General features: G+C 43.1%; 1 protein-coding gene across 1 annotated transcript; it reads left to right on the plus strand.

Annotated features, from left to right (window-relative positions):
* The first annotated feature begins 10,934 nt into the window (after positions 1-10,934).
* LOC126481258 (natterin-4-like) lies at positions 10,935-31,061 on the plus strand. Its single transcript, XM_050104878.1, has 4 exons — positions 10,935-11,106; positions 24,914-25,119; positions 30,381-30,530; positions 30,623-31,061. Exons 1-4 carry the CDS (start codon positions 11,100-11,102, stop codon positions 30,704-30,706), a joined length of 447 nt encoding a protein of 148 aa, XP_049960835.1. The 5' UTR covers positions 10,935-11,099; the 3' UTR covers positions 30,707-31,061.
* The last annotated feature ends 41,028 nt before the right edge of the window (positions 31,062-72,089 follow it).

Raw genomic sequence — 72,089 nt, forward strand, 5'->3', positions numbered from 1 at the left:
TTTGTAGACCCAGACGAAAAATGATTATCTTACTGCTTTGTACATACAGATACAAAGTGCTTAAACAGCAAATTAACAGAAGAAACAGTACTATAGTTATCTCAGAAATCCTGAAAACAGCGCAAGAGCTGGTGCGAGACGCCATGTGCTTATCAGGACCTTACAATGTAAATGGGTAACAAATATATCTGCCAGCACATGCTACCATAACAACGGGTGCAATGACTTTAAGACTGTTGTAGTAATTTTAAATATATCTCATAACTTATTTAAGATATCAACATTAATTTACCATAGGGATAGCCAATGGGAACGTCATATGTGTGATTGCATGCATAAGTACGCCAGACGGAAAAAATTAGTGAAAAGTGCTGACATTAGTTCAAGATCCACCCTCTAGAACACAGGTGGAACAGAAGGTAGAGGGCACATGATCATCGAACTAACAGAAGAAACACAGTTACATGTAATGAATACAGAGGGACCTATACCACCAAATGCAGGGTACGAACAGTAATATCGTGTGCAATGACTTTAAGACTGTTGTAGTAATTTTAAATATATCTCATAACTTATTTAAGATATCAACATTAATTTACCATAGGGATAGCCAATGGGAACGTCATATGTGTGATTGCATGCATAAGTACGCCAGACGGAAAAAATTAGTGAAAAGTGCTGACATTAGTTCAAGATCCACCCTCTAGAACACAGGTGGAACAGAAGGTAAAGGGCACATGATCATCGAACTAACAGAAGAAACACAGTTACATGTAATGAATACAGAGGGACCTATACCACCAAATGCAGGGTACGAACAGTAATATCGTGTTTACGCTAGGAAATAATGCAGCAAATCCATACGTAACTAACTGGCGTAGGCGACAATTCCCTCTGGCCTGACATCCCAATCTAAAAGTTGTAGTAGGGTTCCGATTGTTGTGTCCCAGAAGATGGGGCCGCAGGTCTACTCTTGAAGGTAGTCTTTGGAAATTCTATTGTCTACTTTCCGGCTGTCCATCTGCCACTCAATTATTCCGTCTTTACAGTAGTCTAGGAAACTGTTGTACAGTGATTGCGCTACATCCCGATGTCGTAACCTTTGAAACGTTGCGGGCTACCAGAGGTTATCGAATGACCCGGCAATGTCAATCATTATTGCCACAGTGTATTACTGCGTTACAGTATTAACTGTGTGTAGTGTACGGTTAAGGCTGGATTTGACGGTTATGAAGACGAACTGGTGTTGGCTCATGCCTCTGAGAGCTCGGTGGTTTTGCAAGAGCATATACGGTAGCTTCTCCTGATTCCTTGCTAAAGTGTTTACTGCGCACATTGGCCTGGCCTTTTGTAGAATCGCGAGTCCAAGATTCAGTTACTGATTACACCAGTTTTTGTCTCTAACGACGAAAGTTGTAACCCGAGTAAGTGCTTTAACAGACAAATAAATAAGAACCGCAAGAACGTGGCCAGTAGGGAGACATAGACCCTCTCCCCTCCCCCCCCCCCCCCCCATCAACGACAGAAGAAGAACCCAATTACTCGAATCACGGCCCTACACACACAATAACAGTTCAAGTTCAGAGACAGTGACGCAGAACACGTGACGGATGTCTTCACCAGCAGCAGTGAGTGTACCCACAGACATTTCGGGAGTAATCTTTGATGTTTCGTTCATTGGAACTAAAAATAACATGTGCCTTTGCGTTCTAAGAGTTTCCAGTATTCGCTATGTTTTCTTCTCGTTTTACCAGTCAGGATGAGTAATAAAAATGTGGATATACATTGTATTTGCGTGTGTCTAAGATTGAATTTAACTGATGAAAGGAGAAAATATAAAAAATGCATTAAATGAAGCAGGCACAAAGGAATACAAATTTCTCAAAAATGAGATCGACAGGAAGTGCAAAATGACTAAGCAGGGATGGCTAGAGGACAAATGTAAGGATGTAGAGGCTTATCTCACTAGGGGTAAGATAGATACTGCCTACAGGAAAATTAAAGAGACCTTTGTAGAAAAGAGAACCAGTTGCATGAATATCAAGAGCTCAGATGGAAACCCAGTTCTAAGCAAAGAAGGGAAAGCAGAAAGGTGGAAGGAGTATATAGAGTGTCTATACGGGGGCGATGTACTTGAGAACAATGTTATCGAAATGGAAGAGGATGTAGATGAAGATGAAATGGGAGATACGATACTGCGTGAAGAGTTTGACAGAGCACTGAAAGGCCTGAGCCGAAACAAAGCCCCTGGACAGACAACATTCCATTAGAACTACTGATGGCCTTGGGAGAGCCAGCTATGTCAAAACTCTACCATCTGGTGAGCAAGATGTATGAGACAGGTGAAATACCCTCAGACTTCAAGAAGAATATAATAATTCCAATCCCAAAGAAAGCAGGTGTTCAGATGTGAAAATTATCAAACTATCAGTTTAATAAGTCACGGCTGAAAAATACTAACGCGAATTCTTTGCAGACGAATGGAAAAACTGGTAGAAGCCGAACTCAGGGAAGATCAGTTTGGATTCCGTAGAAATGTGCTAACACCTGAGGCAATACTGACCTTACGATTTATCTAAGACGAAAGATTAAGGAAAGGCAAACCTACGTTTCTAGCATTTGTAGACTTAGAGAAAGCTTTTGACAACGTTGCCTGGAATACTCTCTTTCAAATTCTGAAAGTGGCAGGGGTAAAATACAGGGAGCGAAAGGCTATTTACAATTTGTAGAGAAACCAGATGGCAGTTATAAGAGTCGAGGGGTATGAAAGGGAAGCAGTGGTTGGGAAGGGAGTGAGACAGGGTTGTAGCCTCTCAGCGATGTTATTCAATCTGTATATTGAGCAAGCAGTAAAGGAAACAAAAGAAAATTTCGGAGTACATATTAAAATCCATGTAGAAGAAATGAAAACTTTGAAGTTCGCCGATGACATTGTAATTCTGTCAGAGACAGCAAAGGACTTGGAAGACCAGTTGAACGGAATGGATAGTGTGTTGAAATGAGGATATAAGATGAACATCAACAAAAGTAAAACGAGGATAATGGAATGTAGTCGAATTAAGTCGGGTGATGCTGAGTGAATTAGATTAGGAAATGAGACACTTAGAGTAGTAAAAGAGTTTTGCTATTTGGTGAGGAGCAAAATAACTGATGATGGTCGAAGTAGAGAGGATATGAAATGTAGACTGGCAATGGAAAGGAAAGCGTTTCTGAAGAAGAGAAATCTGTTAACATTGAGTATAGATTTGAGTGTTAGGAACTATTTGTGTGGAGTGTAGCCATGTATGGAAGTGAAACGTGGACGATAAATAGTTTGGACAAGAAGAGAAAAGAAGCTTTCGAAATGTGGTGCTACACAGGAATGCTGAAGATTAGATGGTAGATCACATAACTAATGTGGAGGTATTGAATAGAATTGGGGAGGAGAGGAGTTTGTGGCACTACTTGACAAGCCGAAGGGACTGGTTGGTAGCCATGTTCTGAGACATCGAGGGATCACCAATTTACTATTGGAGGGCAGCGTGGAGGGTAAAAATGGTTGAGGGAGACCAAGAGATGAATACACTAAGCAGATTGAGAAGGATGTTGGTTGCAGTAGGTACTGGGAGATGAAGGAGCTTGCGCAGGATAGAGTAGCATGGAGAGCTGCATCAAACCAGTCTCAGGACTGAAGACCACAACAACAACAACAACAACAAGACTCACTGCCTGTCAGCGAGGTAACAGGTGCGGGTCTCACGAAGGCAGACTACAGCCGCCTGCGAGGGCGGCGCGCCTGCTCGTCACCACAGATTTCTTGCAAATGTGTTGTTGTTGTGTGTATGTGTGTGTGTGTGTGTGTGTGTGTGTGTGTATTCAGGGCTCGGCCAGAAGGGAGAGTGAGAGGAGTGGACCCTGCAGGTGACCAAGTGATTAGGAAGAAACGGCATTTGTAGCGCGGGTCGGGCGACGCGTGAGTCGTAGTGCCACGGCAGCGTAGATTGCACTCGGTGGTCGCCCTAGCGGAAAGCGTACAGGATGGCAATCCGAGCGTCGTGGGGTCGAGACTCTGCGCTTCATTTTTTTGTCTTCAGTTTTTGTGTCATTTCCACTGTAAATAAACCTGAATAATGCTCAGTATAGTGTATTTATTAGTTAATCTTTGTCGCTATATATAATAGGCAATATCCTGGCTCGTTCAGAAACTGACTGACCGAGTGATTCATCATCGTCCAGTCGAAAACCGCTAAGGATTGAAGGTGCGAATCTTATAATGTAAGCATCGTTTTTGAAGGGATTGTCCGCAGTTCCATTCCTAAGGGGGTGATATATTGTATTGTAACTCCTCATAATTATACTCCTTGTTTACGTATCTTGGTATCTAAACGTATAGTAGTACAAATACTGTAATGGAGCATGTTGAATAAATGAAATGAAAGGATAAGGTGGTAAAATAGTAGGTGAATGTTTTTCGGAAAATAATTACTACAGAACTACTAAACGATTTTAAGGTTACATCTATGGCAATTCGTATTTGACTTCTAGGTTAGAAATAAAAAAATACGTGTTTCAGTGTTTCTGGAAATTCAACCCCTAAGGGAGTGCAATAGGGGATGAAAAATTTCGTTAAATTAAAAAACTTTTGAAGCCAAATTTGTGAAAATTGGTACTTCACTCCTCGGTTAGATGTAAACAAATATTTGTTAGGTATGAAAGTTGCTATGGAAATGTCTCTGCAAGGACGCAAAAGGCGTGATTAACAGGAACTTTGGACTCCCGCTACCAAAACCGTTATTTGGTCAGAAGTGCATTCGGAAAAGAGCACACTTACATGGCCTTAATTAGCGTGAAATGCTTAGAACGTGTTGCATTTTGTGAACAACATAAAAATTTGGTTGAATATAAACAAAAAAACAAAAACAAAAATCTGGAAACCATAGAGTCTACGAGAGCGAATCAACGGGCGCTAATGTAGTAGTGTTTCACAAAAGCCAAGGGAAGGAAAGGCCAATGACAATTTGGGTTTGCAGATAAGAAAAATTTTTAAGAACGATTGGAAGGCATACACGAGAACTTTGTATATAAAATTCGATACCGTACTATTATTCTTTTACAGTGGAGGATTTACACGTTCTGCTGTGACATCCATCGCAAAAACAGGGGAAGCGGTAATTTTTCCGGCATCTTGCAGACGTCATAAATGCTGCAAGTTCACCTCTACGTTTCAGTTCCAATCCCTTGGTCGAAACTTATCCGCAGAATCCCCATCGACACTGTAAATATTCGCAAATTTGACTTTTCGTTTCATGCCTTTTATGAAAATATTACTAAATGCAATACGTTGAGCAGCATTTCTATTCATTTATAGTGTAAAACTGGAAATAAAAAGTTTCTGCATAGGGACGATTCGACTACCCTCGGATTACCGTTCTGTTCTGCACGGTTTCCGCTGCCAAGAAGCTCAACATAAAAGGCTCACGCATCGCCCGACCCGCGCGAGAAATACAGGGTTATTACAAATGATTGAAGCGGTTTCACAGCTCTACAATAACTTTATTATTTGAGATATTTTCACAATGCTTTGCACACACATACAAAAACTCAAAACGTTTTTTAGGCATTCACAAATGTTCGATATGTGCTCCTTTAGTGATTCGGCAGACATCAAGCCGATAATCAAGTTCCTCCCACACTCGGCGCAGCATGTCCCCATGAATGAGTTCGAAAGTATCGTTGATGCGAGCTCGCAGTTCTGGCACGTTTCTTGGTAGAGGAAGTTTAAACACTGAATCTTTCACATAACCCCACAGAAAGAAATCGCATGGGGTTAAGTCAGGAGAGCATGGACGCCATGACATGAATTGCTGATCATGATCTCCACCACGACCGATCCATCGGTTTTCCAATCTCCTGTTTAAGAAATGCCGAACATCATGATGGAAGTGCGGTGGAGCACCATCCTGTTGAAAGATGAAGTCGGCGCTGTCGGTCTCCAGTTGTGGCATGAGCCAATTTTCCAGCATGTCCAGATACACGTGTCCTGTAACGTTTTTTTCGCAGAAGAAAAAGGGCCGTAAACTTTAAACCGTGAGATTGCACAAAACACGTTAACTTTTGGTGAATTGCGAATTTGCTGCACGAATGCGTGAGGATTCTCTACCACCCAGATTCGCACATTGTGTCTGTTCACTTCACCATTAAGAAAAAATGTTGCTTCATCACTGAAAACAAGTTTCGCACTGAACGCATCCTCTTCCATGAGCTGTTGCAACCGCGCCGAAAATTCATCGGGTGTTAAGGCTTGTAGCAATTGTAAACGGTAAGGCTTCTGCTTTAGCCTTTTCCGTAAGATTTTCCAAACCGTCGGCTGTGGTACGTTTAGCTCCCTGCTTGCTCTATTCGTCGACTTCCGCGGGCCACGCGTGAAACTTGCTCGCACGCGTTCAACCGTTTCTTCGCTCACTGCAGGCCGACCCGTTGATTTCCCCTTACAGAGGCATCCAGAAGCTTTAAACTGCGCATACCATCGCCGAATGGAGTTAGCAGTTGGTGGATCTTTGTTGAACTTCGTCCTGAAGTGTCGTTGCACTGTTATGACTGACTGATGTGAGTGCATTTCAAGCACGACATACGCTTTCTCGGCTCCTTCGCCATTTGGTCTCACTGCGCTCTCGAGCGCTCTGGCGGCAGAAATCTGAAGTGCAGCTTCAGCCGAACAAAACTTTATGAGTTTTTCTACGTATCTGTAGTGTGTCGTGACCATATGTCAATGAATGGAGCTACAGTGAATTTATGAAATCGCTTCAATCATTTGTAATAGCCCTGTACTTTCTTTCTAAAAGCTTCGCCACCTGCAGCTCCCATTTCTGACGCTTTCATTGCTGTCCGAGCCCTGGACAAAGTCGGCGATGACGAATAGGTGCGGTCTCCTTGTTAGGGAAGAACATTGTGGCCGGTAAGTACCTACTATAAAGCGGCAGCGTTAGTCCGTTTGCTGCTAAATGAAAGCCTCGTTTCAGTAGTTTTGAGTTTTACTCTGGGTACGCTGTCGAAATAACGACATCGAAACATAATCCGCAAAAGTGGAGGCCAGTTGGAAGGCTTGCATCCGGCGTGTGGGCCGCACGGCGCTATAACTGTCACCAGGAAATGTCGTGGCCCGTTCTGCTGTTTTGTTGCCACTCCGTTGCAATCGCTACCGAGCCAGCAGGGACGAGAAGTCAGCAGTCAGCAGAAGACCCCGATGTGATACCGATATTTGTCACTTTTTAATTTTTCCTACGTCACCATGTCCCCATCACCACCCCCATGCAGACGTGGTAGGCTACATTTCCTCCCCCCCCCCCTCCCTCCCCCGTGTTTGTCCAGAGAGTAAATAATATGCTTGCCGAGTTTGATTAAATTGCTCCACACATCCCGTTTTTAACTTTTCGTATACATCCACAATTGTAGCGGGAATTGTTGCCAACAGCTGCAGCAAAGCTATAGATTCGATACTAATATCGTTTTTTTTCTTCAGTTATTTTAACACGTCACCTCCTTTCCACTCTTATCGCAATTCTAAGGGGTGCTGGATATACGTTTCCTCTCTCCCCCTTCTCCCCCCCTCCTCCATTATTATTCCTCAGGTTTGTACTAATATTTGCTGAAATTCCTCCACGCATTCCAGAGTTAAGCGTACATCCCAGTACTTTCCCATCCCCCGCCCCACGAACAGGGATGGTATCTTTACTCCCAAAGTCTTTTTTCCCGTATAATAAGCGCTAAGTGTTTAACGCTTGGCTGGAAATGTTCCCAGCGTTTCAGTGTATTGCTAGCGTTTCCTACCACCACCCCCACTGTCAGGGGTGAAATGTCATCAGGATTCTCACCAGCAGCCCAGCAGCCTCGAGAGCTGTGAATGCGACACTAAGATAGTCCTAATGTATTACGTTGTTTTACATGTAACCGCTTCATACAACCGCCCGACCCGTAACGACAAAAGAGGTGTTTCACCCAAGCAATATATTTTTCCAGATAGTATAAAGGCTGGTTGTAATTACTGCAGGCGCTACTTAGTTACGCACTTTCCCATCTTCAACCTCACAAATAGCCATACCTAGCATTTTTTCCCAGAAATGACGCTACATGCGTGTACAAAGTATGCTTGAAATTTGTCCATGCATTATGGAGCTATACTGTCACACTAAATATAACCAAAGGTCTATTGATGAAGTCTCGATTAAAAGACCTCCTCTGGGCAGTCTGTAACAAATTTATATTTCAGGGACTCATAAACAGAACAGGCAAGAGTACAGTAGGAGGCGTTGATTTACGGATTTCATGGAAGAAGATGGCTTCAGTTGGAACTTTCAGCTAGAAGTTCACGGAAGATAATGTTGAACCGAATGTAACGAGATCTGTAACAGTGTACTCCAGTACGACCACTGTTTCGATTCCACATTGAACTCCAGCCTCTTGTACTAACTGGCTAAATTAACTCTTTGACCGGTAAAGGGAGGAGGAATGCAGTGCCTGGTAAAGCACACACAGTGACCTTCAAACCTGCGTTCGAGCTGACAACTGCTTTTACATTTCATCAAGCAAAGTACAAATGCGTATGGCGGTGTACCTGTTATAACTTTGTACACATAATCAAACACCGTAACTAGTCCTACAAGCTTATCTGTAAAACTGTTGGTTTGCTTTCCTACTGCTGAGGAAACGACTAGAGTATAAAATGAAGTTTCTCTCTGCAACATGTAAATACTCATTTTTCCACAAATTACATGAATATATATCTATTTTCCGAAATGTGTGTCAGTCAAGTATGAAAGTCAACCAACTGACATAATTCCCATGTACCACTTGATGCAACAACGACCCATCATCTACGTCGGTTACCGGTAATAAATGTCTAACCGACTTTATTAAAACGTCAAATGTTGAAGGTAACAATGGGGAACGGAAAGGACTAGAAAGCACTGTGCAAAAGATGATCAAGGATAACTACTTGGTAGAATACGTACGTGAAAGAAACAGGTGCAGTGAGGGAAAACATTGAGGGGGTGGACAAGATGAGATGAGTCTTCTGTATGGCCAGAGCTGTGTGCAGCAAACAGAGTACCTTTATTTTCGGGCACAAAAATCATACACAGCAAGGTAGTGGTGACGAATGCGGTTCTGTTGGCCCCTGAGACGATAACTCTAGGACACGGAGCACAACAGCTAGAAGGTGGAGAGAGTAGGAAACTGCTGGGACGCAGAAGAGGTTATGGGAGATGGATGCGACGTCCTAAGAAGGAACTGCACACGAGCCACAAGAAGGATGCAAACCAAACGGACTGTTGATCTGTGGAAGGACTGGTCTGAATTTGGGATCTGGATGGAATGGAAGGAAAAGTTGTGTCACACTAACCAATATGCCATAGACTATCGACAACCAAAGATGGGAGCAGAAGGACAATGTGTCCACATCGGAACGTGCAAGAGGAGAGGGTGTATACACACACACACACACACACACACACACACACACACACACAGAGAGAGAGAGAGAGAGAGAGAGAGAGAGAGTACAGTAGAAACAGTGGACTAAAAACAAGACATTACCATGCTTATACGATGTAGGGAAGCCGCAGGCATTTAAAACAGCTTACAATCGCCTCAGAATGGATAAGTACAGATTTTTGCAAGGGACTCTCATGCTATCCTTGCTACAAAATAGTGGGAAGTTCAAGTAATGACGACGGAAGTGAATAGTGACCACGCGCCTTTGTCTCCAGAGTAGACCACAAAGGCTCAGGAATACTGAGATCCGGTGACTTCGGTGGGGAGATGCGAAAATTCATCCTCGTGCTCACCAAGAAGGGAGCTGTGTGAACAGGGACACCGTCGTCTTGGAAGACGGCATCACCTCTTGGGAACAACCACTGTAACATCGGATGCACCGGATCAGCCGAAACGCGGTAATGGCATCTTGCACAGCCCACGGAATACCGCAATATGGTTGCGCTAATCGTCACCGAACCCCTGCCATTTTTCACTCTTGGGACGTAAACTCGCCCAGAAGTTGGAAACGGCGTAAACCGAGACTCATCCGGCCAAATGACTTTCTTTCATTTCACTAAAGTTCAGGATCTACGGCTTGGGCAGCACGTTTTCCCGTTACGAGCGTTCGCAACACACGCGTGGCTTTGTAATTCCAGCTCGGCCTGCATTTCCTCGTTTATGGAGCTCCCTTCGTGATGTTTAGGTGCTGCCGGGTTCGCGAGCGTGATATTCAGTTCCGCAGGTACTTTACCAGCGGTCGTTCACTGACATCATAATGCAATCACAGTTCTACAGAACATTGTTCTGACCGCGACTGGCACTTGTAACTCGTTTAGGACATTTCACAGATGCCGTTCGTGATCAAATAAATCAGCGTAACCTGCATGCGTGGCTCAGTGGCTACCTTTACGTACAGGCATTCATTTCCCGCGGTGTTTCCAACCCTTGCACGTCAAGAAAGTACATTATTTCTGTGGTTTGGTTGCTGACAGTTGTTTCGCACGTGCCTTTTGATACGACTGACCTGACCTAACGTGGCGTAACTGAACGGCTGCCACGGTCTTGAACAGTTTTGCGCGACAGTGCGTACAGAGGCGCTTTGAACACCGGTAAACAAGAGAGGCTTGCGCACCCGCGGCCTGAGTCAGCGCCGCGCCCCTGTTTCGTTAGATTGCAGCACCGGCCGAGCTGATGGCTGGGGGTGGGGGGCGGCGCGGCTTGTTTACGCCCGCCCAGCAGGACGCTGGGATCCGCGGCCGTGGGACGACAACACGTCCGGTCCCAACAGCCGCCGCCTGGCTTTCCCCGTCCCGCCGCGTCACCGCCCCCCCCCCCCCCCCCCCCCTCTCCGACCCGGCAGTGCTTGCGCCTCCTGTTCGATAGCGCGACTCTGACGTCACCGTCCGCACAGGCCGCGCTGCCAGCCACAGAACAGGCTGGCCTCAGTCGCAGCTGAGAGGCGCTACGAGTCGGTGTGCCGAGTTACAGAGCTACGCAAGGCAGCGCCGTGCGTGCGCCGCGGCCAGCGTGTCCTTGGGCGGGAGGCTAAGCTGCACTGCACTGCACTACGCGACACTTAACGCAGCGGAATGGTCGGTAAGTGGGTCTCGACACACGCCCTTTCGTCTTCTAAGAATTCCGGAGTTTGTGTGCGGTGCAACCTCTTTGGTCGGGTTAGGGCACTGTCGGCTGAGGCAGATCGTTATCGTCTGGCAAGAGTCCAACAGCGCAGTAGTAGAAAACCGTAAAACAGACCTCGAAAGACAATGCGGTTTTTTGTACGTTCTTCCAGTATCTTAGGATTTTGAGAACTAGTTTATTGATGACGAATGGACCTCGTGTTGTGATTAGTCAGCTGTGCAACAACACGTGACCCGAAGTCAGTTTCTACGCTGGAGCGCATGCGCGAGTGGGCCTCGCAGCTGCTACGTTTGAATCTGGTCAGGAGCGGCGCGTGACCTATTTCCAGCAGTTGGTAGCACTGTGTAGATTTGATTAAGGCGTGAAGGCAAGAGCGCAGTAATCCGTGGATCGCAGTGCTGTCGAAACACGTGTGGTTCTCTGATTTTACGCTGTCTGAGCCCTAATTTACTTTGATGTGTTCAGCAGCTTTGCTCGGAATAATGATGTCACAACAAAATGTCTTGTTTTTTGCTAGCGTGGTTCTAAATGCCTACTTCAGACATCTACGTGAGGCGTGTGATGCAATCGTTGTTCGGCGGAGATGAAATAGCCACGTGTTTCTGAACTGGTTGCTCTTCCTGACAACTCCATTGTGCTTCTTGGAAAACTTATCTAACAGATTACTGTAGGACAAATTGGCTCCCTGGTCAGGCTCCTGTCCAGATAGTGTGTTATGTCCCTACAGCTGTTGCTGCACGTTAGATTTTTTTCCAGTTATACAACCGCTTCGAATTTGAACTAGAGTAACGCTCTATATTCAGTTCCCAAGGAATGGTAAACACACTTCATGCGCCAGATAACTTCCATTATAGCGCGCTACCTCCCCCTGTTTTCCCTTCACTAACCGTTATGAAAGCCACAAAGTGACCTAGATGTTCCAGAAGAGCAGTACACACAACAGAAACTAAATTAAGCATCATTATTGACAACATACTAGTAAGCAAAGAGTTCGTTTCCACGAGGTCAGGCTACTGTAAATAACGCTAAGAACAGCATTTAGGAAAATGGCGACAGCGTAGTATGTGGTTCATACTGCAACAGCGTCATATTGTTAGGCGGAATGTGTACGGAAGTATTTTTTGGATTCATCTCGTAAGTGGAACTCGTGATATTGCGCAATCCGTGCTTCATATTAACAAACGCCTTCCTCTTTGGTTTTCGTTGAATTCTGACATTTCGTGTTCATATTGTTGTTGTGATCGTATACCAGCCCGTGATTATGTGCGCATTTACTGTATGGCCTTCTCATGAAATTTCGATCCCCGAATTTCTCTTCAGTGCGAAAATATTTTGTTGCGCCCATCTGCTTAGGGGCAAGTAATCCTACTGACATATCAGAGCTCGTAAAGGAAGATCTGTGTGTGTGTTTCCCGCGCGCAGTAAGAGTATGGGACGGTAGGTAGAGTTGCTTGAAGGTGGTTCGGTGAACTCCCTGCCAGGCACTTAAATGTATATAGATCTATGTAAATGACGTTACACATGAAAGCTGCTTCTGCGAAGATGGTTCTTCAGCTACAGAGTTCTTCTTTAACCCATGACGTCATCGAAATTGCGTACAAACCTCTATCGATACCTAAATTTCTTCAAAGTTATATTTCGTATCCACATTCCTTGGCTCTGTCAAGGAAACTCACATGTCACCCTTAGACCTTGGGCTACGCTTCGGCCACAATCTACAGTCCAGAAACTAATATACAAGAAATTTTTTCTGTTCTCTCTGAAGTCTGTCACATGCTGGTATCAGTGGACTCAATTTACCGGCGACTGCGGCCTCTGTCCCAACGTGTATTGCGTTCGTATGAAGTGGATGTTTGAAAGGACCCGGCGGCAAGTCGACGGACCCAACCAAGTCAGTTCCTGAGTCTTACTTAAGGATACAGGGTACTTTTTTGGATCAATATTATGTAAAAATCAGCACCCGTTTCTTTCAGGCACTGTTCATAATAATGTATGTTTTACAGACTTTTTTGTTGGTATCAGGTAATGCAGCACACTTTCTAAACAAATCAGAAGTATTTTGAATATTATTGCACCTGCTTAAGGTTATTTAAAAAATTAAAAAGAAATTGATGCAATTATTTTTTCCAAAATGCTTTCTGAAATTGAGGTACCATTCAATGCAATGTTATACATTTGAAGGAGACAAAAGTTTTGCCAGATATGCAGGACATGATGGCTGGGGTACTAGACCTATTTAATTCCACCTATTATATATATTACAAGAATAAGAAATATCACATCTTACATTTTAATTTCTATAAGTTTTCCTAATAAGTTATTTTTTCTATAGTTTAGTTCATTCTGCCATAAAGCTTAAGTCCATTAGATAAAAACGAACTATTGCAAGTTGCAGAAAAAAATTAGAGCAAAGCTTCATGAACTTCAGGAAATATTTTTACCTGAATTCTGAAAAATACAACTTGCAGGAAATTGCGAATTTAGAGGTGAGTCCAATTAAACTGTACCTCAGAACATTCTTGAAGCATAGTCTTCAAGCTCCCTCTTGGCATTCCTTTTAGTATGTCTCGCTTCTTTGGTAACTTGAAGAGCAAATCTTTCAGCTCCATGCACCTGTTGTCTCCTATACAAGCAATTGATCCTCCATATTAGAGCCACATTTTATGCCTGAATTTCTCAGGACTTCCAACCTTCCTATCACTCCATCGTTGAAACGTATCACTGCATCTAGTACACAAACTTTAATGTATTTAGTCCCGCAAAAATATTCTTGGGCAATCTTTCCCATATGCAGTGGTTGAAACTTTCATTTGTATTCCGAGTGCCCCTATGAAGACGTTCACTAAACAAAACAGGGTCACTCAGGTCTCTAAAAATTGGTTTTATTTCATTCATAACAGGCTCAGGAAGAGATTGCTTATGATGGCATATTTGACCATTTTTGCTTTTTGGTAACCACACCAAGAATCTGCTCCATTAGGGCAAAATCCGTTAACGGGGTGGTCATCTGTGGACAACTTATGAAAATAGGTGGCCCATACAGCTTTTCTCATTGCTGTAACATCATTCAGAGGTGCAGTTCGTCTAAGGGCCAGTGCATAACAACTCTGAAAGAGATCTATCCCAATTTGTCAGTCTACCTCAGCCTGAGATTTTCCATCAGATAGCAACTTTCCTTTAATTTCTCGTCGTAGCTTCGTCAGTCTAGCACCCATCCTCTTTTGCACATGTTCACAACACTCCAGCTTTGTTACCAAGGTATCACCATAAACAATGATCTTATTAATTTTATTGAAAGCTTTAGTCTCCTAGGTACTTCGTATATCTAACGTTATAAACGGGCAGCGACCTCTTCAAATATTTTTAGAGCTCCATTACACTTCATACCTCCACTGTAACCATAATTCTTCGAACACTGATGTTCATTATGTCCTTCAGTGCTACCATGGCAGGTGTGGCAGTACTTAGATAAGCACTCAACATCAGCAACTTTTCCATTCTCCAGAGAAGTTGCGCTTACAACACGATTCATGGAACAACGTTTGAACAGCCTTTTTTTCCCTTTTCCTATTGCACGCATTGCATACACTAATTTCAAATTCATATCGTATGAATTGTGCACAATGTTTGAAGTCATTTTCGAGGTATATTTATTGCAGGATCTACACAGAAAAACTAATTTTGACGCTAAACCATTCCTGCTTCTGGGATTACGGAAGTGTCAGATGCCACCCGTCCTTGACCCACGACGTCATCAATATGGTGGAAATAGCTGTTCTAAGCGTCTCAAATATGGCGCCTGTGATGTCACTACATACACACGGCAGCAACACGAAAATACGTAAATACAATATCTCCCTCAAAACATAGTCAAACTAACGGGGCAGCCGCGGGAAATTGGCGGTTTTAGGGAGAGGAAAAGCTAAGTGTAACGAAAAATACACCACGATCCCAAAACACACACAATGACGAACAAGAAGAAAAACATTTACAAAATCTACAGGAATCGGACACTTACCTTCACCTATATAGGTCAACCGCAGCTGACGATATCAAAACACCAACGCCTGCAGCAAAAACTACGAAAATTGGAATCATTTCCCTTGACCACAGCTGACGATACCAAAACACCAATACCTACATATAAAGCTACGAAAATTGGAATCGGTCGTTTCCCTTGCCCTATATAGGTGAACCATAAGTATTGACACGAAAAACACCTACAATTACGAAAAACAAAACCAAAACACCCCAAAAATTCCAAAGTCAAACATCTCTATGTAAATTAACACATTAAATACACAAAACATTATAGCTCGGAAAAGTAGACCCAAAAACACTTACCACCAAATTTCGGCGCTGCAAAGTAGGTCGGTCATCTAAAACACTCTCTCTCTCTCTCTCTCTCTCTCTCTCTCTCTCTCTCTCTCTCTCTCTCTCTCTCTTTGACGCCATCAAACACAACCAACTCATAAACTCCGCGCCGAAATGACGTCACACACAACACCCTTACGTCATGGGTCAAAGCAGACGCCTGGAATCGGACGCTTCCGTTATTTCGACAGCCTACACAATCACATTGTTTACATTACGCCTCTTCCTTTATCAAAGATGCCAACATCAACAACAAATCCACTACAAACAGCGTCATTTTTAACACACAAATTTGTACCCTGTATCCTTAATAGTACAAATTCATTGCCTCTCTTACAGGCGCTTATGTTACTGGCTGTTCGTCTCTGTTGCGAAGTATGAGGCTGATGGTTTATCAGTTCAGCTGACAAATGTTCTCATAGTTGGACGTTCGAAGACTTCGGGGGTTAAATCCTGAGAGTCGGTCAACTTTGCCGCGCGGGCGACCCTAGGAAGAATTCCTCGACCATTATTGCTCAGCAACGTATGCCCGAAGCCGTGTGGAATGAATTACCGTCGTCATATTTGGGATAGGTGCAGAAATGAGTCTGAATCTTTCGCCTACTGTTAATTGGTGTCGTCCCCCAACCTAACCGACGCAGACCTGTAGGAAACGATCGATGTAATGCGAGCAGGTGCGGCGTTGAAAAGACAGCGTGTTACGCGTTTGTAACACAGGTAAATGGTGAGGAGCATGCCACTAATGGGGTTGGGCATTACGTTCCAGGCCTGGTTAGAATCTCTGGTTCATACAAATCAGCGAACCCAGCGCAACAGGTATGACGTCTTGGGCAGGCGGGGAGGGTGGGGGGACTGGCGTGACCTTGGCCTCTTCCAGGACTCGTACCGTGAAGGATGCCGCTAACGAAGGGAGAGAGCGCTTGCGAAATTGCGAAATCCTGCGATAGAAAGAATACCAACTAGCGAAGCACATTCTGCTTAAGAACCTGGATAGACGAGGTTACAGCGCCTTACATTATGACTCGAGAAATTATCCGAAGCCAGAGGAGGCATCCTAGAACGCACATGTTGCAAGCATTTCCCGTATGTGTACGTAAGATGCTCTGCCGTGCATATGAACTCTTGAAATTGCTGCGTTCCTGCATATGTTTCCGCTTACTGATTTGAAATATTATCAAGGAACTGTAGCAACAATATTTGCTTAAACTCGCTGCAGAAACAGTTGAAGAAACGAAGCATCTCGCATAAACAATTTCGTCGCTTGTGTCAGACTGCATTATGTCTCTGCACCCTGTCGGCGCAACGTTAAATAATAGCTAAGCCTTCAAGTCGGTGCAGTGAGGTCAGGAAGGAACTCCTTCGTGTAGCAGTTATCAGAAGCGCATTTAACAGATATGTGTGAATAACTGAAACAAGCGTCGGTTCACGATCGTAAAAAAGAAAGTTAGTGTCCATCCTCAAATCAGCGTTTTGATTGCAAAGGCCTTGCTGTGCTCTTGTGAGCAATCCACTGACCTTGATATTCAATGAATGGCTGTTTGATGCTGAGTAGTACAGCTTTGTAACTTAGGGCCGACGTTTTGATACCTTGGAAATCTTAACTTGTTAGAGTAATGTATTGTGTAAGTGAGAGCAATTGAAAGCAATATACGAAACAGTAAAGCCAAGTCGCGTTAGCTGTTTCGGTACGTTTATAGCTTGATGAGCTTTGGCGCAAATCTTGCCAACTGGGACACTTAAGATAATCGAAGGGCACTGGCTTTGGTGTGAGAGCATCAGAGGACAGCTGGCAGAAGCCATTACACAGATTTCACTGAGAAATATGTGACAAATGTTATACGCAATACTTTCAAAGTACTGCAAGAGGCATTCCCAAAGATGCTGTGGCCTTCTATATGAAAGACATACAGAACAGAAATCGCCAATTTTGAGTGATACGCTACATAGCTTGTGAATGGCTGTACGCTTTGTAAGTGCAGTGAAAGTCGTCTTACGATGAAACCAACAACACATCACGTAATTAAAACCTCCATAGATTCTTTGAAGTGTACTACTGAATAGGGGTGCAACGTACAGTGAAATCTCTAGATGTTCAGTCTGTTAATATCTGGCGTCTGTCAAGGAACTTTATCACGCTTCTGTACAGAAAAATTGGTATCAACTTTATCAGAAGTCTAAGATACCTGAAGTTGACCCATTTCGTCAACCAAACAATTTTTTTGAAGGAGGGCATCTCTGTCGAGCAGGAGATTACTGTTCAGTGTAATTTAGGTATGTGGCACAATGAATCATTTATGACAAAATGACTAGCTCCGGCTGCGACCTTCAGACCGTAATACACATGCGGTGATATTAAGTCCCACCACTGAGGAAGTCACCGACTACAGTAGCCTCCGCGGTGGCTGCACTGAATCACAGCACGTGTTTCCGTCTGAGGACGGCAGGTCCCGGCAGAAACGGGCCCTTTCGTTAGAAATGATTGTATTTGCGCCGCATAATTACTTTAGACATTTTTCTTTGTACAAAAGAAGTGCTTCTTGTAAGTTAAATACACGCAGACGCCTTATTACCACGGGATAAATCTGAGTTTAAGAGTGTACATTATAGAACCCGACCTTGCTTGTGATGGACAGTGTGCAATGCCTCGGAGCGAACAAAGCTTTTTCTGGAGGGGGAGGGGGGCGGCTGCTCTCTGCAATGGATATAAGCAAGGAAAGTTCAATAGAATGGTGCAATGAACTTCTGTGATTTGTATTACTGTTGTCTGTGGGGGTAAAGAAAAAGTGAAGTTCGCTTTCTGCAGTTCACCTCGTTCCCTACGAAAAGTTTGTCATTCGGCACTGTTTGGCGGTACGGTATTTCAGTTCCTTTAAACTGCAATGATTCATTTCCCATTGACTGGTTTCTTATTGTAGCATGATAAAATATGTAACCCTTCTGTAGTAGCAGCTTCCAGTTGGCTTTCCGACTCAATTAACGCAATCCCAACACCAACCTCCAGGCGGTATGTTTTAAACATCAGTGCGTGCAATGCTTGACAATAAGCAGTCGCGGCTGCTAAAAAAGACGAGTGCGGAACACGCCTAACGTAAAGACTCGTCCGACTAGAGGTTGTCTTTCGGAGTCTCGAAGGTATGCAAATGAGCCAGTGTCACGTAACAGCTGCAGGCCTAACTTACGCAAGCAAACGCCAGTTGCGACGCCATCTTCGTCGCGGCCACGTGTCCCACGATGTAAGTAAAATCAATCGCAAATTGCAGCTAAAACGTTTACGAAACTAGCGAAGCTAGCCTCGTTTCGAGAGCAGTACACAGTAAGACAACGTAGTATGTAGGATACGGTATACTGTTTGACTAAATACGGAGCAGCTGAACCTGTCAAACGTATGTCATTGTTGAAAAGATAAATTCTCCCAGAAAAGAAGAGGAAAGAAGTTAAAAGATGGTAGGATTTCATAAACTTGCGCAGAATGAGATAAACACGCATCGGCATAGATCTGAAATCTACAGAGCATTTGAAGCGCGCAAGAACAGCAACAATCCCGCCACTCGTATTTTTATGTCCTGCCTTTGAATCGGAGGCGTTCCCAGAAATAGATGTTAAATGTCGTTTCAGTATTGATCCTGAAGTAATCGTTCAGTGATGTTGCAAGCCCTTGAGCGAGTGTCTTAATGTGAGAACCCATTTTTCGTTTTCCCAACCATTCTTTACCTCCACCCAACGTTTCCTCGCATTGCTGCCCGACCGACCTTTCCGCCATCGTCCATATCGAAGCCACTAAATGACGCTTGTAAGGTTTCATGCAGGGTTAGATTGTGTGGAGGCAAATGGGATTTGCGCGTGCCGGCACAAAGCACCCCATCACGGACGCTTGTCAATCCCTCGGCCAGGTGAGTGTGGTGACCACTTCAGAGCTGCATGGCAAGAGTCCTGCTGTGCTTGCCGCAGTCGTGAAGCTTGCAGGCTGTGACGCAATATCCCGCTGCTCGGTACGCACCGCACCGCACTACCACCTGAGGTCATGCGGTGTCGAAACGTCTACAGAAAGTCTAGCAGAGCGACGAAACGCGTGCTGGCGCTAGTTGAGGTGAGCCAAACGGCTATTTCAAAGCATTAGATATCGCGCTTAGGGTGTTTTACTTAGTTATTTACGACATTCATACTTTTAATACCGTACTCGGCAGACGGGGGTGCTGTTAAATAACTAACAAGGGAACCTCCCCATCGCACCCCCCTCAGATTTAGTTATAAGTTGGCACAGTGGATAGGCCTTGAAAAACTGAACACAGATCAATTGAGAAAACAGGAAGAAGTTGTGTGGAACTGTGAAAAAATAAGCAAAATATACAAACTGAGTAGTTCAATGGAAGATAGGCAACATTAAGGACGATGGGAACGCAGGAGCGCCGTGGTCTCGTGGTAACGTGAGCAGCTGCAAAACGAAAGGTCCTTGGTTCAAATCTTCCATCGAGTGAAATGTTTAATTTTTTATTTTCAGTTTATGTGACAAACTCTTACGTTTTCATCACTTTTTTGGGAGTGATTATCACATCCACAAGAAAACCTAAATCGGGCAAGGTAGAAGAATCTTTTTACCCATTCGCCAAGTGTACAAGTTAGATGGGTCGACAACATATTCCTGTCATGTGACGCACATGCCGTCACCAGTGTCGTATAGAATATATCAGATGTGTTTTCCTGTGGAGGAATCGGTTGGCCTATGACGTTGCGATCAAATGTTTTCTGTTCCCATTGGAGAGGCACGTCCTTTCGTCTACTAATCGCACGGTTTTGCGATGCGGTCGCAAAACACAGACACTAAACTTATTACAGTGAACAGAGATGTCAATGAACGAACGGACAGACAATAACTATGCAAAAATAAAGTAAAATTTTCAGTCGAGGGAAGACTTGAACCTAGGACCTCTCGTTCTGCAGCTGCTAACGCTACCACGGGACCACGGCGCTCCTAAGCTGGCGTTGTCCATTATGTTGCTTATGTCACCCATGGACTACTCAGTTTGTATATTTTGCTTATTTTTTCACAGTTCCACACAACTTCTTCCTGTTTTCTCAATTGATCTGTATTCAGTTTATCAAGGCCTATCCACTGTGCCAACTTATAACTAAATCCGAGGGGGGTGCGATGGGGAGGTTCGCTTGTAGGTAGGTGGAATCTATAAGTTTCGAATGTTGGCTGAATCGTGCTAATTAACGAATTAGCTTCCTAACTGCTCACTAAATTTTAACTGATGTTTGTAGTATTATCGGTGTTTCATGTTACATGTGTGTAGATTATCGGTAGCAATTAGAAATTAAATAGCGAAATTGCTACAGAAGTTACATGAAATTTGGCCCCAAAATATGCGAAATGTTAGATACGCGCTTTCGCATGTGCGAACTAATACCTAAGCTGAATATTGTAGGCGAAGTTCTTCACTTAATTACTGATGCTCTTCACTTAATGAAGTGTAGGGCCACGAAATACACGAAAATGAACTTAACATGATAGATTCGTTTACTCCGGTGCAAGATACTCCATTTGAGATAATTGAGAGCATGGTAACACATTTTTATTTGAGGTTTGAAAAACAGCTAGGTTGCAGCAAAATTTCTTCGGCTACCGACAGGGTCTTAATAGTTTTTAGTGTATCAGTAATTAACTCCAGCCCTTAAGAACGTTGAGGGTCTCGTACAAGTAACATTATTTATAACGTTTTTAAAACGGACAAACACCTACAAAACAGACTGGTTTCGCCTTGTGTTAAACCCATCCTCAGATTTTGGAACCCCTAACGTGATACCACGATCGTACAGTGTACACAAGCACAGTGTTTCAGTAATGTCAGTGTGAAGTTAGGAATCTTTATAGCGCTAGGAGAAATTATTTTGCACTTGTTGGTTCATTTTAAAGCATGATTTATAAAAAAATTCTTAATTTTTTTTGTCTTTGTATGTGTGATACTTTTCACGTTTTGGTGGCATTACAACAGACATCTTGTAAATTTCGGCTTTATTTCAGTTTCTCTTCATGTGAGTCAACAAATGTCTTGCCTCCTACGTATCTACCGTATCGTGAAAAGACAAGATGAAAAATTTGAGGCAATCGAAGTCTAACGGAGGCTAATCAATAATTTTTCTTAACGCGGGACATTCGCGACTGGAATAGGAGAAGGTGGAAATAGCAGTGTTACACTAAGTACCCTCCGCCACACACCACACAAGAAAGTGAGTTAGTGTTGCATTGTTATCCGCTTTTGAGCTGTGTTGAAAGTGTGACGTCTCACCGGGAATTTAATTCCAAATAAACTGTGTGGAATCCCCTGACGGCCTTCGGTTTTTCCGTAGTGGTACGAACACATGTTTAATTCTAGTATGTCAGCTGCGGCCTAACGGACTCCGGGACACAGTTACCTGTACTGATTGACCATAACTCGCAGAGAGAAACAAATGTGACTGAAAAGTAACTGTCGTAGATAAATGACGGCTATACTAACCTACCGACGATTATTTCCATAGTGGCAGGAATTCCTTACGGTCACTCTACGTAGTTAGCTAGCACGACACCAGAGTATACACTTCCCAAACAGGAGGCGCGTAGTCTGACACTTCCATGAGCACCTTACAGACGGTCACTCGCTGTGTGCTGCTCATTTATCCGTAGTGCGCACTTCAGTACACACATGCCGCCACACACTATTGGTTATTACAGTAACTGCAACTTCTCAGTAACCATTTACTTCTGTCACACATTTTTCGCCGTGCCTGCGCTGTAGACGACGAGTGATGCTCATCGCGCCGGTGCCGGCAGGTGGTTACAGCACAGCTTTGGTGATACCACTGTAGGAGGCGAAAGATATACCAGTAGTCTCCCCGCCGAGATAACGAGGACTCGGTGTGCTTCAATCCTGTGGAGAAGGCGAAAGGTGTCGAGTCGCCCTTGTGCGGCTTAGCTGAGTAAGGCAGGCTCAGGAATCAGCAGGGAACGCCAGCCAGGTGTAGACCACTTGGTTTCAATACAACGCGGAAACTATGTAACTTATCACTGTTGTAAGGATATATAGAATGAAAGTTACTCAAAACACCCCAGATCTCATTAATTCATACCATTTTGTTGTTCAGATTCCCGAGAAAATTTGTTAGCGAAAGTAGTTTCTTATTTGAAGTAGTTTCTCCGACACTTCACCAACTATCAAACGTTGTCAGAAGTTTTCCGTTGCCTGTACGAGTGTATGTCGTGGCATTCTGATCTTGATATTTCTGATAGCCGACATCATTTTCTGATGTCTTGACAGTAGAGTATAGGACGCAAAAATCTCCAGAACAAGTGTCATATAATAAGCTCTTGCGGTGACATTCAGAAACGGGAACCTCAGCTCGTTAACTGTAAAAACAAGATCAATTAAAGGGACGTTACGGTGAGGTGGGAGTTGGAGGGCGACGTGCGTCGCCGCTGGGCGTGGAACGTTGTGATCATCAGCCACAGTGTTGGTTGCATCGAAAGAGTCACGAAGTTCTCGAAGCTCGCAGGAGAGAAAGCATATACCTTACAATGTTTCGATAAATAGACGATTTTCTTATTTTTGGGAGTAAGATGGCGTAGAATTGTAGCAATGACACCCTCGCAGTTTGATCTTCCATCTCGCTTCGGACACCGCTGCCACTGTGAAGTGGCTCCGCAGTCTATGTATACGTGGTGGACTATTTTAATCGATAATGGGAAATAAGTCGGGGTGGACATGATGTACACCAAATTTTTTACCTCGGAGTTATAGGTGGAAAACACGGTCGCGCTCTGCAACTAATGGCCGCGATCTTGAACGTGACCAAGACGATTTGGAAGTTAGTGATTTTTTTTTAAATTGTAGTGATTTTTAAAGTAGGAACCCTAATATTTGATTAAAGATCTGAAAACAACGGCAAATTTCACGTATAAAAGAATTTAGTCATGGCTAACTCAACGAAGAGCAAATAAACGTTTTTTGTTCTATTGGGGATTAACCTAGAATAGGATAGACGAGAGGGATACAGCATAGGACAATGTTAAAGTGGAGGGGGTATTGTGAGGAACGAGAGGCGAGGGAACTAATTCAACCAGTTCTTAATCAATAATCTAAGTTTTATTTAAGTTTGTTCTGTCTTGCAAATGTCCCAATAACACTTATACGCTGTGATATATTTACTTTCGCTAATAAACACGCTAATTAAAAGTTCAAATTTCTGCTTGCTCTTTCCAAATCCGACGTCATAAATAGTGGTTTCCATAAAACATAAGACACCGTCGATAGATATCTGTAAAATCATGGTTATTGGTAATGAAAGGTGACCACTTACGCCCTTGCCAATCTCCATCTAACATAGTATTTTGCTGTTGTTATGGACTTCAGTCCTGAGACTGGTTTGATGCAGCTCTCCATGCTACTCTATCCTGTGCAAGCTGCTTCGTCTCCCAGTACGTACTGCAGCCTACATACTTCTGAATCTGCTTAGTGTATTCATCTCTTGGTATCCCTCTACGATTTTTACCCTCCACTCTGCCCTGCAATACTAAACTGGTGATCCCTTGATGCCTCAGAACATGCCCTACCAACCGATCCCTCCTTCTAGTCAAGTTGTGCCACAAACTTCTCTTCAATCCTATTCAATACCTCCTCATTACTTATGTGATCTACCCATCTAATCTTCAGCATTCTTCTGTAGCACCACATTTCGAAAGCTTCTACTCTCTTCTTGTCCGAACTATTCATCGTCCATGTTTCACTTCTATACATGGCTAGACTCCGTACAAATACTCTCAGAAACGACTTCCTCACACCTAATCCTATACTCGATGTTTACAAATTTCTCTTACTCAGAAATGCTTTCCTTGCCATTGCCAGTCTACATTTTGCTGTATCCCCCCCTCTATTCAGTTAACCCGTATAGAACCCTTTTTTATAGATCCAAAACTGTATTTGCAGTTTTCGACCTTGGCTAAACCTTGTCGTGACCTTAAATACTGTATCATTTTATATGTAAAATTTGCCCCTCTTTTCAGATGTTGAATAAAATATTACGGCTCCCATTTTAAAAAATCACTTTAAGGTCGCGTATAGTAGCAATGCCTGACACTATTTGTCACCGACAACGACCTACGACCTGCTGCAGCTCATATCTATCCTTACTTATTCCCCGTTACGGGTTAAGACGGTCCACAGTGTGTATTACCGCATTAGCATAATATTAGTTTACTTCGTAAGAAGTCGTCGGAAGTAGATAACGTGGCATTATTATCCTGTGGTAACTGGTGGCATTGCATGCCAGGGTGCACGTAGAGAACACAGTATGCAGCACTCCGTACGAATGAAGGCCCAGTGTGACGTGAGGGCGCGCGGGCGCGGTGTTGCAGTGGCGACGAGCTACTACTGGCAGGAGGCGAGCTACGGCGAGGTGCCGGCGCGGGCGGTGCGCGCGGGCACCGACAAGGACGGCGGGCCGCTGTACGTGGGGCGCGCGCCGCACGCCGGGGACCTGCTGCCCGCCAAGGTGGCGCCCACGCACCAGGGCGCCTTCGTCTCCTGGAACTGCCTCGAGCACTCCAAGTTCCACTACGAGGTGCGTCCACACTCCACTAACGAGGGGGACGCGCGTTTGACAGGTTGCACGTGTGTAAGACCTAAAGTGAAAGGCTACTACGTTATTGATGAACATCCCTCCAGTTTTGAGAAACCTGCCCCTCAAGTTAATGACCCGCCATAGACTCTAAATTAACAGGATTGATAAATACTTGAAAACTGAGCACTAATCATGTATGGGGCTGCAGAACCATATTTTCGTAGCAGCTGGGCACATAAACAGCATTCATAAGTTACTTTCCTCAATTTATAGGAAAATATGCATTTGTGTGACCTCACGTCCTAATGGAAAATGCTCAGTTTTAATGATAAATAGATCACCTTAATTTACTTCAGGGGTTGTTTTCTTCAAAAAAAGCAGAAGGCAGGCATTAACCCATAGTACCTTAATCCTTTATTTTAGATCTTACACACACAACTTGCCAAATGTGAATGAATTGGTTGGCTGTGTCAGTGGCCTTCTCGAAAAGATGGTAGAATTAAAGGAAATCTAAACAGCATTTAAATGGGCTTATCAAAAAGCTTATCTAAGGACAGTTACTCTGTCACTCTAACTCCATATTAAAAGTACAGGAGTACCAGAGATGAGATTCCCGTAGCAGCTCAGACAGCATAATGGAGTGTGCAAAGCGAGTGCAGAAGAGGAAGAAGTGAGCTATTTTCTGCATATATGAGCCTATTGCAGCGTTAGATGCAGTAAAACGACTCACACTCCAGAGAAAGATCACAGTTGGCAGTGAGGAGCACAATCAATTCCCATACTTTGCTTTCACAAATCTGAAGAAGCTTAAATAAGTAGGACTTTGTGTAGAAAGATCTATCACAACCAGACATCACTATAGTCAATTATGCCTGTGAGTAATATACCACTGAACTGCACCACAAAGAAGTCACATAAAATTGGCACATCCAGAATTCAGCTGCAGTCACTTTCAATTACATCTGCAGTGAGGTAGGCGAAATCAGCAGGGCATCACTTGCCGTATTAAAAGTGCGGAGAAGAATTTGACACTAAGACAGCCGCACCACGCTCGTGTGCCAGCGACAGGCGGTGTGCGGTGGACGTTCCACTGGGCCAGTTACTGGACCTGGGTTACAGATTAGACCTCCCAGTGTAACAGACAATTCTGTCTGCTGCCAGTCAGGTTCTACAGCTGTCAGACATGTAGGGTACTGAGATGTTGCAGTGGGTGGCTCAATCAAACATCGGAAAACATCTCGTGACTGTCAACATAAGAGTGCAAAATTAAGATAAGAGTGTGAGTCTGGGAAAGATTGTGGTCATGACAGATACTGTAGAGTTGTGCTAATTGTGTAATGCACCATGATGCTGTACAAAGTCGAATAAGTATCACTTCTAAAACAAAAGAGTGAAACTGTGAAGGTGTCCATGAAATAATTCACCAGCAGACATGACTGTACACAATACCAGAGTGCTGCAAACGATACCAGACCCATTCTTGTCTTTCCAGATTCATTTAAAGGCAGAGCTGTTGTGCTGTGTAACAGAACATGATGCAGTAAAGATAAAATACATAAAAGCAACAGAAGAGTAATTCATGTTTAACAGGTACACACAAGCTGGTATTTCTCTCAATCCCAAACATTTATTAAGATAATGTAGCAATATGTAATTCACTTCTGGTTGTCCTAGACTTGCTAGTCATATTCCTGAGAGAACTGCCTTTCAGTCAGAATTTTTTGTAAAGTTGAATGAACCTGAGGAAGGGGAAGAAAGAAGTACTAGTCACACAAATTTCACTGGAAGAGGTCTGCGAAGTTTGAAAGTAGGAGTTGAGGTACTGGCACAAGTAAAGCTGTGCGGAGGGGTCAAATGTCCTGCTTTGGTAGCAGAGTTGGTGAGCACTTGCCCATAAAAATGAAAGATCCCAAATTTGAGTCTCTGGCACACAGTTTTATTGACCCTTCAGTCACTCTCTACAGTGCTCAACTGAGAGTTTAATGAAGCTAGTGCATTGGGGTGTTCACTACTTTGCTTGACAGTTAACAAAAATTATCATTGGAGGAAAGAAGTAAAAGCAAGGTGTACATCATTTGCAAAAGAAACCAGAAGCAAAGCCAACCAACTGTGCTCTTTTTAAATGTGTATTGCAAAAAGAACATAAAATTTCACAGCCGGCTGCTGTGGCAGAGTGGTTCTAGGCGTTTCAGTCCGGAACTGCGTGACCGCTACAGTTGCAGGTTCGAATCCTGCCTCGGGCACGGATGTGTTTGATGTCGTTAAGTTAGTTATGTTTAAGTAGTTGTAAGTTCTAAGGGACTGGTGACCTCAGATGTTAAGTCCCATAGTGCTCAGTGCTGTTAAAATTTCACAGCACATTATCAACATTAGTGAAGCCCCAACCATGAAAATCTTGTGTAGCATCCTTGCCAGAAGTATTTTTTTATATTCTTGTAATTTTGCAGAAAGCTGTTGAGGACGATGTCATACAATATAAAGTAAGTCTTTGGAGAGTATTGAAAAAAAAAGCTGTGTTCTTCACTATATTCAATAAGAAGACCTGTGATGCAGTTCTCTGTGCTGATTTGTTCTGTGCAAGCCTATTCAACTGTAACTTCTCCAGCTTACAGCCATTTGAATGTGACTTCTGTAGTAGAGCCGAGCGTCAGTCTCCCTCTAAAATTTTTATCCCCGTCCTTTCTGCATTAGGTACCTGAGTCAGACTATGCCACAAATTTCATTCTGTGGTTAGATGGAGTAGCTCTTCAGTCATCAGTCAAATTGCCAATTTGATCTTCAGTATTCAGTAGCAGCACATTACCGAGTTTTGTATCATTGTTTTCTGAACTGCTTTTGTCCTCATTTAACTTCTGTAGCAGGATACAATGAAGAAAAGTTCTTTCAGGAAGAACTATAATTCAAACTTATATTATACAATAAGTTCCTCACGTTCAGAAGTGCTTCTCTTGATACGGTCAGTCTGCATCTACCTAACAGTCATCAGTAAGAGCAAAACTCTTCTTCTACCTAATGTCATATTTTGCAATCTAATTCCCTCAGTACGGCCAAATTTAATTACACTATTTTCTGTTACTATCTATTCAACTACTCTTAAAAAATTTTCCCCTGTCCCTGGCAGAGTTAAGGGGTCATCAGAAATCTGAATTTTTTTCATCTCCCTTAAACTTGCTTCACTTTCCATATTTCTCCTCTTTTCTATACAGTTTACTCAATAACAGATTAACATGAGGTTGAGGTTACAATATTGCATTCTTGTTCCCTGCCCTCTTTGGTTTATGTATATTCATGTAATTCCTGCCATCTTCAGAATTTAAAGGATTGTATTCCAGTCAACATCGTTAATATTCTCCAAACCCACAGATGCTAAGAAAGTAGGTTTGCCTCTTTAACTTATCTTTAAGATAAGTCATAGCATTGTTTCACATATTTTTACATTTCTCCAGAACTCAAACTGATCTTCCATGAGATAAACATCTTCCACTTTTCCATTCGTCAATAAGTAACGTATTTTGCAAATGAATATTAAACTGATAGTTTAATACTTAACACCTGCCTTCTTTGGAAAAGGAACTACTACATTTTTGTTGAATTTAATGGTATTTCATGTGTCTTACCATGTGGAATACTCTGGTGATGGCTGGCTGTTGCCAAGATAACAATGTTGAGGGTGTTTCATCAACTCAGAGATGTGTTTACACTTCCACATATACTCAGGTATTCTGCAAGCTACAACACAGTGCATGGCAGAGGATACCCAGTACAACTAACAGTTATTTCATTTCCTGTTCCATTCACAAATACAGCAAGGGAAAAACTGTCTATATGCTTCCACGAGTCCTAATTTCTAGTATCTTGTGTTAATGGCCCTTTGCTGAAATGTGTATTTGTCTGCAGCAGTCACTGCTGTCACCTTCACATGCCAATTCACTAATTTTCTCAAGAGTTTCTTGAAAAGTAGGGAAGTATTGTCGTAAAGTTGCTTTTTGTTCAAATCTACTGGTTACACCCAGCAACCTCCCTCAGAACTGCTTTGATGTCTTCCACTAAATCAACTTGTTACAGATCCCAAACAGTAATGTCCTATATGTTATCTGCTTTACAGATGAACACACATTCCTAAGATTCTCTCAATAAATAAGTAGACCATTAGCCAGCCTTACCACAAGCCTCACATGCATGTTAAATTTCGTATTGCTTTGCAGCATTATGCCCAGATATTTAAATAATGTAAATGTGTCAAGCAAGACACTCCATCCAAACATTATGGGTTTCTTTTTCGTACCCATCTGCTTTGACTTAAATTTTTCTGCATATAGAGCTAGCTGTCATTCATCACACAAACTGAAAATTTTGTCTTATCTTACTTCATCCTATATTCACTCAACATACACTTTCCCATACATCATCAGCAAACAACCATAGATTGCTGCCCACTTTGTCTGCCAGATCATTTATATATACCGAAAATAGTAGTGGCTATAATACACTTCCCTGGTGCACATAACATCTTCATGTTCTGTAAAATTCTTCTTGCAGTATCATATCTCCCATCTTATTTTCATTTACTTGTTATCTCTCACATTTTCAGCATATACTTCATACATTTTGATCTACTTGGAGATCTCGGTGAGGTCAACTGGGAGTCGACAAATAACACACGGACATTAACTCGGGCAGAAACCAGATCTTTAATTTTAAGAACAGAGTTAACATGCTAACAAGTGGTTGGTCAACCGTATGACAACAGGTTGGTGGAGGCTGGAGCAACAGAGTAACGAACTTAATTTACTGTTCTAAAGTTTGACGTAAGTTAAAGAGTGTTTCTTTTATAAGCCATATTATTTTCACTCTATATCTGACATTGTTAACAAAGAAAAAAGTTGATCTGCCTATGATTCAGAATAAGAAGATAATTTTCATGTAAATTTGAGCTAGTCTTGTAGAGAAGAGCCCTGGTCTCCATTGGCATTCTTCTTCCCTCTACATTTTGTATTCCATATTCAATGGTTCCAGTCAAAGCTTACCAAAATGTTACAGACATGAAGACAGCACAGTAGAATGTTTAAACATCATTAGTAAAGTGTTCAATAAAACTGAATGCAGTAGTAGTAACAAATTTTCGTCATTGTGTAATGGTTTTTTTTTTTAGGACTTTAAACCTCTTGCGTACCAAATGAGATTTGGGTACACAATCCATAGGAAATACATTGTTTAGTCACAAACAGACAGGAGAATTGAAATAAGTCATACTTTGCCAGGTGCTGGTGCTGGGAGCAGGTGTTGCAGAATGGGTGCCGTCCAGTAACGGTGAGGTTCCCGACGGGGCTGTCCCTGTGGGACATACGACGGATGGTGAGACCCTCTATGTAGCAAGGGTCCAGCATGATGGCACAACAACACCAGGAAAGGTGAGGTTTCACCACTGTCAGAGAACTGAGAAATGGTGCAATCCAGTTCTCCCCTGATCAGGTGTCTGAAGTAATGTCTGTTTATTTTTCAGGTTCACCAGTCGCATTCAGTCTGCTACATTCCTTATGGAGGAAGAGAGATTGCTTATAGTCATTATGAGGTTCTTGTCATCTAGGCCTGTCCATGTTGACAGATAACTTGCAGGAGAAAGATTTCTCAGGTACAAGATTTTCTGTTTTAAGAAAACTCAATTTGCCAGTGTGTGTGTAGTTAATGACATTGAGAGCACGGACAGAAGTAAATTATCCTTAACACTTGGAAAAACGATCTTGAATCGTGGCATTGTTATTTATTTTTTGTATACTTTGAATTTTAATAATACAGTATTGTTAAACACTAAACCTTTCTAATAAATACTACCTTACAGCAGGCTGTGTTCATGATTGCATGTGAATCTTTGTTTTATAAAGATTGTCATTGATTATGTAAAATTGTATAATGTTAAATAAAGACAAAAATGGCCTAACGAAGTTTCCTATCCTTCAATTTATTAAACAATTGTGCGTCAGTTTGTGTCCTGAAGTGAGGTGTTAAACATAACAGAATTTATGTCCTAACTGAAGTTTTTCTGGAATTGAAATATTAACATTTTAACTGCATTTCAGAAAAATGTTAGTTTCCATAGTTATCACACTAGTGCAAATAGGATGACTTTCAAACATTCAAACAAGTGAGTGTTACCTATCAGTACATTAACCAGAATATTTATACAAAAATCATCAGATGCTTGTCTACTTCTTTTTAAAGCTGTTCAGTTAGACTGCTTACAGTCAATATTTTTAAAACTTTACAAAAGTAACTGTCTTAATTAGTTCTGCCTGTAGTCTTTCAGTGGGAAGCAAATGGGTAGTACTGAGACTAAATGAATTCATTTGTACCTATTTTGACTCTGGAATCAATTCTCTGGCTCATATTGTGAAGTAAATACTAGATTCTTTAAGAGTCTTTTGTTCCTGGATTTCAGTTACACTCAGAATATTTGTTAAAATAAATAAATGTTAAATGGCCATTGGTTCACATTTCATTCTCATCACCTTTATGAAAATAAAATTACTTGACAGTAAGACTTACCTAAGTCAGAAACTACAGTAAAGATTCTTCAGTGTGATCTGCTTAGCACAAACCCATTACATAGTATGCCAAAACTTATCAATTAAAGGATGCTCTTATATTGCTGGACTATTCTATAATCTTTTGTGAAGTAACCACTGTTAAGGTTTGTATTAACCTTGAAATACTTGATTGTGCGATTGCCAGTGAAAGCAAACTTAAAATGAAGTTTATTGCACTGTTTTCGTACTTCAGTTTGCAACTGCCAATTGCTTTAACTTCAGGATTACTTAACACAAATTAAGTTCCTACACATTCATTGTTAATCCCTGACATGATGCCAGCATTAAAATGTACAAGACCATTATCAAATATCTTTCCCAAGACATTTTATAAAATTTTTGAATGTACTGGGTTACTTTCGTCACTCTTTATAAAATGTATTTAGATCCTATCATTTATGAAAGATGTGTTAAAGAACTTAGACAGTCTAATACCGACCTTAGGAAAGTGTTATCACTGGCCTGGAACTAAAGTTACAAGTTAAGAGGCCTTATATGGAAAGTGCATATTCATCAGAAAATAACAAGTCACATTCACAGGAGAACTTGAAAAATCTGAGGCTATCAATGAAAATGAGGTAATATACACCATTTTAGTTTATGTAGATTACTCATAATGTTCATGTTTGCCAAAAGTTAGATTAAGTCTAGTTAGGTCCTGGCCAGCTGATGTTTATCTTAAAATCCACAGTCACACCTGGAAGGAGAGGGGTATATTTAGGGTGTTCTTTTTTTGCTGTTGTTTGTATAGTTACCACAGAAAAAGTTTGTAGCAACTGCTTTCATAAAATTTGCTTTCCTTAGTATGGAAACAGTAAGAAGGAAATGACTTGACAGAGCTGTCACTTGCTGCTACATTGTTGCCAAATCTGCTGCTGGCTGCTACTTATAGGTTACATGGTGGGTCATTTCGCAAATGCTGTTAATGTGTACTGTTGAGCAATGTGCCAAGCAGTGTCATGGAAGGTATTACAAAAATGGGAGATACTATGTTGACACTGATTGTAAGTGCAATGACTTAACTGTGATAGACAACAGGTATCGTAGTCCTGAATTTACACTCATGTTGTAACCTAATCACAACCTCGTGATGCACAATGTTGCCTAGAAAATGATCACCAATTTGCAGCAGAACTAAAATCACAGTTGCTTTGTTCACGGTGTTTCAGGCTACACAGGATGCACTTTGTTGCAAATTATAGGTGACAAAACAGCTTCCAAATGAAACAAGGATAACAAAAGTAAGAGCAAATAAAAAGTCAATGTAATGACAATGGCATGACAAGCATTGGAAGTAAGTTACATTTGAACGAATTAACTAAATGAAATGATCAAAATCTTCTGCTTAGACTTTGAAAAGTAAAAGCTGTCACTGCAGTAAAGTTCAAACCTTCAAGCTGCCACACACCAGGAAATGTTAACCACCACATTTTGCCATTACACTACAAAAGGCTGTTGTATTTATGGCTTGCCCAGTCATAACAAGTGGCAGCCTTAAAAAATGTCTTCACACAGTGTCATGCATAGCTTACCTAATGTAAGCCACTGTCTGTGGTTATAACAAGTTCATAAATGATGCTGGATCACATCTTGCATAGAAGGCTCCAGTAGTGTTTTCGTTAGGGCTGTGTATGAAATGTGTATTTCATTAGCATACACTCACCTGTGATGAACTACAAAATAAAAGGATTCAAAGACAAAGCCGGACAAAGAATTGAAAGAACTGTTTCAGCAGTCTAGCACTGTGGAACGGTTCAGGCATGATATCGAGTGCTCTGTTCGAAGGAAACCAGCCACATTGTGCGAAGTGTCAACTAATGTATAATTTTAATCAGATTATACTACAGGGCATCATACATTAACAGTAAATTATCAGTGAGAGCACATTTGTGCTATCTGTGCTACAGCATCTATATTCTGAATGAGTATCGGAAGGAGATTTCCGAAGACAGTGAGTGTTCAGTTGCTGGCAGCTGACCTTCAGTAGAACTAGAGATCTGGAAATTTCATTAGCTTTCTCAGCAGCTAAGATTTTGGAATGCTTGAAATACATCACTTCTGTCTCTGTGCTGTTCATTTTTGGAACACTACCTACGACCAGTGTAGAGACAGAAGTTATGAGACTTTCTGCAGGACCTGACCATCTTTTTGCAGGACTGTGCTCAAGCACGTACAGTGCAAGCTGTTACTGATTTGTTTGACTGATGGGGCTGCTAAGTGCTATACCACCTACTGCACTCCCCTGACTTAAGCCCTCGTAAGTTCAACTCGATTTCTAAACTGAAGGAAACACTCCACGGCATTCGTTTAGAACTGCTGCAAATTCGTCGGGTTATAGACTGCGCCACTCGAACTGTCAACACAAGTGGCACTAAGAGTATCCTACGACTGCCCACATCGCTGCCAACTGGTTATACTCAATGCTGGCGACTACTTTGAAGGCCAGTAAAACTTCGAAACACGTATCTATTTTGTACGAGCTGTACATAAATAGTTGCCACTATTAAAGTCCCTACCCTCGTATGTGTGTCCAAACAGCGACAGGCTGTCTGCGATATATATGTGCCGGCTTCGATTCCTGGCTTGGTCGGAGATTTTTCTTAGCTCGAGGACTGGGTGTGTCTGTTTTTCAGGTCATTTCACCTCGTCTTATTCACAAAGACGCGCAACCTGACGAACTAACGCCGGGTTTTTATAAAGATTTGCACCAAGTTGCCGATCACACTCAGACTGGACCTCCCGGCCAGTAACGCCGTACCATCATTTCATGTTTGCATCGCGGCATTGGCTGTGCAGAGACGTGCATTTTCAGGGAACAAACACAGATCCCTCGTTACCATTTCCTTTCTTTTGTTCTCTATTGTGCTCTTTAGTTTTTTTAGGGTTTCACAGCACCATGCAGCAACAGTTGATCCCCATGAGGCAAAAAATTCGATGGAGTCAATCTGCTTGTTCTCAAGAAACAGGTCATGGTTTTTCGGGCCGAAACAAACGATTTGTTCTTTTATCTCAGGGGTGTAGTGGGCCACCGACGTCGAATGTCTGGTCACAATAGAATCAAGTAATTGTTCACCTTTCAGTTTTAAAACCTCGAGAAATTTCCATGAAGAGGCGTGTCTTTGTTGATCAGTGAGCAGTTTTGGTATCAATATCACTCAGTTTTCGAAAGTCAAGTATTTTAGTAATGATTTCACGCAGAAGAGGTCTGGAGATTTGTGGAAACATTGTGTACACCTCGTCCAAAATCAGTGGACCGTCACCACCATTCGTTCCTTCGATCTTGTCCGGCTTCTAATCAGTCACTACTGAGGGACGCTCTCTCCGTTTCTCGTCATGAACATTCGTTCTGCCCGCTCGAAAGTCACGACAACACTTGTACACGTTAGCACCATCCAAATAACAGCTCTGATTTCGCTCTCTTCACATGTTCTGTGTGGAGAGAAACCAATTACGCTCCTTACCTCGCAGCTGACGGCATTCGGGAAGAGACACCAACTTCATAACGGCTCTGTAACAAGATCATCACTAATGATAAGATCTGCTACAGTTGTCAAATCTCGTATTTCCTACAACGAAGCAGGTCTTACCAGTGATGAATACCAACAGTCGTGGATGCCCCGTTAAGAGAAACTTGTTTTCAGCCGACTGGGACAGAGAAGCATGCGTCCTACTGCCAACACCTTGTCGTTGAACGCAGTGCTGCAAACTTTGTACGCTAGATTAGTATCTTTCTTATGGAGAAATGTTTTGCAACTTTCCATGAATTGTGTTGCAATCTTACAGTGCAGAAACAGGCTGCTTCCGAGTGCGCAAAGATAATTACAGTTAGACTTGAGATGTATGTACACATCCCAGGGGATAAACGACAGAGTATGTTACAAAAGTGAGAAACAACAGATGAGAGCTAAGCGACACAAGTCGAAAGGTGTCACGAACTACAGTATTCACATTAATACTTGTGTAAAATATGTAAATTAAGAATCTAGAACAGTTTTAACCTGAATGCCATGCAGTATGAGTGTAATAGGTGTCGTCCTGTCTTTGTTGGTATTTTCCTTTATTTTGTCCCAAATACAGACTGTAACTCTTCATACGGAGTATTTTTATCCACATTTGTGTAACTTTCATCAAAAGCATCTAATCAAAGATGTCCAGGAAACCTTTCAACACTGCATGAGAGGAACGTCTGAATACCAATGCCGTGACACAAGAGGAAAAGGCAGTACTGGAGTAATACGAGGCTTCACTCGCAGACCTTCCACGTGGAGACACACCGGGGAAGTGAGTGAGAGGTGCGTGCTGTGGACAGCGGTGTGGCGTGAGCGGGATGTCGTGACGTCACACCGCTGCTGGGGTGAGGTGCAAGGACAGCGGCCGCCGGCAGCTCGGGTCGCCACCTCCTGGCTGCGTGCACGGCGCACGAGGTCAAGTGCGCGCCGCGCCGGACTTCTTACGTGACACCCCTTCTACCGTGCAGCACCACCATCAGATGTTAAATGCTGTTCGAACAGGGTGAACGTAATTTTTCTGATAGTCTGGTAGCCACAGATGAATCATGTATATAGCAGTATGATTCAGAGACAAAAACCACGAGCATGGAATGGAAGCAAGTCGATTCGTCCCTCCACCCCTCCCCCAAAAGGCAAAAGTGCGAGAGTCAGCTGGGAAGATCACACTTTCATCTTTTGGGGCTGTCGTAGAGTCACCCTCACCTTGGGAAGGGTCAAACCATCACTGATAGATGCTACAGCAACCTTTTGGACAAGGTCTGACTAAAAAAAAGCTACGGTGTCTTCCCCAGTGGCTTTCCTCTACCGTCTGGTACTGCACCCGGCTCGTTCATTTCAAGTTGCAGCTGACAACACGAGGCCGTTTGGATTTGACAGCTTGCAGTCTCCGTCTTGTTCTCCCACTTGATTTTTTTTTTTTTTTCCTCGCTTCCAGAACTGAAAAAAACCGTTGTATGGTCACCAATTTCACAACACCGATGACATCATTAATGAAATGGAAGAGTAATTTAAGGCAAAAATCTGTTGACTTGCACAATCAAAATCTCTGCAAGGTCAAGAAACGCTGGGAAAATGTATAGGAAGAGCTGAGATTAACTGGACCTGTTTTCTTCTTCGCATCAAATGTTACTTAAAGAATTTTTTAAAATATTGAACCTGAAGGGAAACACATACAAAAACTACAGGCATTTTCTTTTTTACAGAACTGAATCAGAACTTTGACCCCACCTTTGGGTCATTTAACCCCAATGGCTTTGTTAACAGGCCTATATATCAGGGTTAACAAGACCTCTCGGTTAAATAAATGAATTACAGGACTATAAAAGTTTGAAAATTTATTGCAATAACGCTAGTAACATTGTTAAACGAACCTTTGTGAATATAGTAATGGAAAAAAATCGTCGAAATAGCAAAACTAGCGCACAATGAACTTGGTGACATCAGTCTAGAACAGAGGTTCCCAAACTTTCGTTTTCACGCCCCCCTTCTGCCGAAAAGAAAACTTCCGTGCCCCCCCCCCCCTAAAAAATATAGAGATTTTGATTAATTATCAAGAAATTATTGAAAAAATTTGTGATGGTGACGTCATGTAACATGGTGGGTTGTTAATGTATCGAGACGCAGTTATTACGTCATCAGTCTAGTCTAGTGATTATAAGCCACTCCTAAAGTAAAGAAAGTCCTTGGTAAACAAGGAAAAATATTTGCGACCTTTGCAGATTAGTGGATGCAGGCCAGTATTTTAAGTTGAGTGTAGCTTATTACTTTCACTCATTACAAAAAATAGTCACTCAGTCACGGTGTTAACGAACTGCACTGATTTGTACGCCTGTAGCACTCTCCATTGTCATTGCGCATAGGTTGGCATTTATGTCAACGACGACAGTCACCGAACGGCTACAAAGGCCCAGTTCCCAGAACCAGACAAATTAATAAGTTTTACGAAATAATTTTCCACACTACGCAGAACTTTAAAAAATATGAATAAAACAACTTCCTTACCTTCATTACATTCCCTTTCTGCACACGATTTCTTCAGCAGTATAAGATTTCAGGACTACTCTTCGCCTGCCATATCTAGGATAAACTTTCGCTGTGTCTTCATCCAGAAGACATACTATTATTAGTTGTAATAACATACCACACCTAACATCAGAATCCATAAGGATCACATGCAGTATTTATATTTAAATCAGATTCAGTATGTTTATTTTATATTGTTTCTTCGAAATAGTTTTTTATAATTTTACAGTATTACCTACATGTAAGGATAATTAGGAGGAAAATAACAAGTTCTCTTATAATGTGACGTATTTATTACAAAAATATTATTTCCACACACATATGGCAAGAAACAAACAAATAAATCAATGTGAAGGATGAGCTTGCATATTTTTTACAAGATTTTGGATTCTTGGCTGAACAGTAGAAACTGTGCAACGTAAATCATTGGCAATACTGAGTTTGTTTCTAAGCTTACTTTTTATCGCCACTACAGCTGAAAATGCTCTTTCCCACAAATAAGTGCTTGAAAATGGTAAAACAGTTTCAGTGCTTGTTCTGCTGTGCTGGGATACACCGTGAGATATTACACCCAAAATAAAGGCTTATCCATCTTCTCAAAGTCATACTTCGCTGCAGAATCATTTTTAATTTCTAAGACTTCCTCTTGTAGTCTGTCTGGCAACACACCCACATCAACGTGAAATGGATCTGTCGCTAACCTATAGTAAATTTTATCATCACAACTGTTAGAGAAGTATCGTTCGAATTCATCAATGAGGTGCTGCAAATGGTTCGATATTTTACTCTTAGTATCAGTATCCTTAAAATCGTTTTGAAATCGGGCTTCTTCCAGGATTCCAAACAATCAGGGAAAGCAGGAATAATTGCAGGCTAAAATTTTACGTTTCCATAGTTGCAACTTATCAGTAAACGCTTTGATGGCATCCCGATGAAAAATTATGTTTGACTGTCCACCTTGTAATTTCAAATTCAATGTGTTTAAAGATTCGAAAATATCTGACAGATAAGCCAATGCAACATGAACACCGGGCTTTCTAAATTCCACATACAATTCAGTTTGTTTGTTATTTTCCAAAAACTGCATCACTTCGTCTCGAAGTTCAAATAATTTTCCTAGCATATTTCCTTTTGAGAGCCAGCGTACTTCTGTATGAAATAAAAGTGTTTCATACTCTGCTCCCAAGTCTTCACATAGAGCCGTAAATAACCTAGAATTTAACGCACTCTTTTTAATATGATTCACGATTTTGATGCACAATTTCAAGACATCATTGTGTTCCTTTGGAAGTGTCTTAGCTGCCAATGCTTGACGGTGTATTACGCAGTGGATAGCAGTAACACTAGGGATTTTTATCTGACCATCTGCACGAATCCTGAGCATTGATGGGGCGCCAGTTTCTGCCATGATAATTCATTTTTACAAAAGAATTCAGAGACGGCTACCATTATATAAATTGCTTTTGAAGTTGTCTGTAACTCTGTAGAAAACAGCAACTCTTCTTTAATTGCTTCATTTTCTATATAGGGAACGAAAGCTAGCAGTTGGCAACAATTCGCAACATCGGTACTCTCGTCTAACTGCATTGCGAAAAACTGCGATTGTTTGACGGCCATAACTAATTGATTTTGTATGTCTTCGGCCATATCATATATCTGACGTTTCACAGTATTGTCAGAAAGCGGTATTTGTGAAAGTTTTTGTTTACTTTCTGACCCAAGAACAATATCAGTAGCTTTCAACAAACAGGGTTTGACTAGTGTCTCTCCGATAATATGACTTTTCTTGGTCCTTGAAATAAGTGGCGATAACTCGTACGAGGCTTCCAGTACCTTTTCTTATGTCTGAGCGAAGGATCCAGCAGCGTCCTACTTCATTCGTTTCAAATTATCATATTTTGCACCAAAAAATTCCTTCGGCTTCTGTTTCAATGCACCATGCTTTGCCCATAAATGGCGTTCCAGACGAGAAGGTCTCATGGAATCATTGCTCAATACCTCATAGCAAATAACACATTGCAGGTGAACACCATTTTTTTGTATAGAGGCAAAACCGTATTTGATATAATCGTCATTATATTTACGTTTTTTTCATGACACTCATGGTGAAGCAAAAAGAAAACAAGAAGTTCGCACTAACACTGATTTTACTGAGAAAGATTCAATGCTATTTCAGCAAAATCCAATACATCAGATGTGTCAACAACTGCAAGCAACCAACTGAAATAAAGGAAAGCTACTGTCTGTCGTCTGTCGGCACCTCAGATGGCTGCCTGTGAGGAGTGGGGCGAAGAACGGGGAAGCCCAGCCGCAGCGCAGGTAGTCAGTGGACTGTCTGTCTGCGAGCTGGTGACCGAGCAGGGCTCTTGCTGGGAGAAACGGGCTTTTCCCGGATTAGGGCGGAAACAGCCCACAGGCACCCTAAGAATTTGCTACCTGTTCTGCGGTGCTGTTCTGAGCAGTGCAGCCTGGGGTTTTATGCGAAAATCGTTTTCGTGCCCCTATCTTTCGTTACTTATAAAGAAAACGTTATAAATTTTGAGAACATCAATGAATTGGTTGTCAGATTTCACAGTAATTGAGTAACGTCATGGATACACCTCACACATCGCTGCAAACTGTGCACAATGCCAAGCAGTTATCTCTACACTCGCACCAAAAGAAGCCATTGTCGCAGCAAAGAACGTACACTAATTTCAAACGAAATTATGCCGTATTTCAAAAAGGCAGAAGAAAAATAACTGTTTTGTCAGATAAGTAATCCGAATGAAAGAGCTGTAGTACTGACCGTTTGAAAAAAAAAGCCTCACTAATGGACTTCATTGTCTACCTAGCTGTGTTATGTTTCATTGGTACAATCACGACAATGTTTCCAGAACGGCGTGAAGTGCTCTGCTTAGAACGGACACTTGTACTAGTTTCACATTCACGTCGTGCACGTTTTTCTGGTTACAAAGGGCGTAACCCTGGCGTCCAAATTACGAACCCGCCAGTTCATCTGAAGCGTATACAGTCTATTAAAAACACCGTAATCGCATCACATGGGGATCCGCGGGTTGACAGGGTAATAAAATGGCATTTTTGCAGTTACGCAGTACAAGTGATTATTACTCTGATGAACATAGCCTACTACGGCTAAAAGTTATAACACGATTAAGTTCAGTTCACGTGTACAAATGTACGGAATAGTTAATACCTGACTTTTCTGTTTTCCAACTATCAGAAGTAAGTTGTTTACAAATCTGATATATTATAATTAACGCATATCGCCTTCGTAATTTTGAGAGTTTCTGTGTGTGACATTCTAAACGTAACATTCCAAACGCGATCTTCAAAAGCTGTATGTTCTAGGATAGGTTATTGAGATAGGATTGCGGGAAGTGGGACGCCAACGATTGCATTTAGCACCACAATCTATCATTAATACCTGCACATTAATTTTTATTAAAATATCGATATTAAAAAGAAATATTAGGTTTATACCGCTAACTCCACCCGCGCCCCCCTTGCAACATCATCACGCCCCCCCCCCCCCCCCAGGGGGGCGCGCCCCCCACCTTTGGGAACCTCTGGGCCTCTAGAACCAGATCATGTTTTCATTGCAAGCCTCAGTGCCATGTATTGAAGTAATTTGACAATTATTTCACTTGAAGCACCCAAGAAATCATCTCCTGTAGCTTCAAATTCCGTGGTAGAAACAACTCTCTTAAAACATTTTGTTTCACAGCCATCATAGAACATTTTAATGGCCTGAACAACACAATAGTGAGCACTTGCGTACAAATCGAGTCATTATTAGAGGAATCAATACTGTGGACGTGATGAGGCTCTTCAGATCTGCTGCTGCCCTCTCCCACTATTTGGAGTTTGACAGAAGGCTTACTTTGTTCAACGTACGCTCTTTTGGCGACTGCTTTTTTTGATCCACTGTCTTTTACAAGTAACTCTAACTGTTGTTTAACTCGTGTACTAGTAAGGACAGTTTATTTCCTTTCTTGCTCCCTGTTGTCGTTTTCCTTGCACCAGTCTCAGAGTGTGTCGAAACTTGCGCAGGACGTGCAGTCTGTCTGATGCTCAAGATTCTCCACATTGTGATCTGCAGTTTTGCTCGCATCTTACGCCAGTGAGTCATGTGTTATTTGTTGCTGAATTGGTAGAAGTGTGTCCTGTGCATATGATGACAAAACAGTCTCGGGCGGTTAATAAGTTTGAATTGAAAGATTCAATATCACTGACACTAAAGCATTTCAAGATGCTGCAGACACTAAAAACCAAAGGTTGTGCTACCCCTACAAGGCTGCAGTGTCTTATATGGCAACTCGAGGCCCACCTGACTCCAAACCTTAGTGGTCCAAGTAACCTCACTTTCACTTCATCAGAAATCTTTAAAATAGGACAAGAATGGTTCCCGTGCAGAGCTTATATTTCATGGAGTATCATAAAGCAATAAACACTGAGTTTAACTCAAAGAAAAAAATATTGTGTGCTACAAGTAATTAAAATTTTAGGAGAACGTGTTAAATAATAGAAAAAAATTATTCTTGGCTAGCTAACATACAGTAGCCATATAAGATCAAATTGTACATAAAAAAAAGGTCACAACTTTATGGTACGAAAAAAATTCTTCTTCTTCTTGAATTGTTGATTAATATGATGGTTCGATTAGCCCCAGGTATCTGTTAATCCCAGCCTCCCCTACATCTGAATGATGTACAAGCATTAACAGCAACAAATCAACACAAACTCTTGATCACATTTCTCTAAGGTTGATAATCAGGAATTTACAACACTGCATGCTTAATAATAAGCTTATTCTCTAAGGCAGCTTTGGTTTCATGGGCGTCAGTAAAATGAGCAACGAGAGACTATCCAAGACGACCGATGAACGCACTAAGAAATAAAAACTGCACATTATTTATAAAAGAATACCGTAGTTGACTAGGACTAGCCACAATTTATGACGGAGGAAGTTGTATACGGAAGAGTGATAATCGTTTATTAATATTTTAAGGAACCTGAAAAACAGCACGGTGAGAACACAAGACAGATTAGCAAGGGTTTTGACAAAGGGAAAGAGAAAACAGACGTATGGGCTGAACACAGTCTGAAGGAGGTCTCCGAAGCTAGCTTTTTGCAAGCTGCTGCCCGGGGGGGGGGGGGGGGGACGCCTTAGATGCTGTATCCTTTGGGGCGCAGTTTGTGACTAGCGAAAAAATTGACAGTGAGGGAGAGCAAAGGAAGAGGGGCAGTAAGAACAGGGTAGGAGCGGGAAGAAGGTGTGCAGCAGTGTAACCAAGTCGCGTGTCTCTTGTTTTCGGCTACTGTGTGCAGCCACTCCCGCAACGCCAAATGATCCAATGACACGAATGTGGAACGAGTATTTTTGATTTGTTTTCCGTTTTGCTTTAATTGGCAACGGAACATTGAAATAAAAATGAGTAATTGTTGCAGGTAAAGCGACGTTGGACTGTTGTGTTGCTCCACATTTTGAACTGCGTCGTCAGACAAAAATAATGAGGATAAAACAAAAGTACCTTTGATGTCGAGCGAATAAGCGCAGCAGGTTCTGGGCGGTGGTAACCATAGCTAACAGAGGTGCCTCTCGCAGCTACAAATTAGCAATCGTAAAATAGATACTAAGGTTGTGTCGTCTCCAGTAGGAGGTAAGGATTCGACGGCGGTACCAACGACATGAAAGCGAACTGTATTGAGTTAAGAAGTAGCAAACGTGACGCAGATATAGCCTTCAGTTGCTCTGCAGCACACTGCTAACAGACAGTACACAGAACACGGAAAAAAATACGACATATCAAATTATTTAAACGTCCCAAACAAAGATTTGCAATGACACTCAAGCAACCCAATTTACTTTACACGACAGATAGTGACTTTCAGATAACCTTAAAATTAGAACAATGTACACACGAGACGGACAAGGACAAGTAGCCCACAAAAAATGGTTCAAATGGCTCTGAGCACTATGGGACTCAACTGCTGAGGTCATTAGTCCCCTAGAACTTAGAACTACTTAAACCTAACTAACCTAAGGACATCACAAACATCCATGCCCGAGGCAGGATTCGAACCTGCGACCGTAGCGGTCTTGCGGTTCCAGACTGCAGCGCCTTTAACCGCACGGCCACTTCGACCGGCTAGTAGCCCACAACTGCAGTTATGCAGTGTGCATTAGAAGACAACGATAAGACAGCAATTACGAAACCAGATTTTAAACTGTAAAAAAATTCCACCGACCATAATTTATTGGTTATGAACCGCATGTCAGAACTGAAAAAATTACCAAAAGTTGGAAATTAAGACGGGAAGCAGAGGTTCTTCGGAGTTTCAAACGGAGCTTTAGGCAACGATTGACTGAATCAGGACAACGAAATACAATAAAAATTAATGGGTGGCTTTGGCAGGCTGAAGATAAAGAACACCATATATACGCAACGCCCGGACCAGGGTGAGGCAAACTGAACAACACTATGCCGTGTTTTCGGAAGTGGAAAGAAAGGGACTTGGTACAGGAAATTGCGAAATTGAAAATGTTAATATTTAGCAGTTACACGCAGAAACCATATTAGCTGTGAGTACACCGTACGGATACGTTGTATACACCGTCTCCTGATAGTGTCAGTAGCTTTCATTTAAATACTGTAACCCCAGACGGTCAACAGGAGAGCGTTTACGACTAAAACATAGTCTGTGAAACTGAGTTTAGGATTCATCTTCGTGTGTTTTAGTACAACCTTTCTCTACAGAAAATTTTCGATAGATAACAAAGGTTTTCAGAGACGAGCGTTATTGCGGTTTTAAGTACCATTCATTACACATTCAAAACAAGAACTATGTTTCACTGAAAAAGGAGACCACCAACCTTCATAGCATGTATATTTCTATATGAGCCACCGAGGCAGACGAATATGCAGTGAAGATTTTAGTTGACCGTGAGTTTATTAAAATAATAGTCAACATACTACCTTGTCTTTCTGATGAATTAGTTTACTCCGCTTAAACACAGAAGCAAATTTTGCAAAGTTACGTAGTGGACTCCTTGCAAATTTTGTTGTTGATATACGATACATTTACATAATGTGCATCAATACAGTTGGAGGCTTGCCCATTATCTTAATACGTTTTGTGAAATTACTTTCCAGTTTTAGTTTTTCCGACAAAAAGTGCGTTAAATATGGCGAAGTACAGTTATGTAAGGGGCGGACGCAAACATTAGACTGTGCTACAAGTCGACCTCTCACTACAACGTATAGCCCAGATTTCAGCCAACCCGCGAGGACGGGGGGAGGGTTCGTGTCACACTTAGTCTCATGACAACCCAACTACATGTCGATTTCAAATATTCTGTATCAGATTAATTAACATTTTGCCTGTTTTAAGTTATTTACGCCATTATCTGAAATTATAATTTAAAATATGTAGCTACCTGTTGTAGAAGCAAACTTCAGAAAATGTCTGTCCATGTATAAAAATATACCGAGGTTCCTTCACAGAGTAATTTGCACTTTTACTTAGCATATAACGGTCTCCTTTTATATTTTGAAGCTATAATTTAAAATAAGTAACCTTCTGTTCACAGGAAATTACGGACTTTCCCATCTGTAACCTGTGCTTTGGGTAGTGAAAGCATACTTCATTTAAAGTGCTGAAAATGTAGCGGGTAAAACTGATTACAGACGACTAATAAACAAAATTAACAGGACAAAGCTTGAAAGGCTGGATGAAAAAGTCAAGACTAGGAGCATGCATAATTATGGGAAATATACATGTATAGACTAGTGGTTCTATGAATATGAGGGGCATAGATGTCAACCCAGTAGTAGGCGCAGAGTGGAAAATTGAAAGGGGGAAGGAATACACAGGGTGTAACAAAAATGTACGGCACAAATTGCAGGACACATTCCTTATATATAGAGGAAGAAATTACGTTATATGAACATGGGTGTGGAAACGCTTTGTTTTCATTTTATAACTCATTTTCTTCGGTTCACTAAACATGGGAAACACACACGAAAAGAATGATGCAGCATACTACATGCAGGTCTTTCTCACAGGGTAGAACATTCTCTGCGAAATTACGATAGCTTTGTCCGTTGAGCCTGGATGAAAGAAAGTAAGGCGCTACCAAACAGTCACCAACAAGGACGGCCCAAACACTGACAGAAAATCTTTGTTGATGACTTGCTTCAAGAGTTGCATAAGGATTGACCTCCGCCCGCACGTGCCTTTTGTGAAAATGTAAAATTTGATCTCGTTGAAACTTGCTGGAGAAAAAGAGTTGTAACGTGGAAACAAAGAGTTACCAGACCCATGTTCATATAATTTCTTCGTCTACATGCGAGGAATGTGTCCTGGAATTTAAATTAACCTGAACACCTTGTTGTAGAAAGGAATGAGGAAATATATGAAATGGTAAATATGATATATATACAGGGTGAACATTAATAAAACCAACGAACTGCATGGGATGGTTTCTGACTAGAAATGGAGGAGAAAAGGGTCGTACGAACGAACGTGTGTCCAGAAATGCATCGTTCCTACGGTAGATGGCGCTGATGAACAGAAGTTCCTCTGACCTCGTGCAGTGTGTTCCTCGTGTACTGCCGAAACCCAGTTCTCATGGTTCAGAGTTCTCACTCCGAAGTCTTCTCAATTCAATTTGTGTAGCTGTAGGTGAACGCCATCTCTGTATGTCATTCTGTGGATGACTCTCTGTCGGTAGAGGCTAGCCACTATTTGGAGTACGTTGCTCTGTGCCAATTTCAGACTTTATCTCTTTGTGCTAGTTTCTAAATCATTTATTTGTGTTGCGATTTCTACCACCAAACATTCTTAATTATGAAGAGATCTGGTGATCTTGCTGGCCTAGGTAGGGTCTGGGAAAAACGAAGACAAGCCGTAGAAATTCTCGCCGTGTGCAGTCTGGAATTATCTTTCTGAAATGTAAGCCCAGGATGGCTGGCCATGAAGGGCAACAAAACGAGACGTGGAATATCGGCGACGTGAAGCTCCAGCTCTCAGCTGTTACACGAGTACGCGTAGAACAGAGCGGCAAGTTAAGTGTTTTTCTATGTTTTCCTCTTAGTATATTTATTAAATTACGTTCGTGATTTTCGGTTTAAGAGGTTTAACCTCGAGTTTCTGAAAGTGTAATTTCATTGTCTGTATCGCAATAGTCGCTCATTAACGCATCAGCATCCGCTGGTGATACATCAGAAAGAGAGCAAGTTGCATGTGTAGAATTCTGTCTGTTTTTGTCGTTTGCTTCTTCAGTTAGTCTTGTTAGGATGGCCAGGATGTGTGCACGCTGTGTGCGCACGCACAAGGAGTGTCACCTTCAGGTTGCCGCCTCGGAGTACAGCGGTGGCGGAGAATCTGGCGCGTCGCGAGGGCACATTCGATGCCGCCTGTTTAGCCCCAGGGCTCTGCTTCTGAGGCACCTCCTAGTGCACCCGAGGGTCCGAGCAGGCACTACTTACTGGGAGCCCCTTAGGCAGATAGCGTCCAGGGCTGGTAAGAAAGCCAATGTGGGCTCGGTATGTCTGCCGGGGGGCCTCATCCGAGACGTGGAGACAGCCTTTTGCCGGTGGCTGTGGAGCGCGCAGGGTGCAGGCGTCTGCAGGTGGTGGTTCACGTCGGCACCAGCGACGCCTGTCGCAAGGGTTCCCACTTCGTATAGGCGGCTGGTGGAGGTGGCGAGGACTGCTGGCATTGTGTGCGGGGGGTGCAAGCAGCGCTCGCAGTTTGCTGTATCGTTCCCAGAGTTAACCTGGGTTCTTTGGTTTGGAGCCGAGTAGAGGGTCTGAACCAAAGGCTTCGTTGACTCTGTGGTGCTCTAGGGTGCAGATTGCTAGACCTGCGTTATTGTGTGGAGGTTTGTAGGACTGCCCTTGATAGGTCAGGCGTGCCCTACACAAAGGAAGCAGAATACTTGTGGAATGCACATCAGGTTTTTTTAAGTTAGGCAGTAGTATAATTGTGACTTCCATTTGTGTTTGCTAATTTGTTTAATTATTAGTGTGAATGGGAAGTATTAAATAAATGAATATTGTTAGGTCTATTAACTGCGTATATGTTAGCGTGAGAACAGTGTATTGAGAGAGCGACTCACACTCTTGGGAAACTGTAAAGTACAAATGGCCACTTTATGGAACAGAGAAAACAAGGTATATTTCATGATAATTTTGTTATTTAAACAGGGGGTTATTTTGATATCTGTTGATTTTATAAGTGTCTTCTTTCGAGAAATTTTTCATAAAAGATATTAAGTTGCGACCGCTCAAAACTAAAAGACGCGGGATTTCCTAGTTTAATACTAATTGGATTGGTTACGATGTATGTCAGCCAATCAGAGGACAGTATTTTCCGGGTTCAGCAAATGCCTTGTGAAAGCTAAGTCCAGTTCGTATCTCAGCTGTGCTCAATTTCAGCCGTGGATATAAGGAGCTGTGAATTTACGTGAAAATTTTACGGAATAATGGTTAAAACTGGCCGTGCAATGCTGAAAAGTGGACGTGAATGTACGAAAAAAGAAAGGACACGTGAAATTCCGATTTTAATACCTAAACTGTGACATTTGAATAACCAAAATCCGCGCGGCGTGTTATACAAGGCGTGATCGCAAACAACATTCGTAGTGGTCAAATTCTGTAATGTTTTAGCGAGCATTCTGTCACCGACAATCCGTTTGTAATCCTTCTGGTAAATGCTTGATTCATTACCGTCTATTACGAGTGAGTGTGATTGCGTGTGAATCATGAAACTGTAACTTAAGATTACACAAGGACTTGGCGCTGTTTTGCATCAAACAAGTCACGATATATCGAAGTTGTCACTCTTAAACTACTTTTCAATTAGTCATTCAGTTAACCTGATACTGAAATCCTCTGTTGCACCCGTTGTATTCGTATGATGCTCTACTGGTTCCACTACAGCTTTTCCATTAGATGAACAGCATTCTTTTGTAACAGGGAAGGCGTGCCGAGCGGACTGCAGAAGAAGAAATCACCGAAAGGTGAGTGGAACTGTTTTCTGTTGGACGAGCGAAAAAAATGCGACATTGCAATACCTCGTCTACATTGTGTGCGATCGTAACAGAGAATTACGGAAATAACAGAAAATTAGATTTTTATAGTGGCTAGATGTTTAACAGCAGGCAAGTTTGAGTGTGAGGTTCAACGGGTGCATGAGCAGACACTTCGTAACTTCATTTTAGAGAAACAATGAAACGAGGAATGAATGAGGATGAAGTTTCGAGAGCAATACTTTGACAGACAAACGCGGTAGAGTTTCATCCAGCGACTATATGATAGCAGAATGACAGTGGTCTCAGCGTAGGGAGAACGTCTAACATTATCCTAAGCGACTGACTTTCCTATCTAAAGTGGAAAATGCCGTTATGTCTGACAGAGAGATACTCAAAGTATCAACCAGTCCGAAACAGGCATGCATATCGCTAAAGAAACGTTTCTGTTTTGTAAAAGAAAATAATTTAGGGCGAATCTGTAATCGAAGGTTTCAGATATGTAAACTTAATCACGCTCAGGTGCACACACAAACTAGAACTAGATTGTCCACAACGGACATCAATGTTGGGCAATTCACTGGAAAAGGCACACGGTCGCAATGTCCCCCTCCAGCGAGGTGCAGTCACCGTAGTTTGACGGGACACACTTCCCTGGTTACGCAGGTGAAATCAGCGACCTGGTTCACGTGTCATCGCACTGGGCATTAAGCGAGAGCCAGCACGGAGAGCAGATGGGCCGACATCCGTGAAAAGAACTCGCAGCGTAATGCGGCAGTCACGGTGCGGAATTATACATACTGCAGACTGCACGGCTAAGAATGGCTACTTCCGGTTACGGTATCTAGACTCCTGCAAACCACAGATAAACCTACAGACGGATAGCAGTATTCGTGTTAGCATAATAAAGGCAACAGTATTAAAATGGGGCAACCTTTCACATTCGCAGAGCTGTCAACGAAGAAATTCGAAAGAAGCGGAGATTTAAAAGAAACTAAGCACATAAAGCAATGGACAGAATGTGCACAGGATTTCTAAGTCTCGGGACAAGTGTAGGGCCACCTTTCGATGGATTATTATGGTTAGACTTCTTGGAGCAGCATCATGTACTGGATGACTACGCACTCCAACGCATTAGGATACAAAATGAGTGGATGGAGCTACACGGAGACGAGGAGGAAGCATCAGTTGCAAAGTCAGCAATAGATGTCGATATGGGTGCCGAAGCGAAGCGAGCAAACTGTGTGCTGGTGACAAGGAACGAGGAATCGGGAAATATTCAGAAGCAAGTAAGGAAATTACGATGCCACTGAGTCAGCCATTCGAGGAATCAATTACTCAGCCACGGGCTGCTGTCTTGAGAATTAATGATACTAAAAAAATTAGACAATAGTGGGCAGCAGGAGCGTGGAGTGGAAGCCGATTACAGAGATAGCTCTCAAAACAGCATACCCTCTCCTACAGACAGATGAAATCTTGGATAGCCTAGGCAAAGCCAACGCTGGACCTAGTCAGAACATATTACGAAGTGCTGATGGACGAGAAGGATCAGAAGAAAACATAATTTACCACGTCCAATGAGCAATTTGAATACAACAGAATGGCATGGGGCTAAAGGTCGCTTCAGTGTTTCAAAGGTTAGTGAATACGGTGCTAATAGGATTATTGGGTACTTAGTTTTTTATATGTCTAGTAGTCGTTCTAGGAACATCACTCAAGGAGTGTTACATCCGATTCGAAGAGGTCTTCGAACTCTTAAGACAGGGCAAACTGAAACATCAAGAAGATAAGTGTGAATATTTTCGGAAGGTGGTCACCTTTTTGGGTCACGTGTTTACAGCCAAGGAACTTCAACCCGACCCAGCCAAAGTAGAAGCAATCAGATGGTATCTGCAATCTAGAACTACAACGCTATTAAAGACATACCGTCGTCTCGTCGGATATTATACACGGTTCCCGAATAACTTAATATAAGTTACTGAGCCACTGAATAACTGGAGAGTCCTACGAAGGAAGATTTCCAATAATTTAAGGAGAAGCTAATAAATGCACCAACACCTGACTCGGAACGAGAGTATATGTTGACCTCAGACGTTAGTCAGTACACCACAGAGGAAATAATGAACCAGGTCCAAATATGCAAGTATTTGCTGGTAGCATTCATCTCAAGAACGCTCAGCAAGGTGGAATAAAACTAGTGGTAACTATTTGCTGTCGTGTGGGCAGTAAAATATTTCAGGCCCTACCCGTTCGGCAGACATTTTAAAACACTGACCTATCGCAAACCACTGTGTAGCATTTCCGATCCATCGTCCTGTTTGATGAAGTTCGCGTTGAAACTGTAGGAGTTTGATTATCACGTCCTACATAAGAAAGGCAAACACGTTCACATCGCAGATGCTCTGTTGCGGATTAGAAACGTACGAGAAGTACCTCGTGAACCGACAACCAGCACAAGGGGAATTTTTTTTTTAATCTAATGGGAATTAACTTCTAAGGTCATCAGTCCCTAAGCTTACACACTACTTAACCTAAATTATCCGAATGAGAAACACACACACCCATGCCCGAGGGAGGACTCGAACCTCCGCCGGGATCAACCGCACAGTCCATGACTGCAGCGCCCACAAGGGGAAGCGTCATGTGTTCATAAGGGTGCGCTGTTGACAAGAGCAGCGCAGCCGAAGCCCCGGAAGAAAAATTAGCCATTCAAACACAAATGCACGTTTCTCCAGCTAGAGGACATCAAGGGATGGGTAGACCGTATGAGCGGATAAAGTAGTACTGTAACTGGTCGGCCATGAAGGCAGACATTGAGAAGTTAATTCAGGAGTGCGAAAGTTGCCAGAAAACAAAATTACGTGAACTAACACAAACTCCAGAGTTCGTATTTCTGAATGCGATGTGGATACTATCAGTCCCCCTCGCCAATCAAACGCAGGTAAACGATATATCTTGGCCTTTCAGCATTCAAATTTGTCGAGACAGAAGCCATAGCCAAACAGGACACGGATACCGTTGCACAAATACTAATCAAGAGCATCACTCTGGAATTCAGAATACCGATGTCATTGTCGAGTGATACTGGCAACAATGTTGTGAGTGGCACAATGAAGAGTGTGTGTAAATTATTGAGAATTGATAGAATACAGACTACCAGTTACCACCCTAACAAATGATGCTCTAGACCGAACACACTGAACACTATCCGAAATGCTTCGACACTATATTATCAGGGACCAAGTTGATTGGTGCTGTTGGGTGCCACATGCAACTCTTGTATTTGCCACAGCACGACAGGATCCGCCGACTTTCGAGCCATCCTTTGGAAGGAAGAGCAATGTACTGGACTTACTGCAGCGAAAAGCTTCGAATCTGATTTTCAATTAGCATGCCTACGTCGCAAAAATACGTCAGAGAATGCAGTTGCTCCACCAGCTAGCAGGAGCAACCAACCAGGAAAATGACGAGAGGAACAAAGCACAATATGACCGAACTCAAAATTTCAAAAGTCTTAAAATAATTTATCGATCACTATTATTCGATGCAAGCGTAAGAAGAAGCCGATCGAGAAAATTGAATAATCAGTGGAGAGGTCCCTATACAGAAGTCGATGTGCCAGGACCCAATCCAGTGATTGCATTAAGAACCAAGAAATGTACACTGAAGCGCCAAAGAAGCTGATATAGGAATGCGCATTCAAATAAAGAATACGGCGTTGAGGGCGGCAAAGCCGACACAAGACAACAAGTGTCTGCCGCATTTGTTAGATCGGTTACTGCTGCTACAATGGAAAGTTATCAAGATTTAAGCGAGTTTGAAACTAGTGTTATAGTCGGCGCACCAATGATGGGACACAGTATCTCCGAGGTAGCGATGAAGTGGAGATTTTCCCGTACGACCATTTCACGTGCGTACCGTGAATATCAGGAATCCAGTAAAACATCAAATCTCCGACATCGCTGCAGGCGGAAAAAAATGCTGCAAGAACGGGACCAACGACGACTGAAGAGAATCGCTCAACGTGACACAAGTGCAACCCTTCCACAAATTGCTGGGCCATCAACAAGTGTCAGAGTGCGAACAATACAGCGAAGCATCATCGATATGGGCTTCCGGAGCCGAAGGCCAGCTCGTGCACCCTTGATGATTCCACGACACAAAGCTTCACGCCTCGCCTGGGCCCGCCCACAACGACACTGGAGTGTTGCTGAATGGAAACCTGTTGCCTGGTCGGACGAGTCTCGTTTCAAATTGTATCGAGCGGATGGACACGTATGACTACGGAGACGACCTCATGAATCCATGGACCCTGCATGTCAACAGTGGACTGTTCAAGCAGGTGGAGACTCTATAATGGTGTGGGGCATTTGCAGTTGGAGTGATATGGGACCCCTGATACGTCTAGATACGAGTCTGACAGATGAAACGTATGTAAGCATCCTGTCTAATCACCTGCATCTATTCATGTCCATCGTGCATTACGACGGACTTGGGCAATTCCAGCAGGAGAGTGCGACACCCCACATATCCAGAACTGTGGCTCCAGGAACACTCTTCTGAGTTTAAACGCTTCCGCTGGCCACCAACTCCCAGACATGAACATTATTGAGCATATTTGGGATTTCTGATCAATAAGGGGAATTTGAATTTCGTCGGCGAGACGACTAAAATTCTGTTTGCCGCTTTAGACGAAAACGACGCTTCGTTTTTCAAGGTGATAAAAGAAACAGCAGCATGATCTAAAGTGACAACAATAAGGGCATGTTTAATGAACTTCAATGCGATGATCAACGCTGCCACAAAGAATGAGCAGATAATAGCAAACGGAATTCGGGAATTAGGTCGCGTGTAGAGGATTTCGAGTATAGTACCAACAAATGATGCAGCATGTATTTGATGATCTGTAGACAACTTTGCGGGTTTAACCGTCAATGCAATTTAGCGATCTGTGCAAAATAATTGTACCACTGAAAGTTCCACCTGCAGAGCGTGGTGTGAGCGGTGCAATGGTTGCGGGGAGCGTGTGCGTGAGTGGGTGATATGGACCAGAACAGCAGGTTAAGTGCACAACACTGGGTTAATTTGCATAATTTTAATGTAAACGCCGTACAAAATTTTAAGGGGCTGGGTGACAAAAAAGAATGCGCTAGAAATGGCGTTCAAAAGCATGTGGAATTCGAAAAGTGTACCAGAAGATGGTGGGAGGGCATAACTAATTACTTAATTTGGTATCAATGGCGGTAGGTAGTTTAAGGAAATGGAGGTGATACGGAAAACCACTTAACAGAACAATAGCTTAAGTGCCGACAAAGGGTCCAACATTGTGTTAAGACACTTGGAAGTACAGTGCTGAACTCTAGGTTACTTCTTACAAGATCTACATGTTTCCAAACAGCAGAGAATGATGAGCAAGAAAAATCCAACACCCACATACTGATTGGGCTCTGGACCTTGTGGCGAACACACTGGGTGGCGGTAGTGGCTCCAATTGTTTAAATAAGGACTGTTGCATGATTTCGACAGTTGACGATTAGCAAGCTTGTTTGCAGAATGTTTTAGTTGTTCGCATGTCTGTAGGCGGTGTGATGTCACCCCAAGAATGTCAGAGAGTGTGTTTTGTATCAGTGTAATAAATATACTCCATCCCTAAATAAATTGTTTCAAAATACATGAAGTACACTCCTTCCTCCTTCCACCAGCCCAGTGCAGGCTGAGTCATCTTCTCATCAATCCCTAGGAAGAGGTGGCGGTCGGTTGACTTAGGTTAGTAGAGGTAGCCCAAGTGTCCTTTCTTTCGTGCCATTATCTTAGCTTAGTGGAGATACGCGAATTGACCTTTCTTTAGCACCAAAATTCAAACTTGGCGCCAGTTCCTAGGAAGACGTAGCGGTCGGATGACTTAGGTTAGCGGAGGTCGCCCAAGTGACCTATCGTCCCGCGATTTTCTTAGGCTAGTAGAGGTTGCATTGTCCTGATGGAATCCGAACTTTCCGCCAGGGGGGCGTGGCACTTTCCCGCTATCTTGGATAACGGTACTTGTGCGTAGAAACAGCCTTGGGGTTGGGCGACGACAAGGTCGCCATCTTAGATGACATCATCAACTGACGTCACGGACGCCATCTTGGAAGACGTCATCTGCTGACGTCAGTTGACGACGTTATCGCCGCCATCTTTGATTACGGTACTTTGGCGTAGAGCGCAGGTTGTCCCAATACCAGCGATCTGCCCGCCTGCCAGCCGTTAAACGTGGGACCGATGCGGGTGCGGCGCTGCTCGTGGGCAGTGCGAGTACCGGCGCACCGGCTGCACGCTCTGGCCGCCTCTCGGGCTGTCCCCTGTGCCGTTGTGGGCCTTCGCCCACGCGCCGTCTCGACAGCCGACAACAGGGCCGTGCAGCTTTCTGGGGCCGCAGCTCTGGTCCCCGGCAGTGCTCTGGCCTGCACCAGCAGATTCCTCGCTGCCACCCTGCGCCTTCGTGTATCGCTGCTAGGTGCCGCCAGGAAGAAGCCACAGTGAATGGACAACTCTCACCAGTAAATCTCTGTTAGCTGAATGAAATCTTATTAAGCGACAACACCACCGCACGTCAAGAGAAGTAAAAACCTAAGGAGGTTTTTGTCGTATGTAAGATCAATAAGTGGGTCAAAATTATCTATCCGTTCACTCAGTGAGCATACTGGCATCGAAACGGAATATAACAGAGCGAAGGCCGAGACACTGAATTCGGTCTTCCGAAACCGTTCCACAGCGGAAGATTGTGACGCGACCCCTAATTTCATTCGTCGTACGAAGGTCGAAATAGCAGATACTTTGATAAACTATCGCGGAAAAGAAAAACAACTACAATTTCTTAGTAGTGGATAGGCGATAGGGCCAGAAGAGCTACCTATAAAATTCTACAAGATTATGCGAAGAACTTTGCTCCCCTTCTAGCTATAATTTATCGTAGATCGCTTGATTAACGAAGAGTACGTAGCGACGGAAACAAAGCGCAGGTCATTCCCGTTTTTTAGAATTATGATGTTTTGTGGAGAATGAAAATCTCCTCTATAAAAATCAACATGGATTTCGCAAACAGAGATCGTGCGAAACACAACTCGCTCAGTTCCTCCATGAGATCCTCAGGGCCGTACACAACGGTGCTGTGGTTGATGCCGTGTTCCTCTTCTTTAGGAAGGCATTAGACACCGTCCCTCACTGAAGTTAGTGAAAAAAATGCGAGCTTATCGAGTATCGGAGCAGATTTGTTTCTGGATTGAAGACTTCCTTACAGACAGAACTCAGAACGTCGCTCTTAACGAAAAATGTCGACAGATTTAAAGGTAATTTCCGGGTACCCAAAGGTAGTATGATAGAAGCGTTAATGTTTACAGTATATAAAAATAATGTAATAGAAAGCGTCGGACGATATTTAAGAATGTTCGCAGATAATACGGTTGTCTGTAACAAAGTAGCAACTCCAGAAGATTGTGACGATTTGCAGAATGACCTACGGAGAACTAATGAATGGTGCAGACTGTGGCAGTTCACCCGAAACGTTCATGAAAGTAACATATAGTACATACGTAAGAAAAGAAATCCACTACTGTACAGCTACAGTATTGATGACAATCGTTCGAAACTGTATCGATCGTAAAATATCTAGAGCGACCTTAACTGCAAAGACCACATAAAACAAATAGTGGGAAAAACAGATGCCACACTCAGATTCATAGGAGGAATCTTAAGAGAATATTACTCATCCACGAAGGAAGTGGTGCGTCAAGCGCTTGTTCGACCGATTCTTGAGTGCTGTTCGTCTATCTGGGTTGCGTTCCAGATTGGACTGATAGAAGAAACAGAGAAGATCCAAGGAAAAGCGGCGCGTTTCGTCACGGGGTCGTTGAGCCGGCGTGAGAACATTACGGAGATGCATTTCCGGGAAGAGTGCAATAACATATTATTTCCCTCCACTTATGTTCAAATGGTTCAAATGGCTCTAAGCACTTTGGGACTTAACATCTGAGGTCATCAGTCCCGTAGACTTACAACTACTTAAACCTAACTAACTGAAGGACATCACACACATCCGTGCCCGAGGCAGCATTCGAGCCTGCGACCGTTGCAGCAGGGCGGTTCCAGACTGAAGCGCCTAGAACCGGTCGGTCACATCGGCCCGCTCCACTTATGTCTCGCGTAACGACCACGAGGAGAAAATTCGAGAAATTAGGGCCGACAGTCATTCTTCCCGCGCGCTGTTCGCGAGTGGAACAGGGTTGGAGGGCTGTGTCACTGGTAGAGAAGTACCCTCCGCCGCACACCATTACGTGGCTCGCGGAGTGTGAAGTAGATGTAGACGTCTATCCTAAACTCAGAAAGGAGGCCGCAACCGCCTGGCTTCTATAGAACAATTAAAATTTGAACACTTTTCTACGACTAGTTATTTAGATAATAGCGGCCCACGCTGCAAAAACAGATAAAAACCGGTTTTATACATAAATATGGTATCTCTGATTACCGGTAACGGATAACTTCCGAAATAAACTGAGAATATTGTGTTAAGAAAATATGGTACAAATTTTGAAGGTCTGTCATGAAGAGAAATTACGTGTGTGGCTATCCCCAGATATGGTATTTTTCGTTGCCAAGAATGATGATTTTTCGGAGTTTTCTCATGAACCACCCACGAAAAAATGGTGCTTTTATAAGCCACCTAAGGTCCACTTCATACTACACATATTTCAAACGAACCAACCGATTTGCTCAATTTTCCTGGACTGGAGGAAGTGCGTAACATTTTGGCTGAAATCTTGACACTACACTGTGCGATAGCTACAGAGTAGCCTTCTTCCCGATGGGTATAGAAGAGGTCACCAGGCCAAGGGCTAAGGAAACACTTGACCCCTTAACCTTTGTGATCAAAATAATGCGAGATATGACGTCCAGAAAAACTGCATTTCCGCAAGCTGGTTTTTGGAATATACTGGTACCGTGCACTGCCATGGACGAATCGGTAAATGCCACAGTCTCAAATCTGTATACATAATCACTGAACATTTTCACGTGTAATTCAACAGAAAGTAAAATAAAACCACTGACAATGGTGAAACATCTCCGGAACATGAACGGGCGTTGCAAAGGAAAGTTGTGTTTGATGAAGGCAGAAGTCTATTTCCATAACTATGTATCCATGTAATTTGGTGACTCTCCTGGATCTCCACCGTTCGTCGCGAAACTCACGCCGTCTCCGGTATGGGACCGTTGTTTCCTGTGGTGTGCTTATCGGCTGGCCTTGCAGTTTGCTGACACCGTGCACCTCGCTTAACACCGCCACTCTACGACACACGGCCCACATGGAGGGTGCTGTGCACAACAGCGGCTCTAACAGTTTACGTACACACTGATGGCGTGCTCGTGTACGAAATGGCGTCACTCCTTGGTCGTACTTTTCCAGCGTATTTTGTAGGTGCCACATATTTAGCCACCTATCACACCACTTGCACGTCACACTGCATTAATGGTAACAAGCCACATCCGACAAAATTATTACAAGCAGGCAGTGGCTGCACGATGCAATAGAAAAGAGGCAGGTTCGGGCTCAACTGCCAGCAGTAGCTGAAACATCATTTGTTTTAATTTAGAATTCGAACCTATCCGTCATTACGAGAAAATTTGTTGGATCGGAAACCCGTTCTGTGAGCAACGAGTCTATTTATAGCCCATTCAGCGTAATTCGTGTTTCTATGTGGTGAAATGCTCGTTATTAACAGATTTCTGCAAATGCTAGTAAAAAAGTAACGTAGTTAAATTACAAAATGAATTTTGTGGTTCGTATGTTACAAGCTAGCAAACAGAAAATTTCATCTAGTGGAACGTGTACGGTGAACAGCTACGTCATCATAATTTAATGCTACGTTCACTGTGAGTTATAGCATTCCGATATCTGGGCAGGGATCACTCAGCACGATGTTGTCATCAGGGGAAACAAAGCAGACGTTCTACCGGTCGGAGTATCGAAAGTTAGATCCCTTAACTGCGGACTCGAACCAGAGGACTCAAAAAAGGAAACAGGTAGTTGAAGTTAAAGATAGTGAAGTGGAGTGAGCAATGAATAAGAAAACAGTAATGTTGGTAAGCTACTGACCAGCACAGTGACCGCATGATAATTGCCTCTAAGCCAATGCCCACCAGAATAGCACAAGATTATATGCCTACTAGCCCTAGAGATTATGAAAAGATTATAAAAAAAGAAAAGATTATAAAAAAGGTATAAGAAGATAAAAGAAACTGATCAACTAATTAATGGAGACGAAAATTTCATTGCTATGGGGAACTGGAGTTGGTTAGTGGTAAAACAGCAAAAGAATCGAAATGGTGGGAGCGTTCGAAAGAATGATTCTTTGAAGAATCACTGCCCCAATTTCTGAAAGGTGAATATGGGGGAAATGATACAATCGTGAGTTATACATCATTTATAATGACCCACCTATCCGAATAATAGTGAACTGGTCCAGGCTGAGATGCGCTGGGCATATAGCACGGATGAATGATGCGAAAGTACCCGAAAACCCCCTACAAGGAAATCAGAATAGAGACGGCGCAGTCGGCCGAGAACCATATGGGAGGATGGAGTCACTGAGGATCTCCAGAAAATGAGACGTAGAGACTGGGGAGGTCAAGGTACGGACCGAGATAAATGGCGGAATATTGTTGATGAGGCCAAGGCCTCAAAAGGAAACGAAGAATGAGAAGAAGAAAAAGAAGAGAACTAGAAATGCCACAAGAACACATACTGCTGCAAGGAATTAAAAGGAAAGCCGCCTGGTAAAGTTTTGCAGCCAGCGGAATTTAATCATTGCTAATTCTTCGTTAAAAAATCATGAAAGTAGGTAGTATATGTGACAGGGACCTGGAGACACCGCAAGAATTCAAATAGATTATATAATGGTAAATAAAGATTTTGAAACCATACTTTGAACTGCAAAACATTTCGAGGGTCATATGAGACCATAGGCCCTTGGCTACGAACTGCATGCTGAAACAGAAGAAATGTAACGCATCTGCGCTTGGGTTGTTTATTACTGTATGCAGTGTTTGAAACCACTGTGAGGAAGTAATCATTAGATTTAGTGGACAATGATTTCTCCCAGAGCCATGTTCTGGGGCTTAGTTTCGTTTGGATGACTTAGTTTTGCGTGTTTCTTTTATTTCGATAACTAAAAAGGTACAAGAGGAACGCGTTTTCTTGTGTAATATAGATTGCCAGAAATCTCGTTGGATGTCTTGGTAGGGAACGAGCTTACGAGCTAAGATTCGTTACCACGAGTTTCATTCCTCTCTGAAATAAACACAACTCTACTGACGGAAAAAAAAAAGATCGCAGCACCAAGAAGGAGTTGTTCGAAATAAACGAAACACGGTAGACGTGTTTCCACATCTGAAAGATGATGTCTGTTCAAATTTCGCGCTAGTCGCATAAGAGTATCCAGATCAGGTTTGCTTTAGATACACGCTCTAACGGTCGTGAGCGTTAATTACTGTTGAGACTGGACGTGGTGAGTTGATGTTAGTCAAGAATGCCTTAAAGAAGACAAAGACGCAATTATCATTTGGACGAGGTCATGTGATAGGGCTGCGAGAAGTTGGTTGTTTCTTGTGCGATACTGCAGGTTGGCACGAATGTAGCCACAGTACAGGATTGCTGGAAGCGATGGTTACGAGACAATAACGTCGCAAGGAGACCTGCCACCGACTACAAGGCCATCGTGTTAGGCGTATGGCCCTCGCGCATCGTACCGCGTGTACAGTAGCAATTTGAGCAGCAGTTGGCACCACCGTGGCACAACGAACTGCTGCAAGTCGGTTACTTCAAGGGCAGCTCCAAGCCAGACGCCCAGTAACCTCCGCTGCATTCCACTGACTCCAGTCGACTGCCAGTTGCGACTTCGATGCTGTCAAGCACCAGGTCATTGAAAGGCAGGATGGAGGTTCTTTTCTGATGAAAGCTGGTTCAGCCTCGGTGCCAGTGATGGCCGCCTGATGGTCACAAGGGGTCCAGTTGAGAGCCTGCAAACAAGCTGTCTGCGTGCTGGACACACTGGGCGTCCGCCTGGAGTCATCGTCTGGGATGCGGTTTAGTATGACAGCGGGAGCACTGCCGTGGTTCTCACGTACACTCTAATTGCAAATTTGTACGTCAGTCACGTATTTCGACTTGTTGTGCTACCATTCGGGGGTCTTTTCAAACAGGATAACGCTCACCCAAATACTGCTTCTGTAACCGAAAACGCTCTAAGAGTGACACGTTGCCTTGGCCTCCTCGATCACCAATGGATCACATATGGGACACCACTGGAAGATAACTCGAGCGGCATCCACAAACAGCATTATTCCTCAGTGTATTGATTGAGCTAGTGCAACAGGCACGGAAATCCGCTCACGAGTGACACCTGGCACCTGTACAACACAATGCATCCGCGTTTGAACGCTTGCATTCAACATTCTGTTAGTTACAGCGGTTATGAACGTATCAGGATTTCAAATTTGCTATGGCGTGTCTTGCGCTTTCGTTAACCTGCGATATGGCAATGTTAATAACTTAAATATGTTACCTAGGCAAATGTATTTACGAAATTTCATTACTCTACATTAATTTGTTTTGGTGTTGTGATTTTTTCCGTCAGTCTGTAATAATGGCTAATTAAAGTCTTACTTTCGTTTAGTATTTTAACTACAGATAGGTAGCAAAACAGATTATATATTACCAATTTTAAGAGAAAATTCATCCAGTATGTGTTACAAGTACTTCTACAAAGTCCGAGAGCTTATTCCTCAGATCAACACAACAGAGCAAACCACGCCCAAACATACAAAACGTATGTAAATTAATTTTTTGGTTTACTTTACTAACAAAATACGGCAATGCAAGCATGGAGACTTGCGATTTTGAGTTTGAACAGTTGCTGTGAAATTATATAGAGCTATAAGCTGCTGTCAATAAATGTTCATTTCCAACCGGTAGCTGCTTATTTCAGAGCACTTCATCTTGAAGTTTATGTATCACTGTCAATGCCTTTATCATCAAATGCACGTTGGCGGAACTCCATCTACGCCCTGCGATAGATCTTAGCTGACAGTAGGTTAGAAACGCACTGTGGCATGGTTGCTTACAAATCTCCATTTGGCATAAATAAATAGCTTATAATATTTTACTCGATGAGTGCATTGAACACATTTATTTCGTAAGGGCATTTTAAATTTATGTGTATCAGCAAGCCTACGTTATCAAAAAACAAAAATGTTTAAATGTGTGTGAAATCTTATGGAACTAAACTGCTAAGGTCATCAGTCCCTAAGCTTACACACTACTTAACCGCCGGCCGGTGTTAGTTAGGTTTAAGTAGTTCTAAGTCTAGGGGACTGATGACCTTAGATGTTAAGTCCCATAGTGCTTAGAGCAATTTTTTCGCAGCGCCTTAGACCGCTCGGCTAATCCCGCGTGGCCCTACGTTATCGTCGTGACTGGTAAGTACGTGTTCCATCGAGCTTTCGATTAGGGGGGGGGGGGGGGGGGGAGGAGGGAAGAGTTGGTGTTCCTCAGCCCGCGAGCTGGTTTCTAGAGCGGGCTGCAGAACGCGCCGCGTCCGGAACACCCATGTGCACAAAGAGCTTAGGTAGCGCGGCACGCACACAGTGATACAAGAGTACGCTGGATTCTCGGCCACCAGTGGCGTGGTTCTGCTAGTTGCTTCGAAGAAGCACAGAACCTTTACAGTTCGCAAGTAGCAGAAGAGACCTGCAAATGACGCACAGCCAACGGCACCGATTACTCACATTTCGACGCCGTGGTTTGGATCTCGGCACGCCGAATCTGTCCAACCGTCACATCGAGCTGCCTCCGCTCTTCGGAAAAGTCTGTTCCTGCCTGAAAGTGGAATGCCCGGTTGTTAACTGAAACGTCGCATCCCTAGGGCAGTGCTGTGCCCGTTCTCTCCCCCCGCCCTCCTCATCCGCTGCCCACCCTCATTTTCCCCCTCTGTGACATCCCGCAAACAACAGAGAAGGCCTAACACCCCCTACAGTGTCCGCGGACCACTGCTCCAGTATCGAGGGCCCACTCACTACCTGGCTGCAGAAGAACTCTGCTTTGTGAGCACACTACTTCAGAGCGTTTGGCATCTCCTCTCATTTGCATCTTCAGTCGTACCGCAGTTCGGCAAAAAGTTTTCATGGATGCGTACGTAATAAAAGGTTACTTATTTTATGAACCTTCTGGCATTTACTATAACAGCGTCCAAAGCGGGGAGCCACCAGATGAGATTGGAAGAAGCCAACGTAACAAGAAATAAATGCCATTGTTGGCTGTGATACCCCATGTGCTGTTGTTCACAGGCCTATTGCAAATCTTTTTAACTGACGCCGATTCGACAATTAGCGCGTCTTTTTGATGGAGATGAAATTAAATGGTTAGGACAGCACAGGCAGTCAGTCCGCGGCCGAAGAAAATCTGCAACCTGGTAGAGAATCGAACCCTGCACACTGCGCTCTAGAGGCAGCCATGTTGATACCAGATGAAAGCTGCAGACGTAACATGAATAATTCCTTCTTTCACACATGGTACGAATTCTGTAATCCCTCTTATATATATAGCAAATGGTAACAGAAAATTCAGTGGTCAATAAATATTTGATGGGATGTGTATCTTCACTATGCATGTTCTGCAGGAAACTGACAAATATTTCGAACATTATTCCCCGTTTGTATTACCTGTTGCGTTGCCCATGTATTCTGTGCTTAAAGGCGTCCACATGTTATTTTCGGAAGGGCAGATAATCTTCCTGAAAACTCGGTATTTAATGCCCCGTTGAGAGAAATCCACTGATCAGCCAGAAGATTACGACCGACGACCTACTATCGATATAAACACGTCCAGGCGATAGAAGTGTCACCTGGCTACGATATATTGGTAGTCAGACACATGCACGACGTTTGTAGCAACAGCGAGCGTGGGGTCCGTGTGCGGAAAGGCGAAGGCGCGTGATCCGTCTGTCTGACCGAGGCCAGAATATGATAACCCGGAGGCTCCGCACGAGCATTTCGGAAACTGCATGACTTGACAGATGTCCGAGGACTGCTGTGGTGAGTGTCTTCAGCACGTGGCGCAACCAAGGTGAAACCACGTGCAGACGTCGTGGGTTTGGACGGCTGCCCCCTATTACAGATGTCGAACATCGTAGGCTGCGCAGACTGATGAAACAGGACAGACGGCGAACTGTGGCGGAACTAGCATCAGAGTTTAATGCTGGGCGGAGTATAGGTGTGTCTGAACACACCGAACATACCTAACGATGGGCCTCCACAGCCGACGACTCATGCATGCGCCAACGTTAACTCCGCCACATCGGCAACTACCAATGAATGGTTGCAGAGGACGTACACCCCTTCGTGACGATCATGTTTCTCGACGGAAGTAGCATTTTACAACAACGTAATGCGCTATGTCACAAGGCAAGGAGTAAGATGGAGTTGTTCGAGGAATTCGGTGGAGAGTTGTAATTGATGTGCTGGTTCCCAATGTCGCCACGATCGAATATATTTGGCGTCATTGCTTCCATGCCATGTCGTGTAGAGGCTGTTCTCCGAGCCGAAGGTGGACATACTGGCTCTTTAGGTAAGCGGCCATGATATTCTGGCTGATCAGTGTATACCGTCGCATATCCATGAAAATGAGTGTGGAAACCAGTATTTCGCTTTAGACTGAGAAGCAGGCGCCTTCGCAGGTTATAATATATGACTGCACTTCACGAATATTTGTTCAATTAATATGTAATTTTCATCACCAAGAGTGGAATATCTTAGCAAACTTATGACCCTAGATTTTACGAATGGCATTTCCTTAAAGGTAACGAGCGGTCTAAGGCGCTGCAGTCATGGACTGGGCGGCTGGTCCCGGCGGAGGTTCGAGTCCTCCCTCGGGCATGGGTGTGTGTGTTTGTCCTTAGGATAATTTAGGTGTGTAAGCTTAGGGACTGATGACCTTACCAGTTAAATACCATAAGATTTCACACACATTTGAACATCCTTAAAGGTATGACTAAAACATTACGTAATACATCGCTTTCTATTGCATCTCATGACGTTGTTTATCGCGGAAATGGGATGTACGAATAAAACTTAAGTGAAATAAAAGACAATCGATCTTCTGATCAGACTGTCAATGCCCGACTGACACTATAGCTTTGAGATGTCTCCACTTTGTGCACGGGTAGTAGAACAGTTAATTTCGTTATTCTGCAGAAGCATGTAACATCAAGTGTGACACTATATTGCACTACAATATCATATTTATCCGCCAACACAGGGCAAGCGGCTTTCAAGTAAAATCTCTGACCTTTACGAGAATATACATAATGGATGTAGGAGTAAAAGTCATAGACGCATGGTCGGCGACATTTGTAAGTTTGGGTCTGCCCATGAGTCGTGCTCGGATACCTCAATGGCACCTCGACCGCTCGCGATAGCCGGAAAATCAATGTTCGCATCCCGGTCCAGCACAAATCGTCAGTATTTGGACAAGGAGACTACCATTCCACTCTGCAAAGTTGCCAGATGTATCCAAGATGGCGGCAATGACGTCATCCAAGATGGCGTCATGTAGACTTGGCAACAGCGCATGACGTCATCAAAGATGGTGGTGATGACGTCATTGAAGATGGTGGATTTTGGCGGGAAGTTTGAATTTTGGCAGGAAAGTGCCACACCCCCCTCCCCCCCCCCCCAAAAAAATGGTGGGAAGTTCACATTCCAATAGGATAAACATCACACCCCAGTTATCTTTACTAAACAAAGAAAATCGCGGGAATATAGATCACTTGGACTACCTCCACTAACCTCAGTCGTCCGACCGTCACCTCCCTGAGAAAAATGGTGTGAAGTTCAAATTCCAGCAGCATATTGCATCATACTGCAGTTATCTCAACTAAGCAAAGAAAATGACGGGAAGAAGGACCACTTCGGCTACCTCCACTGACCTAAGTATCCAACCGCCAATTCCTCCTACGAACTGGCGCCAACTTTGAATTTTCGCGGTAAACAAAGCTCACTTGGGGTTTCGCTGCTAAGGTAAAAGAATGGTGGGAAAGAAAGCACACTTGCCACCTCCTCCCAATGATTCGTGGGAAGAAAAGACTTTTCCTTTTTATTTATCAATTTCATGCAGATGTGTTCGCCACTTGGTCCAGAGCCCAACTGCCTAAGTACACATCCCCATCAGCAGAGGGCGCTCTCATGATGTCACGTGATGACGCAAGTACCGAAATCCAAGATGGCGGCACCCAGTGTGTTCACCATGAGGTCCAGGCCCGAACTCACTTAGTACATTTTGTCACCAGCAGAAGGCGCTACCGTGACGTCAGGTGATGACGCAAGTACTGTTATTTAAGGTGGCTGCATACATTTTGTTCTCCATGTGCTGAAGGACACAGCCACTGCACGATCCCAGTATGTAATCGAAGATCGTCTGCTCATTGCCACACGTTTATTACGGCCAGCGAGAGCGCGACTGAGGACGTCACGGCCTCCAGCCAGCATTTTCATACTCGCACCACAGATAGTCTTCTGCAAATACTCTAACGCTTGGAACTGAACACATGTGACACCTAAGTAGCACACCTAATGTATCAATTACCTAAGTACTTAATTCCAATTCAATCTTAATTATAGTACATAAATGAATGTACCATTTCGATATTCAATCATGGAATGAGAATTTTTACTTTTTCCCACTAGGAGCGCAATGTTCAGTCATTCATGACGTAGCAACCCTCCCCCCCCCCCCACCCCTTGATTCCCGCACCCCTATTGGCTACTGCATTAGTTACGTGTTTGTATGTCATAGAACGCCAGATGGTGTTCTGTAGGGGGAAAATATCGCGAAAATTACTCAGGATGCGCTGGGCTGCTGGGGAGAATAAGGAAGGAGTGCACTCTACATTTTTTGAACATTTTATTTATCACACTGATACAAAAGACATGCTTGGGGCCACCTCAAGCAGCCCACAGACCTGTAAACTACTTCTATATAACGCTCCCCACACAGGCAAACAACTCCTAATTTTCCCAATTAATTTCATTACACACTTGCAGATTCCTCCTAAATAATGCAGCACAGGCTTGTGTAGACACACTTCCTTTTCATAATTGACACCACAGAAATTCCTATCGTAACACGTGGTCACCTAGACGCCGATGATTTCGCAATCGGACGGGAGCGAGGACTTATAATATACAGAGCGCGCACACTCCAATCTGAGCAGCACTTGCATGTGGTGGACATGGCCGATGTCATAGGGTGGGAGCACAGACGTGAGTCACCGCCAGTCGCAGGCGAAAGCTGCTTCTATATTCGAGTATGCATTTACTGTTATATACCGACGTCACAGAACTGCAAGGCGCACACCCCATATGCGAGACAGCTTAGGGCAGCACTTGTCCTTACCGCTGATGATAGAATAGCACAGCCTGCTGTCCCCGTAATGGAACATATGAGATGCGTACCCTCACACCATCCCAACTTAATAATTCTATAGTATTTGTAGCGCATTCTCTCCCTATACCATATCAGAGCTTCGGCCGAAGTATCGGCTGATTGAGAAGGACAACAAACAATAGTAGTAGATAATGTGCCGATTGGGGTCATAAGCAGAAAAATGTACACTAGCTTCTCAGATCTCTAGTGTTACCCTATCCACTAGAAATGATGTCAATGAGTTGGAATCAAGTCTGTCAGTTCAAGCACAGACAAGTTAATCATATTTCTCACACTCCCTTATCGCGAAACGAGTCACCTTCCTCGAACCTAGCTGCTACAGTAAATTTCCAAGCTGCTTTTATCCAGTCCCTATGCATCTTGCACCTGATTCCATTTCTACACCTTCGTGCATGTGATCGTTCCATTTTAAGTCGCAATTGAGCAGAAGCCGGAGAAAACCACCTTCTGCAACAGGTGTAGAAATAGAACGATCTGAGTCAGAGCAACAGGACCCTGTTTTGACTATTTGACGGAAATGTGCGCAATGTGCTACGTCCCCAAACTACATACAAGTACTACAGATCCGCATCCATTCAAATCAATCAGCCCAACATGCTATCATCATTATTCTCTACCCTCCAAACAGAAAAAAATTACGAACTATAGATCTTCCACTAATTTCATCCGATATACAAGTCATCTAGACACTGATGCTGACGCAATTACGCAAAGCTGAAGTGGGGCTGCAGCGTAAGGAAGGAGATTTCGCATTGCTCCCCCAGAATACCGCAGCGTGCAGCCATCCAAGCATTCATAATGGTTTACCAAGTCCATCACCTCATACTGCTACTGCTGCTGCCACCTATTAAATATACAGGCACCTCAGAGACCACTTCAAACTTTGATCACCTATACTCTAGGCGAATGATCGTATCACTCGCTCCCTCTGGTCTTGTTTAGTTGCTTCAAACACTGTTTTCTAACACGCCTTTGTATAACGTCAAACATTTCCTATTTTCTGCCACGACTTCGAGACCTAGTCCAGATTCTAAACTGACGTTAATAAGTTCTGATCCATATCCTCTCACAGGAAACTAGACCTTGCACGGTGTAAATCATATTTTGACGGTGAATAGCATAATACTGGATGATTTTAAACAAAAGACAGTTACAAAATAAGCAAACTGTAAGAGTTTTACGGCGTTGGCCCAGGTCATCAAACTACAGTCCTAAGTTGATTCACGAGCTATACATTGAGACTTGTCTCTCACACTGACAGAACAGCAGACGACTCTGCGTTCCCTTTCGGCTGATTCCTCATATTTCACTCATGAACGTGATCACTGTTTGGCTGCTAGCAACCCACAGAAGTTACTGCCCATCCACCAAAACTTGTTCCCCAACTCAAACAAGCGATGTCAGTCAATCAGTATGTGGTAACCAGCGCACGGATGGGATGAAAAAGACACCTTAAAGATGTACTCTAACAATAAACATCACAATTGATAGCGCAAATAATTTTACAATAACTTCAACACTGGCCATTCATGTGACAGCAAGATTCCCCAATTTCAGTATCATAGCTAAACCAGCCCCTCACCACTTTGCAAGTCTCATTGCCAACATGGATAGATGACTGTGCAGTATGTCCATTCATTCTTAATTCTCGAGCACATAAATCATCACAGTATACCAGACTGCACAACACATATTTCTATCACCTTGGGCATAGCGTTTAATTTACGCTCTATCTCTCTGCGTATGGGAGTCAAGAACATTCTCGCTGTCTTGGGGTAGAATTAGATAGTGAAAGACACTCCACACACTGTCATTGACCAATCAGCCCTGCAGCACCGTTACCGAATTAATCTGCAACCAACCAGAAAAAGACCGCTACATTCCAACTCTCGTGAATAAATGGAGCTTTCCGAGTCCTCACCAATCTCGAGATGCGTCCATGTCGAGGAGCTTCGCACTCCTTGTTGATGTAGTCACAGATTTCAAAGTGCCATGATGTAGTGGCAGACGGTTAAGAAGAACAAGGAAGGGATAATTTTTATAGGCGATGGAGCTCGAGACCGATGGAGTTCGACACATTTTTACATAAATCAACCAAGTTATCAACTCTACTGTTCTAGAGTCTAGGATCGGTACGTGGAAGGGTATTGGCAGGAGAGAACGTAAACACACGCACTACTAAGGCTACAATGTTCTGCACTTAAAACAGACTTATAATGTTAGATCACCTGCCTTTCCGACATATCAGACGTATCGTATGTAGCGTTGTTAATATTCAATTGTGGGAAATATATTTCAAGCGCATGAGATACCTCCTTCTTCCCAGTTTCTCTACGATAAACTATGTTACCGAACCGTATGACACGTGCTCTGCGTGATACAACACAATACAGCTTTCTGAAGACGTATAGTGCCGACCGTTCACATCTGAACACCTTTCAGAAATTATAGAATGCCTTCATCAGACGTGTATAAAATGATCGTTAGTAGCGGGGGATATATCCTACAAGTAACGAATAAACGCATAGCAGCAGCGTGCGACATGTGAAAATTACAAGTTATTCCATCACTAACTTTGTGAACAGCACATCTGTCAGGCAAATGTGTACACATCGATTGCAACGCCTCCCAGGCTGCTATCGCTAACATAGTTATGTCGCTGCGATAGGGGGATGGAATACATGACATAAATCAAAGTTCGTTTAGAGGAATGTGTCAAGTTTCATCACACATGAGATGGAAGTCCTCTGATGACCGACTGGTTTACCATTAATGATCCCAAGTAGACAGGGCTTTAAAATGCATACAGAACACGTGGCTGTATACGAGTAGAACGCAGGATATGTCACGTGACTTATGCAAGTGGGCAGAACAGTGGAAAAATTGACCTCCAGCAACTTCTCCTTCTCTAGAATGCATCATCAGTTAACCATGAAATCGTACCTCAATCACGCCGTCCACTCTCTGTCATCCTTTAATACAGATGCATGCAAGTGTATATGCCCGCCTCACGGACGGCCCCCAGGACCCACCCCCTTATACTAGTGGACCAAACTTCGAGCATAGAATACGTGTCCCGACATATGCGCGGTTGGTCCACCCGCGAACCCTATCGCAGTTGTGGCGTGTGGTGGATCTGTCTCTGAACATAGGTCCGTATATATAGTCGGCGGCAGATCCACACTCGAGCGGTAACTCGGATGTGGTATATTGTGGATCTGCATCCCAACACCGCTTCGTTCATTGCGCGTGACGGATCCACCTCCAAACCGTATCCCATGCGTGCCATATTGTGAATCCGCTTCTCAACACAGCTCTGGAAATAGAGCACCTTCAAACCCTACCCCATGCGTGGCGTATAGTGGATCCGCATATAACACGTGGCGGGTCCACATTCGAATGCTAACTAGGGACTACTGCGGGTCCTGGGAGACGTCGGTGAGGCGCGCACATACATAAAGAAAACAGAGCAAACACTCTCCAAATGTGGAGGTGACTGGCTACAGTTCAGTGCAATATTATACCTCCCAATCAGTGCATTTGGGTTAGGTGCTGGCAGCTGTGCTACATTTACAGGCAATTTTAGAACACAGAACGAGATGTTATGTGGTGATCGCATTGATAGATCTGACCTAAAATTGTTAGAATTGTGAAAAATGACGAGGGAATGGGTATAAATTGACAGAATATACACCAAAATGCTGTGAAATTGAGGAAGTACTTGGGTATCTTCTGGTTCGCGCTGAACAATTTGTATATGGGAACAAGTATGCGGTAAGAGGAGGAATCCAGGAAAACATCGACATTGAAACGAAGGGAATCATGGAGGTGATATTATACTGTATGTCTATTGAGGTACCAGTGATACACGCGAGTTGACTCCTGTATTTGATACTTTCCAGGAGGGCAGAGTACGATTCACGATTACTTGCATCTGTGTTAAAGATTGATCAAAGGGCTGTAAGAACTATGGGACTTAACATCTGAGGTTATCAGTCCCCTAGACTTAGAACTACTTAACCCTAACTAACCTAAGGACATCACACACATCCATGCCTGAGGCAGGATTCGAACCTGTGACCGTAGCAGCAGCACGGTTCCAGACTGAAGAGCCTAGAATCACTCGGCCACAACGGCCGGGTTGCGTTAAAGGATAACAGAGAGTGGACGGGGTGAACGATTGAGATACAGATGTAATGTGATACGATTTAATGGTTGACGGATCCATTCTAGATAAGGAGAAGTTGCTGTGGGTCAGTTTGTTTCCAGTGTTCTGTCCGGATGCATGACATAGGCCACGTTCTACTCATGTACAGCCACGTGTTCTGTATGCGGTTTGAAGCACTGTCTACTTGCGATCGTTAACAGTAAACCTGTCGCTCATCAGAGGACTTCCATCTCATGCGTGATGGAATTTGACACATTCCTCTAAATGAACTTTATGTGATTTATTCCATCCCCCTATCGCATCTCGGGTGTAAAATCGAGATTTCAGCCTCATAACTAAGTTAGCGATAGGAGCCTGTGAGGCATTGTAGTCCCCATGTACACCTTTGAATGACAGATGTGATGCTTGCAGAGTTAGTGATGGAATGACCTGTAATTTTCACGTGTCAGACGCTGCTGCTATGTGTTTATTTGTTTCCTTGTTAGATTTATCCCACACTCCGAACGATCATTTTATATACGTCTGATGTAGGCATTGTATAATTTCTGAAAGGTGTTCAGATGTGAACAGTGGACACTATACGTCTCCAAAAAGCTATATTGTGCTGCTATCACGCAGA

Source organism: Schistocerca serialis, chromosome 5 (genome assembly GCF_023864345.2).
Source record: "Schistocerca serialis cubense isolate TAMUIC-IGC-003099 chromosome 5, iqSchSeri2.2, whole genome shotgun sequence".
NCBI classification, from domain to species: domain Eukaryota; kingdom Metazoa; phylum Arthropoda; class Insecta; order Orthoptera; family Acrididae; genus Schistocerca; species Schistocerca serialis.

Coding starts and splice junctions, on each gene's coding strand:
- LOC126481258 (XM_050104878.1), top strand. Junction 25,120..30,380: donor ACTCCAAGTTCCACTACGAG/GTGCGTCCACAC, acceptor ATACTTTGCCAG/GTGCTGGTGCTGGGAGCAGG. Junction 30,531..30,622: donor GCACAACAACACCAGGAAAG/GTGAGGTTTCAC, acceptor TTTATTTTTCAG/GTTCACCAGTCGCATTCAGT.